The sequence below is a fragment of the Pseudonaja textilis genome, chromosome 3, assembly GCF_049901715.1.
Source record: "Pseudonaja textilis isolate UNSWEBS1 chromosome 3, rPseTex1.2, whole genome shotgun sequence".
Classification (NCBI taxonomy): domain Eukaryota; kingdom Metazoa; phylum Chordata; class Lepidosauria; order Squamata; family Elapidae; genus Pseudonaja; species Pseudonaja textilis.
This window is the reverse complement of record NC_141992.1, coordinates 192,793,159-192,865,247: the sequence shown is the minus strand read 5'-3', so window position 1 is coordinate 192,865,247 and position 72,089 is coordinate 192,793,159. Positions and strand designations below refer to the sequence as shown.

Here is a 72,089-nt window from a genome sequence, read left to right as displayed (position 1 = left end):
TCCCTCTCTCTTTCTCTCTTTTCTTTCTTTCTCTCTTTTCTTTCTCTCTTTTCTTTCTCTTTCTTTCTCCCTTTCTCTCTTACTCTCGCTCCCTCTTTCTCTAGTCTCTCTCTTTCTTTCTCCTTTCTTCTCTTCTTTTCCTTTTTTCTTCTCTTTCTCTCTCTTTCCCTTTCTTTCTTCCTTTCTCTTTTTCTCTCTTTCTTTCTCTTTTTCTTTCTCTCTTACTCTTACTCTCTATTTCTTTAGTCTCTCTATCTCTCTTTCTCTTTCTTTGTTTATCTCTTTCTTTTCTTCTTTCTTTCTTTCTTTCTTTCTTTCTTTCTTTCTTTCTTTCTTTCTTTCTTTCTTTCTTTCTCTCTCTCTCTCTCTCTCTCTCTCTCTCTCTCTTTCTTTCTCTCAATTTCTCTCTCCCTCTCTCTCCCCTCCCTCTCTCCTTCTCTCTCTCCCCTCTCTCCCTCTCTCCCCCTCTCTCTCCCCTCTCTCCCTCCCTCCCTCTCTCTCTCCTCCCTCCCCGTCTCTGTCTGTCACACACACACACACACACACACACACACACACACACACACACACACTCATCCTAATTTCCATCCACTTGTCCGAGAGAGGGGTCACCTCTGCAATAATAGCTCCTGCCCTATGAACTGCTGGCAATTCAAATCAATAGGAAATTTCTGCAACTAATGACAGCATCAGGCCAACAGCAATATACCCAGCTATCCTTTTGTTCCTTTACAGTTTAATGGGCTTCTTTCCCCAGGCTCAGTCGAGTTGAAGAGCCCTGTTTTTTGAACATCATTAGATTTACTGCTTTGCCAATTACACTTCTGGGTGATTGTGACATATTTAACTTTGCCATTGCCTTTGCTTTTCTTGTTTTCATAAGTGGCCTTAAAATGCTTGAAACATTGGAATTAAGCACTGCTCTCAGTTTAAAAAAAAAAAAAAACCATCATCCTAGAAACCTTTCATGTGGAATTCTATCAATACTTTACAGCCGGTCAACAAATGATTCATGTCATATTAAATTGCACTTCTCTTCTCCTGCACAACCCCTTCCATATTTTTCTCCTGATGCTTCAATTCATTAAGCAGGCCACTATTGGGACATGTGACTTGGAAGCATCATTTTCAGAGAGGCCTGCACCAGTTGGCTTCAAAATCTTAATAATGCAAAAAGCCTTAGCAAAAAGCTTCTTTTACAACACCCCTTTTCCTTACGGTCATGAGAATTCCACATAATACCTCCTCCCCCTTTCTGATTATTTGTGCCTCTTCACAAAGATTTCCCTTTATTTTGCGGTGAATTTAAGAGGCTTAAAAAGGAACGCACGTTGATTGAGATTAAAAAAAAATGGAGAATTAATTAAGAGTTTGCCTTAGCAATCACTCTCCTGCTCTCTCTCTTTCAATTGAATGAAGAGGTGAAAAATAATCAGGTAATATTCTCCCTTCCCAGTCCACCTGATGGTAGTGGTGAATTGGTGAAGAATTTTTTATTTTTTTAAAAAAAGAAGAAGATAAGTGAGATATTGATTTTCACAGGAGATAAAAGAGCCCCTTTCCTCGTATTTTCACACCTTCCTCTCTCAGAAGCTGAGGATATTTTCCCCTTCTTTTTCTATTATGCAAGAGAGGAAGAAAGGAAGGTGTAATTATCTCTTTTATTACAATGAGGAATGAAATGGGGAGAAGACGTAGAAAATGGCCTTGAAGATTAATACAATAGTGCCTCTCACCTTTGCAGAATAATAGCCAGAGATTCAGAACAACCTTGTTTCTTGAAACGAGAAAATAAACCAAAACAAACCGTTACAGAGGACCATTGTATGATTGGAAGCAGAGCCAACCATGTAAGCCTCAACGGAATGTTACAAACCAGTATCAGACCATTTTCTTAATGAAGTCTGGGCTCATTAGTCCCATGATCTACGGAAGTACAGTGGAGTGTCAACCTCATCCACTTTTCCTCTCTTGTCTCCATGAGAAGCTGTCTTCACCACACAATAAAATAGATGTTGAGACTCTGGAAAGAGTGCAGAGAACAGCAACCAAGATGATTAGGGGCCTGGAGGCTAAAACTTATGAAGAATGTTTGCAGGAACTGGTCTAGTGAAGAGAAGGACCAGGGGAGACATGATAGCAGTCTTCCAATGTTTGAGGAGATGCCACAGAGAGGAAGGGGGCAGGGGTTCAACCTATTTTCCAAGATTCCCAAAGGCCAGACAGGGAACAATGGATGGAAACTGATCAAGGAGAGATTCAACCTAAAAATAAAAAGAAAGTTTCTGACAGAATAATCAACCAATGGAACAGCTCACTTTCAGAAGTTGTGGGAACTTCATTACTGGAAGCTTTCAAGAAGAGATTGGTCTGCCATCTGTCAGAAATGGTAGAGGGTCTCCTGTTTGGATAGGGAGTTACACTAGATGACCTCCAAGGTCCCTTCCAACTCTGTTAATCTGTTAATGTGGAATCACACTGAGACCATTCAATTGACAATGTCCAGCTATGCTTGAAGATGACCTTTTCCCAACCATAACCAGAATTGCTGGAGAATATTTTCCCCCCAGTCATTTGTTTCTATCATTTTATAATGCCTTGGTGAAACCACATCTGGAATATTGCATCCAATGTTGGTCTCTGCAATATAAAAAAGATGTTGAGACTTTAGAAAGAGTGCAGAGAAGAGCAACAAAGATGATTAGGGGACTGGAGGCTGAAACATATGAAGAAAAGTTGCAGGAATTAACCATGTCTAGTTTAATGAAAATGAGGACTAAGGGTGACATGATAGTCATGTTCCAGTATCTAAGGGGCTGTCCCAAAGAAGAGGGAGTCAAGCTATTCTCCAAAGTACCTGAAGGCAGTGCTGTTGTAACTAAACCATTTGTTGTAAATTAAGGTCTACCTGAACACTGCTCATCTCACTATCAAGGGATACTGGACAGCTTAAAAGAAGATAAAAACAGCAATTTAAAACATTTGAACAATAAAACCACATGTAACATTAGATTTTTTAAAAAATAATTTAAGAAAACTTTTCATAATCTCTACGGACAGGTGGGCCATACAGACACAGAGAGAGAGAGAGAGAGAAGGAGAAGGCAAGGAAGAGAAGAGGAGAGGGAGAGGGTGAGGGAAGGAGAAAGAGGGAGAAGGCAAGGAAGAGAGAAGGAGAAGGAGAGGAAGAGGGAGAGAGAAGGAGAGAGAGGGAGAAGACAAAGAAAAAAAAGGAGAAGGAAGAGGCAAGGGAGAGAGAAGGAGAAGGAGAGGGAGAGGGAAGAGAGAAGGTAAGGAAGAGAAAGAGAAGGAAGAGGCAGGCAGAGGGAGGGAGAGAGAAGGAGAAGAGAAGGAGAGAGAGAAGAAGGAGATGGAGAGAAGGAGAAGGAGAGGAGAGGGAGAGAGGGAGAGGGAGAGAGAAGGAAAGAGAAGAAGGCAAGGAAGAGAGAGGAGAGGAAGAGGCAAGGAGAGAGGAGGAGAGGGAGAGGAGAGGAGAGGAGGAGAAAGAGAGAGGGAGAGGAGAGAGGGGAGAGAGGAGAGAGAGAGGAAGAGAGGAGGAGGAAGAGGCAAGGGAGAGAGGAAGGAGGGTGAGGGAGAGAGGAGAAGGAAATGGAGAAAGAAGGAGAGGGAGAGAGAGAGAAGGAGAGAGAAGGAGAAGGCAAGGAAGAGAGAAGGAGAAGGAAGGTACGAGGGAGAGAGAAGGAGAGAGAGGGAGAGAGAGGGAGGGAGAGAGAAGAAAAAGAAAGGGGAGGGGGAAAGAAGGAGAAGGAGAGGGAGAAGGAAAGGGAGAGAGAAGGAGAGAGAGGGAGAGGGGAGAGAGAGGGAAAGAGGGAGGGAGGGAGAGAGAGAGAGAGAGACAGACAGACAGACTTAGTTCAGACTTTCCAGCTTGATTTTATTTTAATTGTAAAGAAGGACATTTTGCTGGTGCCTAGGGGAAAAATAGCTCAATTACTCAATTTATTAAGCTTTTGAATATGATCCCATTCAGAGGCAATGAATAGATTTCCCCCTTTTTTTCTCTTCATTTTCTTTTCATCAGACTGAATGGATGCTTGAATGATCATTAAAAGCACAAGCTGCAACTGTGCATCACACTCTCTCTGTGTGTATATGTGTGCCTATGTATGTACACAAATGAATATATTTGTTATCCATTATCATTTTAATTATTTCCTGAACAATAACACTAAATGGGTCATGTGGATGACATCATTGAGCATTAATACAACATCTTGTACCAAAAAAATTATAACATTTATCTCCGGGATTCGAATCAGAACTCTTTGAAATTTGGGATGAGGGTCTACATGGGAGAGAATTTATTCTTTTAACTTCCTTGAGAACCCTGAACTTCATTAAGTACTAACTCTGAGTTTCTGTTCCCCCTCCAGCCATGAAATTCACTTGGTTGTCAATTACTACCTATCAGCCAAATCTATTTTACAGATGTGCTCTGAGCAAAACATAAAAACATAATAATAAAATAAAATAATAAAGTAATAATAATAATAAAAAAACATAATAATAAAAAGTAGTAACACTGGTTGAATCCCACCCCTGGATAAAATCATGGTCCAAAAGTTTAAAAAAAGCTTTCTAAATAAGGACTTGGACTTCCTCGACGATGCAAGAAGCTCATAAGTACATGAGAAAAGGAGACAATTTATCACAGAGTAGCTGTAATTCTTTTCCACAGTAACAGAGCCAAATATAAAGGAAGGTGGTATATGTGAAATATATTACTTTTGATTAAAGAGGGCTGTGAAAATATTTACAGGCCCCCTCCCATCCTGGACAAAAACTGTTTCAACTCCTACCCTCAAAATGACACTATAGAGCACTGACACCAGAACAACTAGACACAAGGACAGTTTTTCCCTGAACGCCATCACTCTGCTAAACAAATAATTCCCTCAACACTGTCCAACTATTTAGGAGACTTCCAGTTTGTTCCTCATAGGTGTCGATGCGGAATCTGTGATCGTGCACGATTTTACCCAAGCTCACTTGCTGGAGGGTCCCGATCTGGACCGGAGCCACCCTGGTGGGATGGTGAAGAAGGGGGAAATTGCCTGGAGGGTCAAGGGGAGCCACAACTCCCCTCCCTGACAGGAAAATCCCTCCCAAAGGCAAGCTGCAGAGATGGTCCCAAAATCGCTCCCCAAAGACAAAGAACACTCCGGGAAACTAAGTTTTCTGCTGGAGAGAGAAGTAGCAAGCAGTGTGTGAACCAGGCAAAGGACATTGCTTTTGAGGTACCCAGTATCAAATTAAAGGGCTATTTTGGAGGAAAGTGTGTGGACCAGAGAAAGTGAGAAAGAAATCGGTTTTTAAATTTTGATTTGATTATTCTATTGGACTAATCTGGAGGAAAAATTTAAAGGAAAATACTTTAACACAACATAGGTTTAAAAATTAAACTGTACATATATTGAACTGTGGGTCATTTAAAGGGCATAACTAAATGCTGGAATTGAGTGTGTTGAAAAGAATAGCTAATGATTGAAATTAGCGAACTTAATAAAAATATATTCAACAAAGAAAGTTAAAAAGAAAAAGACTCAAGAGCGCCATCTGATGGTACAGGAAAAATTTCGTAAGCTTTAAAACGAGTGCCTGGTCTTTTTGAGAGTTTGGATCTTGGAACGTGAAAGAAAATAAAAGGAACTTTATTACTGTCATAGAACCACCTGGTAATTTAGGAAACAGTTGGGAGGCCAATTAGAAGATTCGGAATAAAGTCTCAAGAGTGCGAATTGTTGAAAATAAACTCAAAAGATATTGGCTGAAATAATATACTGGACTCTGAGATTGAATATATCTATCAAAGAAGAGGATTTCAGCCATTAAGCAAGAGGAAAGAAAAAGAAAAAAGGAGAAGATATAATGGAGGAGCTACTTGTTGATATAAGACTGGACTCACAAGACATAAGATCGGATATGCAAGATACAAGGGATATGATAAAAATCAAACTTGAAATGTGTAACTATGTACTACAGAAATTAGAAATGGTGACTTAGCCTACACAAGAACACAATAAACCAGAGGGGGAGGAGTTCTATAAAGAAGAAGCCAATTCCCAAGGACAAAACGAACAACAATTATTTAATCAGAGGGTAAAAGGAATTAGAATTTAAAATTTGTGGTCTGATGGGATGATAAAAGGGAGAATGGTTCGGAAAATGCAGAGGTGCTATTCAGCTGGTTCGCACCTACTTGGGCGAACCAGTAGCAAGAGTTTGGCATGGGTTGCCGAACCTGCAGCAACATCTAGCTGGCTATGCCCCCAACCTGGTTGCCCGGTTTCCGCTCACTCGCTTGCCCCGCCCACCCGATGCTCGCTGCCCCAGTTTAAAGGAGGACTGCTCCCCTGCCCTAGCCATGCATTTTCAAGGAGCCACTTGAAAACACATGACTGTGGGTGGAGCAGCGGTCCGTTAACCTGCAAAACTGTTCCAAGGCTGGATTCTTCATGGACACTAGAAGTATCGCTTCCCCTTTGTGAGTAAAGTGCCTGGAGCGAGAGGGAAAGAACATGGGGGGGGGGGAATCCAACCATGGGGAAGTTTGCGGGAGCTGCAAAGGCAAGTCCGTTTACCTGCAGAACTTCTCCAATGCTGGATTCACTTCCCCCTGTGAGTAAGGTGCCTGGAGTGAGAGGGAATGAAGGCTGACAGGTGTGTGTGTGTGTGTGTTTGTGTGTGTGTAAGAAAGAGAGAGAGAGAAGAAGAAGGAAGGAAGGAAGGAAGGGAGGGAGGGAGGGAGGGAGGAAGGAAGGAAGGAAGGAAGGAAGGAAGGAAAGAAAGAAAGAAAGAAAGAAAGAAAGAAAGAAAGAAAGAAAGAAAGAAAGAAAGAAAACAAGAAAGAAAGAAAGAAAGAAAGAGGGAGAGAGAAAGAGAAATAGGGAGAGAGAGTGTGGTATGTGTGTGTGTGAGAGAGAGAGAGAGAGAGAAAGAAAGGGAGGGAGAGAAAGAGACAAAGAAAGAAAAAGAAAGAAAAAGAAATAGGAAGGAAGGGAGAGAGAAAGACAGAAAACTCTGTGCTATTATTTTTAATTGTTCCGTTATTTATCATGTGTTAATATTTTATACTGTCCCTACACCTAGAGTGATTTTTCTGCCTTTCTTTTGCCCAGGGCTACCACATATTTTTCAGGGTTTACATGCATTCAATGTCTATAGTCCAGAGCATAAATACATGTGTGTTTAACAGAGTTGAAAGGGAGTTTGGAGGTCTTCTAGTCCAAGCCCCTGCTCAGGCAGGAAAACTGAGGATGCCAAACTCTGAGAAGAAATCCTGGGAAAGGTGTCAGAATAACACTTAGAAGGGACTTTTGGGGGAACCCTATACCATTTCAGAGAAATGGCTGTATAGACTTTTAAAAATTTCCAGTGATTGATCACCCGGAACTTCTGGGGACAAGCAGGTCCAGTGGTTAATTGTTCTCACTGTCAGAAAGTTTCTCCTTAGTTTTAGGTTGCTTCTCTCTTTGTTCAGAACTGTAGATAAGTTGAGGCTGGGTGACAAGGAATGATTGGGAGGGGAGGGGCCAAGTGAGGCACCTCCTGATGTGAGTGACATTGAGTTGGCCACACCCACCCAGTCACATGACCACCAAGTCACGCCCATCAAATAAGCCATCCCCACAGAACCGGGAGTAAAAAAAATTGTATTCCACCACTGGAAAAATGGTTAAAGAGAGAAGGAAAAAGCAGAAAAAGGAAATGCAAAGGAAAAACCAAAAGAGGGAGAGAGAAAAGTTTAATAACTGGAATGAGAAAAGGAGGGGAATAAGAATAGGATAAAAGGGAATTAAGAGAAAGGACCAGAAAATAAAGAGGAACAGGAAACAAACAAGGATGAAAAGAAGGTACATTGTTCAAAGAGTGAGAGATAATGGGTGAAATAAAAGGGATAAGGAAGAGGATTCTGCAAGGCAATATGTTGGGATGTATAAGAATATATTGAAAATAGTATTTTGTAATTATATAGATGATTTATAGAGAAAATATAATGCGGAATCTGAGAAAAATATATATATTTGTGTTTTATACTAGCTAGGGAGATTGATACTAAGGAAGAATGAAGGAGGTTAGCTCAAATTATTAACTAGAGGGGACAATTACATTTACAGATAAAGATTGATAAAATGGCAAATGTGACAGAAAAAATAATAATTATATGAGAAATGACAATAGAAAGGAGATGAGAATTTTAGATAACATTGTAAAATAAGATATAAGAATATATTAAGAAAAATGGAAGGAGATATATCTGGATTTGGAATTGAATAAATGAATATAGATTTGAGATGAGAATTTTAGATAATATTGTAAAATAAGATATGAGAACATGATTTGGGATTGGATATTAATTGGATATTAATAATTAATAATGGCAAGGATGATGCAATATGAAATTAAACAAATAAAATGAATAAGTAACTATGGTCATGTTTGTATTGAGATGTGAAACCTAGATCCATACTGCCTGCCAAATGAGAATTTTTTTATTTAAAAAAATAAAATGAAAACAGAGAGAAAATTGAATAATGAAATTGTTAGGTATGTTTAATTGATATGGTGGTAGGCATTTGGAGAGAGTAAGGTTGAAAATAAATATTGAAGAAGTATGAATTAATATGAATATATGCAATGAGAGATGCATGATATATTGATGTTAATGTATTGTTGTTAAATGTAGATTGAAATAAAAAATTCTTGGGAAAAAAACCACTGTCCAACTATTTACAATGTCTGCACTACTATTGCTATTCATCTTCTCATCACTCCTTATCACCCATCCACTCCCACTTGTGATGACTGTATGACTGTAACTTTGTCGCTTATGATGTATATTGACTGTTTCCTAGTATGATTTGATTGCCTATTTGTACCCCATGACTATATTAAATGTTGTACCTTATGCTTCTTGATGAATGTATCTTTTCTTTTTTTATGTGCACTGAGAGTATATGCACCAAGACAAATTCCTTATGTGGCTAATCACACTTGGCCAATAAAGAATTCATTCATTCATTCATCAATATTAATATTAATATTAATATTAATATTAATATTAATATTAATAATAATAATAATAATAATAATAAGCTGCCTTGCTATTTGGAAATCCTGAATTTATCAGACTTGAATACCCTGATTTTACAAAAAACCATCCTATTTGGAACAGCTTATATCCTCTAGCACTACCTGAACAGTTCCTAGGTCCTTGATTAGGACTCGAGCTTTTGAGCTATCAACCAGGCCCAAAGGCTAAGAATCTCATTAAAGATTAACCAATAATAATAATAGTCAGTAAGGCAAATATCCTGACAAATTACACGGCCATGACATTTTTATAATGCACTTTGTGCGATATGGCAAATAATAATTTATTTCCATTTCATAAGCTACAAGGCTAGTAGAATTAAGAACTCTGAAATCCAGGATGATGGCTTAAATCAACTAATTATCACAAATTTCTCAGCCAGTAGAATGTCACTTGGACAATAGCCAGGAACACTAATTTCCACTTATGCTATTCTACCCTCCCCTCGCTGGCAATCTAAATGAACACATGTAGTGCATTAAATAGATGAAATACTAATACTAATTGAAAAACTAAGCTTGATTTCATCTTCCAACTAATGGTTCTTATGCTACTTTTGGTCAATCTGCCAAAATAAAACATGCAATATAGCGATAACATTTAGACTTATATACTGCTTCATCACTGGAGGCTTTTAAGAAAAGACAGCACATGTCTATGGAGGTTCTCAATCATCCAGGTCATGGTTGTCCCCAAAATACTTTTTTCAAGAGGCAACTGGACTTTCTGGTTTTTCTTTGAAGATGTTTCACTTCTCATCCAAGAAGCTTCTTCGAAGCTGAGAAGCAAAGCATCTTCAAAGAAAAAAATAGGAAGTCCAGTTGCCTCTTTAAAAAAAAACACCTTTGGGAAAAGAGACAGGACAGTCACTTGTCACTTCTCTGCTTGAGCTGGAGATAGGAGTAGAAGACCTTAAAGGTCCCTTCCAGCTTTATTCTGATTCTGATTATATCACCTCTAATTCTTCTTTTCATTAAACTAGACATGCTCAGTTTCTGCAACCACTGTTTGTATGTTTTAGCCTTCAGTTCTGTAATCATGCTTGAGCTGGGGTTGGATTAGGTCCAGGGGTGGGATTCTACAGGTTCTCACCTATCCTCTAGAACAGGTTGTTAACATTCTAAGCAGTTCGGAGAACCGGTTGTTAGAAGAAATTACTGGCCTAATCCTGTAAGGAAGGCAGGCAGGAAGGAAACATTCTGGTGTTGCTTACAGAAACTGCCTCTCCGTTAATCTTTATTACATTCTTGGCAGGACTAGACTTTCTGTTAAGTTTGAGCAATGAGAGGCTGAACCAGAGCATGAGTGCAACAATACTTTATTATAACAATAAAGGGCTGACCGTGCTAGCCACGCCTGGGACTGGCTCGCAGCAATCAGCAACTGGTTGGACCCCGCAGCCTGCTTTTATAGCTGGCTGCTGGGGAGAACCAACCAATGAGGAAAGGGGAAGAACGCCCACACAAAGTGAGTGGACCTGAGTGAGAACTCCTAGAGTTCTCAGGACATAACACCCCTTCCCCCAGATGCGAGACATGCATAGTCTTTGAGGTAGGCAGGAGGTTTATGTTGGCGCCCGGGCAGCGTAGCTCTGGAACATCGTCTGTCCGTCCGGGGTCTGCCTGGGAAGGCAGAGTCGGCAAAGTGTCACCAGTGTGCCCTCGGTTTGGGCCTGCCCGGGGCTCATAGGGTTGATCACTGGGGGTGTGCTCCTGTAGACTGGATCGGGCTGGTCAACTGTTTGGGCGCTGCTGTCTGTGTTCGGGCTTTCGGAACCGGCTGTAGATGTGAACTGATCGCCGGGCGTGATGTGGATGTGAGGCTGAGGATGAAGCCTCCCCTCGTCTTGTGCCTCTGGGTCCCTGCTGGCGATGGTGCTGAGGCGTCTACGCAGTTGGTCTATGTGCCTTCTCCAGGCGCGCCATCCTCCAGTCTGACCCGATACGACCCGCTGCCGGTGATGGCTACGATCTCGCCGGGATCCACAGGGGGTCTCCAGCGAAGTTCCTCGAAAACTGGCTCCTGTAAGATAAAATGTCTAACCCCCGATGTGGAAGTGAGGGGAGAGTCAGGGCAGTACTGTGGGTGTAGTCTGTCCAATACAGTCCTCAGACGCCTGCCCATCAGGAGCTCAGCTGGGGACTTATTGGTGACTGAACAAGGAGTTGAGTGCTGGCTCATCAGGAACCGTGAGAGTTTGTGGTGCCAGTCATCCTTGTTGAACCTTGCCAGGGCTTCTTTAGTGGTCCTGGCGGCCCTTTCAGCCAATCCGTTACTGGCAGGATGAAATGGGGCTGTGAAAATGTGGCGGATACCCAGGTTGGCAGCGAAACGGCTGAACTCAGTCAATGCGAACTGTGGGCCATTATCGGAGACAATGGAGTCGGGTAGCCCGTGCGTTACGAACAGGCGTGTTAACACGTTGGTGATTGCTAGTGTGGTGGTCGTGGATAGCTGTGCTACGTCAATCCATTTGGAATAGGCGTCCCACGACCACTAGGAACATCTTCCCATGCAGAGGGCCGGCCAGGTCGATGTGAATTCTGGACCAAGGAGCGCTGGCGCTTTCCCATCTAGTAGGGGTGGCAATGGGGGGAGCAGGACGGGATTCCTGGCAAATGCTGCAGGAACTTACCCAATTGACAATGTCCTCGTCTAGACCCGGCCACCACACGTAGCTGCGTGCTGCTGCGCCTTTATTCTCACGATGCCAGGATGTCCCTCGTGCAATGCTTCCAGAACTCGGGTACACAGTGAGGCCAGGATGACCACTCGAGTGCCCCATAGTAGACAGCCCTGCAGACTTGACAGCTCCTGCATGCGAGTCTTAAAGGTGTGAATTTGTTATCAACATTGCCACCCGGCCACCCCCTCCTCACCCAGTCGAGCACCTGGGCGAGTGTTTGGTCTGCCTTGGTTTTAGCAGCAATGTCCAGGGCAGTGATGGGTGGGTCCAACTGGGTGATCTCGAAAATAGCGTGGACAGGAGCAGGGTCTTCAGCCAGGGCAGGCAAGGGGCAGCGACTGAGGGCGTCAGCGTGGGACAGTGTTTACCCGGGCGGTGTATAAGTCTTGTAGGAGTAGGCTGCTAGGAAGAGAGTCCACCTTGTCATCCTAGGGGAGAGGACTTGAGGGGTCTGCTTGTCCCGGCTAGTAGGCCCAGGAGGGGTTTGTGGTCCGTGACCAGCTCGAAAAAATGGCCAAAAAGGAATTCGTGAAATTTTTTTCATGGCTGCAGCAGCTGCTAGGGCTTCCTTATCGATCTGGCTGTAATTGCGCTCCGTAGCAGAGGCGTCCTTGAGAAAAAGGCGATGGGGCCTCAGCGCCATTGGGAAGCCTGTGACTTAGTACCGCCCCAATTCCAAAAGGGAGGCGTCTGCTGCCAGTACTAAAGGGAGGTTAGGGTCGAATTGAATAAGTACCGCCTCTGACGTGAGTAGTGATTTGACGAGCGTGAAAGGCATGGTCTTCTTTGTGCCCCAGTGCCATGGTGACTTTTTATCCAGTAATCTGTGTAGGGGTTCAGCTACTGATGCTTTATGGGGCAAAAAGGATGCGTAAAAGTTCAATATGCCCCAAGAACGCCTGTAGTTCAGTTTTGGAGGTTGGAGTGGGTGCCTGTGGATTGCCTTAACCTTGGACTCCAGGGGATGAATGCCAGGCGTCAATTTTATAACCCAGAAAGTCCACCTGTCTAGTGGCAATGGCACATTTTTCTTTTTTCAACTTGAGGCCATGCTGTCTGAACCTCTCTAACACAGCTCGAACTCTTTGGAAGAGTTGGGGTCTGTCCCTGGCCGAGACTAAGATGTCGTCAGTAGGGTACTACACCAGGGAGGCCCTGTAAAATCCGCTCCATGAGGATTGAAAAATACCAGGGGCAACACTTATGCCAAATTGGAGACGCTTGCATGGAAGGCACCCTGTGAGTGACAATTGTCTGGAGTTCCGCTGTTTGGTTATCTACAGGGAACTGCTGATATGCTGAGACAGCATGTCCAATTTAGCAAAAATGCTGCCCGGTTCGAATGTGTGTAATAAGTGCTGGATGACGGGCACAGGATAAGCGCTAACTTGTAGAAATTTATTGATTGTCGTCTTGTAGTCCGAGCAAATTCTCAGGCTACCGTCTTTTTGAGGGGTGTGACAATGGGCGTCTCCCACTTGGCGAAATCTGTTGGCTCAATGACCCCTTGTTTTAATAGTTTATCCAATTCCGCATCTAGTTTTGGCCGAATAGCAAATGGGACCCTACGCGGTTTTAGCCTGATTGGGACTGCTTGGGGTCAACTGAGAATGAGATGGGGGTACCGTTATAACACCCCAGCTCCTCACTGAATACATCTGAGTAATCAGCGAATAAGGAGTCAGTGTCTGAGGTTGAGACAGCATGGACTTCTGTTAGCCCTAGGCCGAGATGGAAACCAATCGAGCCCCAATAAGGTGGGTAGATTGCCGTTAACTACCACTAGAGGTAGGTGACCTTTAAAAAGCTTTAAAACTGACAAGAAACTTGCCTCTGCCGATTACAGGAATGGTCTTCCCCTGGTAGTCCTTCAGGCCAAACTGGCATCTCTGGAGCCGGCTAGTGGATAGGCTTGGTTGGAGCCTCTTAAGGGTGTTCCACGAGATAATCGAGAGCGCTGACCCTGTGTCAACCTCCATGCGGCACGGTTTACCTTCTAGGGAAGCGGAGAGAGAATTTTACTAACGGTGTGGCAAGTGTGCTTGGCAAGGTGGTGCGTCGACAGTTCAATACTTGCCTCTGTGGTCCCGAGTGCGAGGAGGGTGCCTTTGTGCTGCGCTTTGGGGGCTTGGCAGACTCTCGCGATGTGTCCCCTTTTATGGCAGTTATTGCAGGTGGCTCCTTTAAACTTGCAGGTGGCCCTCTGATGAGATCCCCACAGGCTAAGCACAGGGTGATGTGCTTGGGTGGACCGATGTTTTCTTGTTTGGCTCCTACCTGCGGCCGTCTGTCGTTGAATAGGCGGTGGACTTCGTTTTCATCACTGATGGTTTCCTCTGCTACCACCTCCTTGGAGTGGACTGGAAGTGATGCCAGCTTGGCACTTGGGCCCTGGATTTCGGTGGCTGAGTTTGTTGCCAGCTCAGCTACCAAGGCCTCCTCGACTGCTTGTGCGAGGTTGAGGTCCTTTTTTTGCGAGAAGGCGCCTTTGCAGGTGGAGTCCTTGACCCCGCAGACTAATTGATCGAGGAGCATGTCCTCCAGGTAGGTTCCAAACCCACAATGCAGTGCTGCTGTTCTGAGGCGGCCATATATTGATTGATGGTCTCCTTGCTCGATTGCTTCCTCATACGGAAAGTGAATCTCCTGGCAATCTGTGAGGGCCTGGGGGAATAGTGGTTAGTGAGAATTTCAAGTAACTCAGACCACGGAACGTTTTCAACTCACGAGGAGCCACGGCGCCGCGGCAGTATAGTCGTAGATGGTGGCTCCACAGTAGATTAGGAAATACGATTTTTTCTGATGCTCTCCGCATCCGCCAGACCAACTGCATCGATATAATGATTAAAGCCGTTCTTATCGATTCCCACTTCTCCTCGTCTGGTTTGAGCGCCGGGAAGACTGGATTGGAACTCATGGTGCTGGGACCGGTTGAACAACCTGTGGAAAAAATCTCTCTGGGGCAGCAGACAATGTTTTAGTGCCCGTGGTGGGCAAGTGATTTCAGCTCAGGAGAGGCTGTTTGCAATCCTCTCTTTCTCTCTGGGTTATCCACGTTTGGCTGTTAGCCGTTGATGGCGCGTTTGGATTCGCGCCTGTGTGGGCGTCAGTGACTGGCTACAGTGCTGTGCTGTACCTTTTAGGTTTGAAATTCAAATGACAACCGTTTGAATTTCGCGCCTGATACTGGCGGCTGCGGCTCATGGCGCTTCACTTTCCCTGTAGCTGGGCTAACAAGCGGCTACAGATGCTTCTAACTTTCGATTCTGACCGCTCTCTCTGGCTGCGGATCAGCGTTTGCTTCTTATCGCTTGCTGGCCGCTTTCTCTGTCAGCGGATCAGCGTTTGCTCTTTTTGTTTGCTCTTTTTGTTTGCTGACCGCTCTCTCTGGCTGCGGATCAGCGTTTCTCTGCTCGCCGGCCGATCGCTCTCTCTCTGGGCTGCGGATCGGCGGCTGCGTGACTCAGCGGTTGCATGGTGCTTCTGGTAGCCATCCCATCCTCGTCGCCAGTGTTAAGTTTGAGCAATGAGAGGCTGAACCAGAGCATGAGTGCAACAATACTTTATTATAACAATAAAGGGCTGACTTTTTTCAAGAGGCAACTGGACTTTCTGGTTTTTCTTTGAAGATGTTTCACTTCTCATCCAAGAAGCTTCTTCGAAGCTGAGAAGCAAAGCATCTTCAAAGAAAAAAATAGGAAGTCCAGTTGCCTCTTTAAAAAAAAACACCTTTGGGAAAAGAGACAGGACAGTCACTTGTCACTTCTCTGCTTGAGCTGGAGATAGGAGTAGAAGACCTTAAAGGTCCCTTCCAGCTTTATTCTGATTCTGATTATATCACCTCTAATTCTTCTTTTCATTAAACTAGACATGCTCAGTTTCTGCAACCACTGTTTGTATGTTTTAGCCTTCAGTTCTGTAATCATGCTTGAGCTGGGGTTGGATTAGGTCCAGGGGTGGGATTCTACAGGTTCTCACCTATCCTCTAGAACAGGTTGTTAACATTCTAAGCAGTTCGGAGAACCGGTTGTTAGAAGAAATTACTGGCCTAATCCTGTAAGGAAGGCAGGCAGGAAGGAAACATTCTGGTGTTGCTTACAGAAACTGCCTCTCCGTTAATCTTTATTACATTCTTGGCAGGACTAGACTTTCTGTTAAGTTTGAGCAATGAGAGGCTGAACCAGAGCATGAGTGCAACAATACTTTATTATAACAATAAGGGCTGGCCGTGCTAGCCACGCCTGGGACTGGCTCGCAGCAATCAGCAACTGGTTGGACCCGCAGCCTGCTTTTATAGCTGGCTGCTGGGAAGAACCAACCAATGAGAAAGGGGAAGAACGCCCACACAAAGTGAGTGGACCTGAGTGAGAACTCCTAGAGTTCTCAGGACATAACACTTTCGGTCTCAGGAACTTCTCTGGAGTTATTTTCCCCTCCTTTGCTGATCCTTTGCTTGTGTGGAGTAACCATTCAAAGTTACAATGGAACTGAAAAAAGTGACTTATGACCATTTTTCACATTTACGACTGTTGCACAGTTGTGAGAGGCCAGGCGAGGAGATGCGTGCCTCGATGTGAGTGATATTGAGTTGGACACACCCAGCCAACAACATGACCACCAAGCCATGTCCACCCAGTCACATGACCAGCAAGCCACGCCCACCACCTAAGCCACGCCCACAGAACTGGTTGTTAAAAATTTGAATCCCACCCCTGATTAGGTCCCTTCCAACTCTGTTAGTTATGCAAACAAATGCTTTAGTCTGGCAAGATTTATTCTGTTATTGTGTTAAATAACAATAGCTATATAATAGCTATTTAATAGAATTATATACCACTACATAGTGCTTTACGGCTTTTTCTAAGCAGTTTACCAGAGTCAGCATCTTGATCCAAACAATCTGGGTCCTTATTTTACCGACCTCGGAATGATGGAAGGCTGAGTCAACCTTGAGCTGGTTGGGATCAGACTCCTGGCAGTGGGCAGAGTCGGCCTGCAATACTTCATTTTGACCACTGCGTCACCATGGCTCAGGTACTGAATGAAGCAACAGAGGAACAAGTTGTCACCACTAGCTGTTTTTGAAGAATATTTCTGGTTTCTATGTAAGCCCAAAAACATTAGTGGAAATGCAGCTGATGCCTTAGGATGTTGCTTTGCCTCCTTCCTTATATTAGTTTTAAAACTAATTTAATCCTTGAAAAAATAAAACCATTATGCAGAGCAAGAAACTTGAAAGCCACCAAAATGCAAGTAAGAGTCATTACTAGTGGGGTACCCAGAAGTGAAAAGGTAAAATTAAAGGTAAAAATAGTACATTTTGGTTAATGTACATTGTGTAAAATTCGTCAGTGAAGGAGTCAATATGCTATTTCCATTTTTAAAAGGTTACTTATTTTAAATTTGGCAACTGGTCTATTAGAAAATGATGCTATCATGATCATTACTGAACAACAACTAAAAATGTGTATGATTTTTAAATGTGTAAAATGAAACTAAAATGTCGAGAGTAGTAATATTTAAGAGGGGTTAATGGATATAAAATCTGGCAGATGCCTTCAATTGTTTATGAGAGCAATTGCTAAGATTGATTGATTGGCCGACCAATTGATTGATTGATTGATTGATTGGTTTCCTGGTAGAATTGGATGACAATTTTACCCTTGGAGCAAAATCCAACCTGCAATTTTTCTTCTGAGGCAATTTTGTTATGCATGCAAAAAGTTTACATTTTCAGACTAAAAAAAAAAAAATTACATGTTTTATAGCTAATCCTTAAGAAAATTACATATAGAATACTCTATAGCAGGAGTGTCATACTGACATCGTCATGGCAACATCACATAGGGACTATTTTCCCCTTCGCTAAACCAAGCGTGTGACACATCCGGCCCATGGACCGGGAGTTTGACAGCCCTGCTCTATAGTACTCTGGTAGTGTATATTATAGACCTGTCTGTTGGTAAACAACTTGCCATTTTTTACAAGACAGGGTTAGGACTGGGAAGTTATAGTGAATGAAAAACAGTCTATGGAAATAGAATCAGTTGTATTTTCAGGATTTTCAGAGCAAGCATTCAATTATGCATTTTTTCTAGATTTCATAGATACCATGCAAGCCTTCCTTCCTTCCTTCCCTCCCTCCCTCCCTCCCTCCCTCCCTCCCTTCCTTCCTTCCTTTCTTCCTTCCTTCCTTCCTTCCTGTTGTGAGTACTCCATTACTGGAAGTTTTCAAAAGGAGATTCGACAACCGTTTATTTGAAATGCTATTGGATCTCCAACTTGAAAAGAGGGTTGGACTAAAATACCTCCAAGGTCCTTTCCAATTCAATTATTATTCTATCTTCCCTTCCTCCCTTCCTTTCTTCCTTCCTATGTTGTGGGTGATCCATCTCTGTAGTCTTTCAGAAAGAGTCTCAACAACCATTTATCTAAAATGGTATCAGGTCTCTGCTTCAGCAAAGGGTTTGACCAGAAGACCACCAAGGTCCCTTCCAACTCTATTAATATTTCCCCCCCTCCCTCTCTTCCTCTATGAATTATATGATTTGGGTGGAATGCAAATGACCGAAGCGAATAGATATCTGTTGGTTTTTTGTTATGTGCCAACTGTGTAGAAGTTTAACATTAGTTTCCCCCCTTCCTTTGTTTTATGAATGTAAACCACAAAGAGTCTTAATGTTGGGTGGTATGCATATGAAAACATTTATACTCTGTACATTAGGAATGCTTTCAACACATTTTGTATGCCTCTACTTAAACATATTACCGGTGCACTTTTGTACACATACATGCATATATGTATTTAGACTGTATGAAATTAAGCCCAGTTTTACTGAGGTATGAATACTTCCTCTAGATAATTATTTTATAAAATTAAGCTTGAAAAATTATAGCAACTGCAGACAATGCAATACCTAAGGAGCATAAACTGGGTATTTCCATAAAAGGAGGGTTTTTCCTACATCAATATTGCATTGCAAATCCAATTATTTTCCAATAGCTTAATCCAGACATTAAGGTTCTTTTTAATTAAAACCAGCTCAAGTGCGTTTGTGGACAAATGGTCAGTACAGAGCTTTATAACAATGGCTCAGAACGTTGGGAAAAAAAAAAACCTCGTTAAGAATAGAAATTGAATTTATTCATCTTTCTTCCCCTTGGGAAAGGAATTTTAGCTTGTGCTTAAAACTTACATTACCTGCACATTTGTAGATCTATTAATTTGCTTCATTTTATTTCCAAAAAATATGTCTTTCAGTGCTCATATCAGATTCTTCAAATTCTCACAAATGAAAGCAAATATATATTTGTCCAAGGATAATGTTGCAAGAGCCAGTCTGGGTTGGTCACCAGGTTTAGTGTCAGCCTTGGAAGCGATTTTTTTTTTTACTTGGAAGCTTTGAAGCTGCCACATTCAGTGCCTGGGAATTTGGGAGGGGGGATTTCATAGTGGGGGAAGAAGATTAGACACAACAACATTCTTTCTCAGAGAGTCAAGGACCTGTTGCCCTACACCTGGAGGGGAGTGACTGAGGGGTTGTCTCCAATTGGGATGAAGATTGGACTGTGCCATGAGATGGACTGATGGATGCAGGGGGTGGATCTTTTATTTTTCTTTTGGGAAGGGAAAACCCAGAACTCTCAGATTCGGGTTTTTCCAGATGTCCAATATGACAACTCTAATAAAATGGAACTTTGAGGAAATGTTGATTGCATTGGAGTTGGTTAGTTGGAATGCTGACATTTAGTCTTCTAAGTTTTCAGACTCATCCTGGAGCCCATCCTCAGAGAAGTTCTCTCTAGAAATTGCACTTAGACTTATATACCACTTCACAGGGCTTTACAGCCCTCTCTAAGCAGTGTACAAAGTCAGTGTATTGTTATTGTTAAATAATAATGGCTATATAATAGCTATTTAATAGACTTATATACCATTCTATAGTGGTTTACAGCCAGTGATGGGATTCAAATAATTTAACAACTGGTTCTCTGCCTTAATGATTTCTTCCAACAACTAGTTCACCAAACTACTCAGAAAGTTAACAACCGGTTCTCGCGAAGTGGTGTGAACTGGCTGAATCCCACCACTGTTTACGGCCCTCTCTAAGCAGTTTAAAAGAGTCTGCATCTTGCTCCCAACAATCTGGATCCTCATTTTACTGACCTTGGAAGGATGGAAGGCTGTGACAACCTTGAGTTGGTGACAGAGGTTCATTGATTCATTGATTCATTGGTTCATTGATTGGTTCATTGATTTATTTATTCATTGAATCCATTTTTATAGCCACCCATCTCAATCCAACTGACCTTGTGTAACAAATAATAGCATTGTTAAAACCATAAAAACACAAAAACTGTTAAAATAGACAAATAGACAACCAAAAATTATCACAATTACACAAAGATTAAGAGTACAGCCAAGTACCAGGACCCTTAACGCTTTCAGGAACCCAGGATTACACTGAAATTGTTTTGTGTTTTTCAAAATATGGAGTTTTCCTGAATTGTTGTATTGTACTGCAGTGGTCCATGGGAAAGCATCCTTCCATGATTTCTTCCCTAGGGATTAATTTGAAGCCAAGGAGGTTGCAGATCAGATAACTGTAGCCTGTATAGGTAGTCCTCAACTTGCAACCATAAGTTTAGTGACTGTTCAAAGATATGATAGCACTAAAAAAAAATGTTAGAATAGAATAGAAAGACAAAAGGTCCAATTAACCTGATTTATTGCTAAACAGCCTATGCACAGGAATCTTCTTAACTAGCAATCAGCACCTGCTAGGAGATAAGAGTCAATAGAATTCAAGGGAGGTTGGACATAGTCTACTTGTGGCTATATAAGGATTCTAGGCTGATCCTTCTTTTAACTCAGCCCCCAGTTCTACCTCACCTTCAACTATACAACATCATTCTAGATCAGGGGTGTCAAAATTATGGCCCGGGGAACAGATGCGCCACATGCTGGCCACGCCAACCCCTGGTTTAGCAAAGGGGAAAAAGTTGCAATATGTCACATGATGACAACGTGTCATCACAAACTTGACATCCCTGTTCTAGAGGGCAGGAGCTGGCACAGAAAAGGTTCATTCATGAGGTACTGAGAGATGGTATTATTTAATTGAAGGAACCTGGAAATGCCAGCCCTACTGGATCTAATTGTCTGGGCAGATAACTATGAAAGATAGGAGGACCATCAAGCTTTTTATGGATTGGGCAGTCCTCTTACATGAGAGAAAAAAAAAACTGCAGGGGGAAATATTCAATTCTCGCCAAGGCAAGATCTGGTCACGTGGCTTTTGCATGTGATCATTCTTGTATGAATGTAACTATAATCTAAATTAGAGGTGTCAAACTCAAGGCCCACAGGCCAGATCTGGCTCATGGGTTGCTTAGATCTGTCCCAAGGGGCCACCTTGGAAAGACTGTGCAGTACCCCTGCCAGTGAAAACAGTTTTGGAGGGCTGCAGGTATCCCTCCCAAGCTCCGTTTTCACCGTCAGAGGGTTGCAGCCAAAGTCAGAGCTCGGCAGCTGTCATGCCCCCATTGGACTCTGAATCTGAGGGGGAAGATGAACAGCTGTCAGGGAGCAGGAGAGTGGCTCCGTTGACTGTGGAGGAAACTGTGGAAGGGCAAAGTCAGGCTGGGCAGAGTAGGAGAGAGATAGAACAAGGAAGAGGGGGTTCAGAGGAAGACCAAGACCCACACCCTCTTCATCCTAGGGCACACAGAGAAGAATGGACAAAAGAGCAACATGGATTGTGTGGCTTATGAGGGAGGAAAGAGCCCTGATTTCCTTCACAAGGCACACCTGGGGAGGGAGTTTAAAGGAGAGGCAGTTGCAAGCTGTGTTTGCTGGGAACAAATGTTAAGTTTATGTAAATGTTGCTTGCTGTTATCTGCAGTCCTGGAATCCTCCCAACTGGTTTGATTTACTGTCATGTTACCTCACTTCTGGGACTCCTTATTCTGCCCTGACAGATTTATTGCCTTATTTTGCTTTGTTGGTTTTATAGTTTAAAGTTTTCTGTTTACAACATTTTGGACTAGAATATCTGCAATCAAATATCTGCAATTGCAGGTTTCTGAGAGAGTTTTTCTTCAAACTTGAAGATAAGCGGGACATTGGGGACAAAGTTGGAGCTAATAAAGGGACCCCTACTTATTATCTAGTTGGGTTGTATTTGTGCCACGCCCCAAGTCATCACAGGAGCCCATTTTTTACTGGCAGAGCATTCAGGCCACCACAGGCACCCCGGCACGAGTGAGGCCCACAAGCTGGCCACGCCCACCTGACTCCCTGAGGTCCAACACAACCCTGATGCAGCCCTCAATGAAATCGAGTTTGACATCCCTGATCCAAATGCTGCCTTTCATGTTTAGCCAGAAAATACAAACGAAGAGGATCAATTTCCCACTAGGAACAGTTACTTTTGTAGAGGATCTTTATGGTGCACGAATGAAATAAAGCACAAAGCATCTTTTTTCTGTGCTTTATACTCTTGTTTCAGTTCACCCAACCTTGACATAATACGGCAAAAGACATTAGCAAAAGTATAATGTGCTTTATGGATCTGAGACGGAGGGAGGGAGAGAAAGACAGAACTCGCTCTTTTAATGCATTTTTGGGAAAATGCAATTCGTTTCTGCTCAGGTTCATTAGCACCAGATGCAAATATTGGCTTATTATATTATTCAACAGCCAGAGTGGCATTATACCCCTACAAACATACAGTTGACACAAGTCAGTGTCCTTTGATTGATTTAAACTCTATATCCTCACTAACAATCACTGAACATTGTATGCGTGCAATATTTAATTGCCTTGAAGTAGTTCCTTGTACACCAATTTAAATGCCAAGCAGGCTCTTTGCTAACTCTTATTATTATTATTATTTTTAAAATATCCCATGATATATTCAGGGGTTGGCTTCACAAATTTTATCAAAGGGTTCTCTGCCCGATTGCTGGGTGGGCATAATCATGGTGGGCCTGGCCTAGTCAGCCTCCTGCACCACAGCAGGGGGGGGGGGGGGCAGGGAAGGTTTCCCTCCCCAGGCTCCAGAGGCTTTCCTTAAGCCTCCAGGAGGGCGAAAACAGCCTTCCCAGGCTCCCGAGGCTCTCTGGAAACTGGAAATAGGCCCATTTTTCACCTTCTGCAAGCCTCTGTGTGTGCCCTGCACTTACCTGCATCCAAAATGGACTCCTGGGAGGGGAATGATGGGGTGGGCGGGGCCAGCCAGGAGAGGGATTTGGGGGTTCTCTGAACTGCACAGAATCTTAGCTAGGGGCTCTCCCGAACCCTTGTAAACCCTCAGAAGCTGTAACTGTAAGAGGGATCTTGGAGTCCTAGTGGACAATCACTTGAATATGAGTCAGCAGTGTGTAGCAGCAGGCAGAAAAGCTAATACAACCCTTGGTTGTATAAACAGAGGCATAGAATCAAAATCACGTGATGTATCAGCACCACTTTATAAAGCCTTAGTAAGGCCACACCTGGAATATTGCATTCAGTTTGGGTCACCGTATCACACAAAAATAAAAGGTGTTGAGACTTTGAAAAAAAAGTACAAAGAATAGCAACTAAGATGATTAAGGGCCTGGCAACTAAAACATACGAAAAATGGTTGCAGGATTTGAGTTTGGCTTGTTTAGAGAAAAGAATGAATAGGGGTTCTTTGATAGCAGCGTTCCAGCATTTGAGAGGCTGCCACAAAGAAGAGGGGGTTAACTTATTTTCCAAAGTCCCAGAGGGCAGGACAAGAAACAAGGGATGGAAACTAATCATGGAGAAAAGCGATCTGGAATTCAGGAGAAACTTCCTAACAGTGAGGACAATTAATCAGTGAACAGCTTGTTTTCATACTTTGTGGGGGCTTAATCAGTGGAGGTTTTTAAGAAGAGGCTGGACAGTCACTTCTCTGAAAGGGTATAGGATCTGGGGGCTGAACAAGAAGATCTCCAAGATCCCTATCAGCTGTATTCTGGTTCTGAATTGTGATTCTGAAACTCAAATGTGATTAAGGAAACACATAAGCTAACAATAAGAAAGCAGGAAAACAGGAAGCCTTAAGGTGAAGTATACAACCATTTTTTATCAGGGTTAAAAGTTAAGGTAACCAAACGTCCTCCTTTAAGGAGGACAGTCCTTCTTTTGTAAGTTCTGTCCTCTCTCAAAAAGTGTCCTCCTACATGTCCTCCTTTTTGATATTTGAAGACTAATCTGTAAATCTCCATATTTGATCGATGTCGAGCCGATCCGTTGTGTGTGTTGGGACATATTTGTATTTGGCATAGCGATTCTTCAAGGCTTGGTACATTGCGGCGAGATGCAATTATGAGATGCATGCGCTCCACACAGGAGAATTGCTTTGAGAGAGTGTGCCATGCACAAGAGTGTACCGTGCGCAAGAGTGCGCCATGTGCAAAAGTGAGCTGCGTGAAAATGGCTTTGGTTTTTTTTTCTTCAATTTATTTGTGTCCTCCTTCTCATTGTAAAAAAGTTGGTCACCTTATAAATGTTCTTGTTTCCTTAATTTTTTTTTAAAATTAGCTCAAAATTTTAACTCTGACATTTAAGTTTGTCTATAATCTGTCTTATGTTTTGATGTTGCATTGTACACAACCCAGAGTCCCTTTTTGAGGGAAACAGATGGTTTAGAAATGCGATAAATAAACAATAGATATTTCTACACCCACAAACTTCTCAGCCTAGCAGGTTGAAAGAACACTAGAACCACCTATGAAGAATCACAAAGCAATAGACTGTCAGTAATTGGAACAGATCCTTGAGGAAGCAAAATAGCTACTATATGTATTTATTCACTCACTTATTTGTGTCCTGCCTTTAATTATTTTTACAAAGAACTCAAGGTAATGAGCATGTCCAGTTCATCTTCCTTCCTCCTCTTATTTTCCCCATAACAATAATCTTGTAAATAAATTGTATCATAAGATCTTCTGCCTTCAAAGATTTTCCAGCATTTCCTTAAAGTTGTCATCAAGAAAGGAAGCTCTAGAAAATCTTTAAAGGCAGAAGACCTTGTAAAGGTAGTCCAAGGCTTACTACAATTTGTTTAGTTACAACAGCACAACTTCCTTAAAGTTGTCATCAAGAAATATTGGAATAGGATTTATTTTACAGACGGTTATTAAAGTGAGCATAAAGATAAAACCAGAAACTTTTATTTTGGGTTTAAAGGAAAAAGACTTGGGAAGAAAATTTGGAACTTTGATGTTATATATGTTGACGGTAGCAAGACTATTTACGCACAAAGATGGAAGGACATTTCAATCCCTACAATGGACTAATGGCTATATAAGTTGATGGAATTAGCAAAGATGGCTAAATTGACTGTTTTGATCAAAGGAAAAAAAAAGTAAGTATTTTTGTTTCTACTTGGAGACCACTTCTGGACTTTGTGCTTGAGGTGCAAAAAAAATGAAATGTTGATTTTGGGTTTTACTGATTAGATAGATTTTTTGTAAAATTTTTGTAAAAAGTTGAGGTTTGATGTCATTGTTTTATTCTACTGTACCAAAGGGAGTCAGAAGTCAACACATTTTTTTCCTTTTCTCCTTTTTTTCCTACACTTCTCCTTTCCCCTTTTCCTCCCTTATTTCTCCTACCCTTTCTTTCGTATTTTTGTAATTTATATTATAAATTGATAAAAGTGTAAAATTGAAACAAATATCATCAAGACATGGGCAAGCCTATGTAGCCTAGTGTGGCATTTTCCAGTCCCACTCTCAAAATTAACTTTCTTGCCCCCAAATATGTTTATTCTGATGAATTTCTTTGGAAAGAAAAGCTGATGTCCAGCAGATAATTGATTTCACATAAAGCATTTAAAAAGTTTCTCCAAGTAAAACCACATGCAACTGAGAAGATATGAATAACTTCACTTTGAGGAGAGCCCACTCAATGGTAAAACATCACAATTGCTTGTGCGTGTTGCATTTTTTTTTATTCCATTATATAAAATGCATGCAAGCTGACATTTTCAAAGATCAGCATTATCTATAACCCAATTTCTTTTCATTAGTGGTTTTTGTCTGAATCGCTCTTTTTATTCCTACACTCGCTAATCAAAAAAGGTGCAGAGATAATTTTGCTTACATTTATTTTCCTTATGCAAATTTCCACAAACCAAGCTCGGATATTTTTAAAACAGCATTTGATCTGACTTTCCTTCCCAGCTCAGAGTTGTTTGTACTGTAAATCTCACCACTCTGGGAAAAAAGAGCAGCAGTAGCAAACATCATGGATGAACATGAAGTTCAGGTTGTCCAATTTGATCCATATCATCAAGAGTGCCAACCCGTCTTAAATCTAAGATTTACAAAACAGCCACCACCACCCCCATTGCACTGTATGGCTCTGAATGCTGGGCAGCAGCAACAGGGACCCAAAACTATCTCCATGCCAGGGAAATGTGAAGGCTCTGTTCGATATTGGGCATCTCCTTTCTTGACCACATCACAAATGACACCATTCAACAGCATTTTGGTGTGGCACCAATTACAGAGGAGAGGAGAAAAGGCCAACGCCACTGGTATGGACATGTCCAGAGAGCAGCAGCTTCCATCATGACCAAAACTGCCTACCAACTAGAAGTCAATGGCAGGTGACCTCACGAGCATCCAAAACAGAGAGGGCAAGACAACATCAACAAAGATATGCAAGCCACGGGTATGTGCCCTGGAGATACATCTGACTGCACAAAGTATTGTTCAATAATCCAAAAAGCAGACCTTGCATCTGTGGGAATAGGCTAGGAAGAAGAAGATACTTGTAAGTTTGCATGAAGTTTGCATACCTGCCTTTGCATCTGTGATTTTTAATCACAGAAGAGAAGATGTTAGCTCACCATCTCTCTTGCCAATTCCTTCAAATGTAATCCAAATCATTTTTATCCCAATGTCTGAAGCAGGGGTCCCCAAACTTGGCAACTTTAAGACTTGTGGACTTCAACTCCCAGAAGGAGAATTCTGGGAGTTGAAGTCAGCAAGTCTTAAAGTTGCCAAGTTTGGAGACCTCTGGTCTTTTAGAATGAATAGTCCTTTAGACTGAATATTGAATAGCAGGAAGCTAAAAGTGAATGTGTAACCACTTTTCACCCTTATAACCATTGTAGCATCCCCATGGTCACCTGATCAAAATCCAGACACTTGGCAACTGACTGATATTTATGATAGTTGCAATGTCCTGGGGTCATGGGACAAATTTTGTGAACTTCTCATGAGCAAACTCAATGGAGAAAGCAGGTTCACTTTAACAAACATGTTGCTAACTTAACAACCGCAATGATTCACTTAAGAACTTTGGCAAGAAAGATAGCAAAATGGGGCAAAATTCACTTAACAACGATCCTGATTAGCAATAGACATTTTGAGCTAAAAACCTTCAGAGCTGAAGAAGCTTCTTGGATGAGAAGTGAAACATCTTCAAAGAAAAACAAGAAAGTCCAGTTGCCTCTTGAAAAAGCACCTTTGGGACTTTAGATATGATAGTTCAACCAGAATATTGGATTGGATGAATGGTGAAAAGAAAGAAAGAAAGAAAGAAAGAAAGAAAGAAAGAAAGAAAGAAAGAAAGAAAGAAAGAAAGAAAGAAAGAAAGAAAGAAAGAAAGAAAGAACTATTAAAGACTTCCTTCCTCTTTTTCTTCTGGAAAATTGCTTAAAGAAGAAGAGTTGATGAATCACAAAAATGAATGAATTGTATGAAGAAAGGGAAAATGCACACATCTCCTCCAAATCTTTATTATGCAAATGATCCATTTATTTCATAAGCACAGTTCTAATTGTCAGAAAAGAAACAAACCAGGGTAGGCATGGGGGAATACACTTGAACCAAGATGTAAACAAGGACATAAAAGACAGATCAAACCTCTTTGTAAGTTACACGAGATCTAATGACAAGAGAGACTAGGCTCATTATAGGAAGAAGAAGAAATAACAAAGGGATAATGTGAACAACAGGGAGGACGTGTCCCACCCCTTCCACTTTTGAATTCTAAAAACGCTAAACAAATAAAATGATTTCACACCATAGATGATAAACAATGTGGAGATGAAATAGAGGCTCTTTGAAAGTTTTAGACAATAATTGGATACAACGCAGGCAAGAATGGAATAGAAGTATTAAATAATTACTCTTCATTTGTCATAGGGAGAGGGAAAAAAGGAAAGTGTGTGTGTGTGTGTTTGTGTGTGTTTGCTTTGCAGGTGTCCAAAGTTGGGCCTGCAAAGAGATTTACAAGCTCAAAGGCAAGAATATCAACTTAAGAGGACCATGGTGTTGAATGGAGAAATGCTTTAAAAGGGAAATTCAAGGGGCATTTGCCTAAACACACAACTTCTACATGACCATGGAGCTTTTTGGTCTTCCAAGTCATGGTTGTCCCAAAAGTGCTTTTTCAAAAGGCAATTGGGCTCTGTTTTTTTCTTGAAGATATTTCACTTCTCATCCAAGAAGCTTCTTCAGTCTGAACTGATCTTCCAAAAGTTCACCAACTGCTAAGGGGCTGTCTTGCTAAGAGGCTGCCACAGTTTACCCATTGCTAAGTGGCTGCCACAGAGAAAGAAGGTCCATCTATTCTTTAAAGCACCAGAAGGTAGGACAAGAAGCAATGGATGGAAACTCATCAAGGGGAGAACCAACCTAGAATGTTCCGACAGTAGGAACAATTAACCAGTGAAACAACTTGCTTCCAGAAGTTGTGGATACTCAAACACTGGAAGCTTTTATGAAGATATTAAACAACCATCTGTCTGAAATGGTTTTCTGCCTGAACAGGGGATATAAGAAGACCTCCAAAGTCCCTTCTATTGGAAGAAATATCCATCTGGTTCAGTTCCAAGCTGGGAAAAAGACACTGGAAATGTGGAGGTGGATTGAAAAAAATGGTTTAATGGTGAAGCAGAACTACCAAGCACATGGTCCTGGGCAGCTGACCCAGAAATGGAGTTGAGAGTGGGTGGTTTTTATACCTTCTCTTGGGCTTGGACTTGAGCTTCCTGTTCCTGTGCAAGAACATGCATTTTATTGGCTGTTGTCAAACTCCCATGGTGCCATGTGGGATCATGTTTGTCTGAGTCAAGTTTGGTTGAAGTTTGCTGGGTGATGCAATGAAGGGGCTTGTTGGGCAATTCATATCGTGGCTGAAGACTAACCCTACCTTTGTTCAAAGCCAGACCTTGCTACAGATAGTAATTACCAAATCTGCATTTCTAAAGCTGTCTCAGCTCAGTATCTGCTTTGGGGGTACAGCGCTCTGAGTTTCTGTCTCCCTTAAGTTTTCTATTTCTCTTTTAGGGGAAATATTTTATCCTGCTTTTTAAAAAAATATTCCTCAAAGATATTTCATTCTTCTAGGAGTGGGGTAGCTTCCCATACTTCCAACTCTGTTATACTGTTATTCTGCTACGGTAACTGAGTCCATCCAATTAAAGGAGAATTCTGAGAATTGAAATCCACACATCTTAAAGTTGCCAAGTTTGAAAAGGGTTGATTTAAATCTTCTTATACAGTAATAACTTTGATGGGGAGAGGTCAAAGATCAACATCTGCAAAATGAAAGCTTTTTTCAGTTATCATGGTGAACAAAAAGGGAATAACGGGAAACGTTAGGAGAGAAAAAGCAATTAACTTTAGTCAGAAACATGGTTGCAGTGCCAGAAACAAACAGCAGGGCAGTCTTTGAGTGTTAGAGGTGTATAATATAAATCTTAGATGGAGTTGTTCTTGCTGTGGAAGGCTTCACTTATATCTAGGGCAGCCCTGCCCTTCTCAATGGCATTTGTCACAACACTGTAGTAAGAACAAAATGGGCTTGCAAAGAGTAGAGCAGCAGGATGGGTACTTTAGAAAGTATAATATAGAAGGTTAAAGACATGTTTGTTTAATATTTGCTATTTGCTTAATATTCAGCTGCTGTGTTGGGTGTGTGAGTGTATGTGTGAAAAGCAGCAGAGGACAGAGGACAGAGGAGGAGGAGGAGGAGAGGAGGAGGAGGAGGAGGAGGAGGAGGAGGGAGGAGGAGGAGGAGGAGGAGGAGGAGGAGGAGGAAAGAAAGAAAGACAGACAGAGAGAGAGAGAGAGAGAGAGAGAGAGAAAGAAACAAAGAAAGAAAGAAAGAAAGAAAGAAAGAAAGAAAGAAAGAAAGAAAAGAAAGAAAGAAAGAAAGAAAGAAAGAAAGAGAGAGAGAGAGAGAGAGAAGAGAAAGAAGAAAGAAAGAAAGAAAGAAAGAAAGAAAGAAAGAAAGAAAGAAAGAAAGAAAGAAAGAAAGAAAGAAAGAAAGAAAGAAAGAAGAATTTGTTGGGGCAAATTTGGATTTATGGAGGAGAAAAATTTGGAAATTCTCAAATGGAAAAAACAAAAAACAAAGAGAAGCTTGCTTGAATTAGGAAGCAGCAAAAAGATAAGCTGTACTGCTTAAACATTTCTGCACCACTACAAATCAAACAGCTTTTTAAACTGAAAAGGAAAGAGAAAAAAAAAACATTCAATTGCTTTCTGACTCCAGTCTAAAATATTCCAAAATCTGAGCAATGATGAAGTTCCCATGATCCTTTTTTTTTTTTTTTTGGAAGAGCAGTTGATAAACCTCCAAGCAATCCCACGGTTTCCCTTCAATCATCCCTCCTTCTTTATCCTGGTGTTATTTATTTGAGAGAAAGAACATCTATTTCCTCTGTTGCTTTCTATATATTTTTTTTCCAAAGTGGTCTGGTGTACCACAGGATAATAAAGAAGGATGCTAAAAATTGCCATCCCGTGCTAGTAGGATGCAAAAGTTGCCCAAAGCACAGGTCTTTCAATTCTGTATTTTAGCCAAGTTGACAGACACTAAGGGAGGTTGTGCTTTTTAGGAAGGGATTTCCAGAAACTGACATTCCTCCCCAAAATCAATGAACTCACATGTGGTGCCATGCCACAAATACTCCTTTAACAACAGAAGTCAAGCAATCGATTCCTATCCATCTTCTGTGCTGTCTGGAGGATGCTTATTAAAGTGTTCTGGAGATCTAGAAGCTATTGATCCAAAATGGACATCTAAGCAAAAAAAACCACCTGTGGTGCTACTAGATTTGACTGTCCCCAGGTGGTTTTATTTCCTCTGGCTGAGTGAAAAATGAAGAGGGGGTGGAGAAAGAATGAGAGAGAGAGAGAGAGAGAGAGAGAGAGAGAGAGAGAGAGAGAGAATATCCCTGATGCATAGTCAGCTATGCGTACTTTGAAAGAACTGGGGAGAAAAATGAAGAATTGTAGGTAAATGATGGTTATCTGGAAGTCTACCTTGCAAAGGCTATCAAGAAAAGCTTTGCCAGGTACATGATCTATTGTAATAGTTCCAGTTACCTTACTTTAAAAGTATAATTATTATAACAACTAAATAGAGAAGGAGGAAGAGGAGGAGGAGGAAGACAGAGTTATAGTCTCTTTCAATCAAAAGATGGTTTTATTTTTGCAATGCATTTAAAATAATTAGTTCATCTAAATCTGCTTGGTAAAATACATGTCTCAGCTCCGTAAAGTAACATTAAAAGCTTTCACCAAAAGCCTTGCCTGCAGAAAGTTAGGAGTATCCCACTCCTTGACAGTATTTTAATAGTGAGTCTTAAAACAAACAATTATTTTTTTTTGGTGTTTATTAAACAACTGATTAGATTATCTACCTATAGCGCTATCAGATCTAGGCTGCAAAAAAATGGAAAAGACTAAGAGGTTCAAAACTGTAAATTGTTTACTGCTGTCTCATGCTACTTTAGGTTTTTATAACCCAGATTTTTGGACTTTGCAGTTTTTCAGCTGGGATTTGGGGGAAAAAAAGAAATAAATAAAAGCGTCCATTGGCTTGTCTGCGTACCCTGCTAACAGGAGCACAAGAATGTATTACTAACTATTTTTAAAAGAGAAGTATTCATGACATCACCTCCATCTGCCTTGGTAAGGCCACCCTTGGAATACTGCATCCAGTTTTGGTCGCCACGATGTAAAAAAGATGTTGAGAGTCTAGAAAGAGTGCAGAGAAGAGCGACAAAGAAGATTGGGGAACTGGAGGATAAAACATACAAAGAACAGTTACTGGAATTGGGGATGTCTAGTCTAGTGGAGAGAAGGACCAGGGGAGACAGGATAGCAGTGTTCCAATATTTAAGGGCCTGTCACAAAGAAAAGGGAGTCAAGCTAATCTCCAAAGCAGCTGAAGGCAGGACAAGAAGCAATGGGTGGAAATTAATCAAGGAGAGAAGCAGCTTAGAACTGAGGAGGAATTTCCTTGACAGTTAGAACAATTAATCAGTGGAACAACTTGCCTCCAGAAATTGTGAATCTTCCAACACTGGAAGTTTTTTAAAAAGATGTTGGATAACCATTTGTCTGAAGTGATCTATGGTTTCCTGCCTGAGTGGGGGATCAGATTAGAAGACCTCCAAGGTCCTTTCCAACTCTGTTATTCTATTGTTTCTTCAGGAAAGGCCTTAAAACCTGGATAGCCCAGCTGGCAAGATGTCCTAAAGAAGAAGCTGTTGGCCGGAGGTGGTTTTGTGCACTAACAGAGAAGGCACCCCAAGCTCTCCCCTCCAAAATTCTTGTTTTTATTGTTTTATTTTTTTTTTGTAATTTTAATCCATTTTTATATATATAAAACCATCAAATATTTGTGTGTTTTATGTTGACATAAGCCTCTCAGAGTTACCTGAACCACAAGATGGAAAACAAATAAACTGATAAACAAATAAACAGAAAAACAAATAAACAAACAAATAATCTCATTCCCAGTTTAATATATGGATATATTTTTTTCTTCACCGACTGAACCTTTTGGCATGATCCTTCCTGGGAAAATGTGTTGGTTCCTCCATAGGAAATCATGTTTGACACAATTTCAACCTTTGATTTTGGGAAACCTAAGATTGCTCTCAACAGAACTGTCTTGGTGGGTTGGTTGGTTAAATTTGTATTTTGCCTTCTCTATAATAATTCAACGTCGCACCCCTGCTGACCTTCCCATGTAGTTTTCACCATAATTTTCTTAGCTAAGTTGGGCTGAGAGATAATTCTACACACATCTGAATCTGACCCTGGACTCTGATATTTTGGGGGAAAAATATGTCTCTCTACATTCAGCCTTCATCAATGTGTCAGATTCCAGATGTGTTGGGAATGTCTAGGCTGGCTGAGAAAACTGAGTGATGATTCCCAACATATCTGGGGCCTGCTGTTGGTTCATCTGTGCAGCTTCCCTTGGCAAGAAAATTAATCTCATGCTATGGTAAATCAGCAATGACTGTAATGGACCCATAATATAATGCTCTGTCTCTTTTTCAGCATCCTGTTTTTGGTTCCTTGGATAAGAAAAGATAATTCCTAGCAATTACCAAGAAAGATTTTGCGACCCGGTTAGTCTGCACGTTAAGCGTTCAATAGGTGCCTCAGAGTTATTGAAGAGTACAATTGTACTTTAGGAGTCCATGAAGGAAAAACTTAATGTATACACTGAAAATTCCTCTGACTGGCCCGCAATTGTAGGAGCAAGTTGAAGACAGAGTAAAGGAAGCTGATCCAACCCAGAACTAAGGATAGTGAGAATAATTAACTTCCAGAAGTTGAGGGTGATCCATCACTGATGTTTGGACAACCATTTTTCCACAGAGGTACAGGTGAGCAGGTGATTGGGCTAGAAGATCTTCAAGGTCCCTTTATTCTGCATTTTTTTAATTAAAAGGCAGTAATTTTCATGAGCCAGAACTCACTTCACCCAATGCTTAAAGCAGTGTTACAAGACCCAAGGTGGTGCAGTGCTAAGAAGGTAGCATTATAGGCTAACTCTGTCCACTACCAGGAGTTCATTCCTGACTGGTTCAAGGTTGGCTCAGTCTTCTATCCATCCAAGGTCAGTAAAATGAGGACCCAGATTGTTGGGGGCAATATGCTGACTCTATAAACCAGTTAGAGAGTTCTGTAAAGCACTATGAAGCGCTATATACCATGTTTCCCTGAAAATATGACCTAGCCAGAAAATAAGTCCTACCTTGATTTTATATGTGTGCCCAATATAAGTCCTATCCCCAAAATAAGCCCTAATTAAGACCCCACCCACTGCAGGGGGAATGGGTAAAAATTAAGCTAGGATGGGGATGGTGGGGTAGAACTGCCCTACTACTTATCTTCAAACACTTGCCACAAGGCCTTGCATACCCTGACACCTGCCTTGCTAGCCCATTTCTTCTGCAGCCAGCAAGGCCTTCAAGGCTTTCCTGAAGATCTCTGCAGCTGATAACAGAGCCCTGGATCAACACCCTCTCCAAAAATAAGACCTGGTATTATGTCTTAAGGAAAAATATAAGACAGGGTCTTCTTTTCAGGGAAACACGGGTAGGTCTAAGTGTTACTGCTACTCAACCTTTACAACTTCAAAATGTGTGGACTTCAACTTCCGGTGTTCTTCAGCCTTTTCTTTAGGAATGCAAAAATTGAACCTGAATAATGCGGAAGAAGCTTCTGAAAAATAGATCCGTAGGATTTGTAAGCTGGCAGAAGCTCATTAAAGAGAAATCCAAACTAGAACTAAAGAGAAATTATTAAGAGAACTCAAAAGGATTCAATCAATTGTCAGCATTCCAATAAACTTCCATTCCAATCAATAACTTCAAGACAGACATATCTCAAAGGTACCTTTATTTGGATAGTAAACTGGCACATCTGTGGAAAACTTTCACATGCAATATTCAAAACTACAAATCCACCCCCACACACACACATACTTGGCTGTCATCACATCACATGGCCCAATCACAATCCATCTTAAAGTAAAATCCTTATTTCATTCTGTGCCATACTCAATGACCTTGAACTAACAAAAGAATTTTATTTTGTCTACTTAGAGCTACTCAATTGAATCCCCCCTCCCACTTTCTCAGACTTGTGGCAGTGTGGGACCATTTAATCTCAATATGGCTTCCGAAGCTGACAAAGGGTTTTACAATTCTTTCCATGCAAGTAACACTAACACTTTTCAAGTTTTTATTGCCATTATTCCTCTCAGATTTTTTTTTTCTATCACCTATCATTTCTGTAAGCTCACCATGAAATTCACATTTATTTCAAAATTTTATCTCGGTTCACTTATGTATGTTCCAATTGGAACTCTCAGACTGTTATCTTACACCTCATTTAACTGTAATTAAACTTTTTGTGCCTTTATGTTTCAGTAATGTATTATTGGAGAGCGTAATAGATGTTTTTGCATTACAATTTACAGTGCAAAGCTCTCACACAATCCATGAAAATAACAGTAAAAGTAGTAAAATTATGAAGAAGGAATAACCTCAACAAGACACCGGGCTTCTAAAATTATCTTGTTGACCAGGAATCCAATGTTTCTATTGAAAGTCTTGAGGAAGCATATTTGTCCGGTTCCAAGTAATGTACCCATCACAAACAGAACTCCAAGGCAAGTTAGTTCCTCAAAGAACAGGTTTATTCAGATACATAATCTTGGAACAAACTGGTGGAAAGCCAGTTCTGAAAGTTCCCGCACTTTCCAACACATTAAAAGTAAAAGTTTCCTGTTTTCTCAAAACAATAAATTACATTGTCCAACCTGAATACTGGCTGGTTGCTTGGCGACTTCTCCTCTGGCCAGCCAGCTGTTGGTATGTCTCTGACTCATAAGAAAGCTATGTTGTTTTGGCTACAAAATCCCATCTGTCTCTACTCTCCCCCCTTCAACTCCAGACTGTGTCAACCTGAAGCCATATAAGAAGAAACCCACATAGAAACAGAACCCTAAAGAAAAGGAAACAGCCGCAGCAGGCCAGCTTTAGGCTTGACAATATGTGCCAATGTCACCATTGCCTCTACAGGCCTTCAAGATCAGGGGTCTTCAGACTTGACAATTTTAAGACTTGTGGACTTCAACTCCCAGAATTCCTTCTCCAGTCGTGTTAGTTCAGGAACTCTGGCTGTTGTAGTTGACAAGTCTTAAACTTGCCAAGTTTGAAGACCCTTGTTCAAGATCATGGAAAGTTTCTCAGGAAACACCCAAAGTCTGAGATGACATCCAATGTTCTTGGAGGATCTCCAATGGCTATGGGTGGCTATATCAGTACTTCTTTACACTATCTAAAGCAGAGGTGCCAAATTTGCAGCCTGCCAGCCGGATGCAACATACACTGGTCATGCTCACCCTGGTTTAGCAAAGCAACAAAAAGTTGTGATACATCACATGATGACAACGTGATGCCATGAGTTTTATACCCCTGATCTAGAGTGTGGAGAAATGGACAATGTAGCAAACATATAAATATGAGTGTCAAAGTGGGGTCAGGGTTTATTCAGCTTTATTCAGCTGAATAAACACATAAAGCTTATCAAGGCAAATAACTGGACTCTATCTTTCTTTTATACCAAGCAACACCTGAACCCGGCAAAATACTCCAGCAGACGAAGGATGATTTTCAGGGCTAGTGGTAACCTTTCTTTCTATTCTACCCTAGGAGAGGTGTGATACAGTGGTGTGATTCAGCTGGTGTAACAACCGGTTCGGTGAGCGAGCACTCACGCCAAACATGCGCTCCACGCATGCACACAGCATTTAGAAAAGACCATTTTGAGCTATAATACTTACCTTCTGCCGCAGCCTCAGTGAGTAAAACAGCTGATGTGCGGCAAACTACTCTACTGCAAGAATCAGCTGTGCTCAAAAACAAGGAAACAAAGCACAGGAAAGGGCAGAGATGGGCGGGTGGGGCCAAATGATCACTAGAACTACCAGTTTGTCTGAACTGGTCTGAACCAGTAGAATCCCACCCCAGGTTTAATATTAAATATTGCTAACTGTTTGAGGATATTTTCGCTGACCTCTGTTTGCTTAAAAAAAAGGGTCTATTTCTTTCTCTGCCCCATTTAGACAGTCTTGATATTTAAGTAAAAGAAAACTTATTTTCTTTTGATATTTAAGTCTTTGTGTAAAAAAACCAACACAACCAAAAAAAAAACCCCACCATACAGCAGAAGGTTTCACACTGCTGAGGTTCAAAAGAAAATGTCATTTGGATTTTAATCCTAAAAATAAGGGGAAAAAAAAAAACAGACATGAGTCAATGGGTTGTGCTAAAACGCAACAGAAGGCTGAGATTTGGTGTTTTTTTTTTCTTTCAGAAATACATTTTTAAGAAACCGATGGGAGGGAAAAAACAAGTGAGAATGATTGGCAGCCATTATTTAAGCAGAAATGTGGTAGAAGATTGTTCAATAATTTTTAATTGGTGTTCCTGCACTGAACAAAACTTTGAATGATAGTTTCAGTACCTCTTATCAGGCCCATGTTGTTTTTTTTTTAAGCAGCTCCTTTATCCACCTTGCCTCCATCCCAGTTATCTAATTCTTCCCTCTAACTAGCTTCCATCCTTCCAGAAAATGTTTGCCTGGGTGAAAAAAAGTAAATATGCCAATGTATTAACAGAGGGATAGTATCAAGACCATGCGAAGTGTTAGTATCCCTTTATAAAGCCTTAGTAAGACCATACTTAGATTATTGCATCCAATTTTGGTCAATATATTATAAAAATGATGTTGAGGCTGTGGAAAAAGTGCAGAGAAGAATAACAAAGATGATTAGGGGGCTGGAGGCTAAAACATATGAAGAATGGTTGCAGAAACTGGGTATGTCTAGTCTAATGAAAAGAAGGACTAGGGGAAACATGATAGCAGTGTTCCAATATTTGAAGGGCTGCCACAAAAAGTGCAGAGGTCAACCTGTTCTCCAAAACATCAGAAAGACAAGAAACAGTGGATGGAAACTAATCAAGAAGAGAAGCAACCTAGAACTAAGGAGAGAGAGAGAGAGAGAGAGAGAGAGAGATGTTTTCTGAGGTTCTCGCGGGTATTTGTATGTGGATCTTTGGTTCTCTGAGAAGCAAGAGCCGAAGACAGAAGCCTGAAGATGATGAATGAGACTTCATCGAAACGTTGCCTAGATACTTCGAATCTTACGCGGGAGAAAAACCGAACAACCAAAGAGATAGATGATAGATGATAGATAGATAGATAGATAGATAGATAGATAGATAGATAGATAGATAGATATAAACAGCAAGAGCAATTAACCAATGGAGCAGCTTGCCTTTAAGAGTTGGGAGTGCTTCATCACCGGAGGCTTTTAAGAAGAGGCAGGACAACCACTTATCTGGAATTGCCTAGGAACCTCTGATTGGGTTGTGGAGTTGGACTAGAACACCTCTAAGCCCCTTACAACTCTGTTATTCTGTTAAATAGCAATAGCACGTAGTCTTATATACCATTTCACAGTGTTTTATAGCACTCTCTAATCAGTTTACAGGGTCAGCATATTGCCCCCAGCAATCTGGATTTTCATTTTACTGACCTTGGAAGGATGGAAGGCTGAATCAACTTGGAGCCCATCACAATCAAACTGCACCACCAGAGCTCTTATATAGCAAAATATGCATATTTCAATTGTTGGAATATCTAATAAAATATACAAGAGACTATAGCCTGTACATTTTCAAGACGAAAGGTGTTTTTTTTTCCCAGTTGCATCTAATTGTGGCACAAACGTATCTGAGTACCCTTCTGCCAGTTTTTTTTTAAAAAATAATGTTCATTTAATCCTTGCCTGTGAATAAAATAGATTTACTTTAGTTGTCTTTTGCTGCCTTGTGTTAACGCACTATTTCCCCTTTATTCCAACAACATTTACAGATTGCTGCAAAGTGTATAAAATATCTTTGACTGTTTCACCTTTGTCAATTGATGCACAATAGAGATTGACAGATTGACAGTGAGAACAACCAGTCTTATGCCTGGATAGTTTTGTACTGATTCTAGGATGGGTAAAACCAGCAGTGGGCTAGAAGGTCACCAGTTTCTGGAAAAAAGTGGGGGAAATATTTTAGCTGAAATCTTGAAGGATAAGTGCTGATGAGTACTGAGGTAGACAATTGTCTCTACAGGTAGTCCTCAACTTACAACAGTTTGTTTCCTGACCCAATAGTGCTTTTTCAAGAGGCAACTGGACTTTCTGTTTTTATTTTGAAGACCTTTTGCTAGCAATGGGGGATGTCCACGTGGAAGCAAACATGGAAGCCCATTGGGTGTCTTTTGGCAATCACTGATACTCCACAGAGATTCTATGAAGAGAGTATTGCACACTGTCTCGTGTACATGGTCGCTACAATGTAAAAAAGATGTTGAGAGTCTAGAAAGAGTGCAGAGAAGAGTAACAAAGATGATTAGGGGACTGGAGGCTAAAACATGTGAAGAAGGGTTGCAGGACCTGGGTATGTCTAGTCTAATGAAAAGAAGGACTGGCAGTCTTCCAATATCTCAGGGGTTGCCACAAAGAAGGGGGAGTCAATCTCTTCTCCAAGCACTTGTGGGCAGGACAAGAAGCAATGGGTGGAAACTAATCAAGGAGAGAAGCAACTTAGAACTAAGGAGAAATTTCCTGACAGTTAGAACAATTAATCAGTGGAACAAATTGCCTCCAGAAGTTGTGAATGCTCCAACACTGGAAGTTTTTAAAACAGATGTTGGATAGCCATTTGTCTGAAGTGGTATAGGGTTTCCTGCCTAAGCAGGGGGTTGGGCTAGAAGACCTCCAAAGTCCCTTCCAATTCTGTTATTCTATTCTATTCTACATAGGATTATTTAATTAATTAATGAGGACAACTCCTTTAACCTATTACAAAATCAGTCACAAAAAAATGCATGTTTCTACTCACCTCTCATTAATATATACTCTTTTCTGGATAATTTTGGGTTGCAAAACAAACTTAGAACATAGAATAATATAGTTATAAGGGACTTGGAGGTCTTCTAGTCCAACACGCTTCACGAGCAGGAGTCCCTATACCATTTCAGATAAATGATTGTCTAGTTTCTTTCTGAAAACTTCCAGTGATGGAGCACCCACAACGTCTTAAGGAAAACTGTTCCATTGGTTCATTGCTCTCACCATTAGGAAATGTCTTCTTAGTTCTAGATTGCTTCTCTCATTGGTTAGTTTTCATCCATTGTTTCTCATCTTGTCTCTTGGTGGTTTGGAAAATAGTTTCACCCCCTCATCTTTATAGGAGCTTCTCAAATATTGGGACACTGCTATCGTGTCTCCCCTAGTCCTTCTTTTCATTCGACCAGACATACCCAACTCCTGTAACTGCTCTTCGTGTATTTTAGCCTCCAGTCCCCTAATCATTCTTGTTGCTCTTCTCTCAGCCCACATACACCTTTTCAATTCTCCTTTATATTTGGTTATCCAACATGAGAAAATTGATGCAATCTTTATATCAAACTCGATTAAACCTTAGATCAATTTCTCTTTCTCATCTCATCTATTTGGCTTTGGAATATACAATTGGTTTGCAGTAGACATATCACTGCACCTCAGAAAATGATGCTATGGGGGCCATTTTTATTGAAAAAGAGAAACTTTGCAGGATGTGTCACACTTAATTCCTTCTCTTCTCAGCCAGCTCCAGCTTACCACAAAATCCTCCAGCCATAGCTGACCTATTTTGTCATGCAGAAGGGTTTTTGTTCCTAATTATATGCAATTTAAAGGCAGATATAAATTCAAGGTCACCTTTTAGCCATTTTAAAGAAGAAAAAGGAAATGTTCTACTGGTCCAATTGAGGTCAATGTCACTCCAGAGGAGAGTCTATAAATACCAGGACATCAAAGGTCAGTTTGCAAACTCCTTAACTTTGTAAGTACAGGTATTCCACTTCTTAAATTTGGTTGGTTTCAACTCGGAACAGGAATTTAGCAGCTTGCTTGGTAAGTTGAGGTTCCGATGCAAGAAATTCAAGTAACAGATCTAATATGCTGTATGAATCATCAAAAATGTTGTTGGAAAAGATCAATGGCTTCATCAATCTAAGATTATTAAGAGCCATAGGCGCACAGTGATTAGAATGCAGTATTGCAGACTAATTCTGCCCATAGCCTGGAGTTTGATCCTTACTGATTAAAGGTTGGCTTAGACTTCCATCCTTCTGAGGTCAGTAAAATGAGGATCTTGACTTTTGGGGACTAAATCATATGAAGAATGGCTGCAGGTTTTGTTGTTTGGCTAGTCTAAAGAAAAGATTAATTAGGGGTGACATGATAGCAGTATTCCAGTATTTGAGGGGCTACCACAAAGAAGATAAAGTCAAATTATTCTCCAAAGAATTGGAGGGCCAGACAAGAAACAATGGTTGGAAACTAATCAAAGAGAGAAGCAACTTGGAATTAAGGAGAAATTTCCTAACAGTGAGGACAATTAACCAGTGGAACAGCTTGTCTCCAGAAATCATGGGACATTGATCACCAGAGGTTTTTAAGAGACTAGAGAGTCACTTGTCTGAAATGGTATAGTTTTCCTGCTTGAGCAGGGGGCTGGACTAGAAGACCTCCAAAGTCCCTTTCAGCTCTATTCTATTTTATTCTGCTCAGAGGGTACTGTAAAGCACTGTGGCACTATTGCTATCATTTTTCTATAATGGACGTTAAGGAAACCTGTTGTCTTTCAGAGGTTACTGAATTGTGATTACTAAATCCTCCAGTTTTGACTACTGGTCACAGCTAGGAATTGTTATCATTCAGCATCTTCATCAGAGTCACAGTTTCTTATCCTGTCTAGTTTTATAGCCCTCTCTAAGCAGTTTACAAAGTCAGCATATTGCCCCCAACAATTTGGGTCCTCATTTTACCCACCTCAGAAGGATGGAAGGCTGAGTCAACTTTCAGCCTGGTGACATTCGAACTGGCAAATAGCACACAGTTGGCAGTCAGCAGAAGTAACCTGCAACTCATGTTACCACCTCTTCTTTAGAATGCAGGTATACCATATAATGGACACATTCTAAGGTTTAAAGTTTGAGGGCATATATGAAAGATAGTGTCAAAGGTGGTATTCAGCAGGTTCTGTCCAGTTCTGAGTAGTTCGGAGAACTGGCAAATAAAACCTCTGACTGGCCCCACCCACATCTATACTCTGCCTCCCAAGTCCCAGCTGGTTGGCTGGGTCTTCTTTTGTTGCCCTGGGGAGCTGGAAAGCACATTAGTGGGTGGGGAGGGAATAGGGATTTTGCAGTAACCTTCCCCCAGGAGTGGGGAGGAATGGAGATTTTACAGTTATTCTTCCCCTAGAGTGGGGTGGGAATGGATCTTTTGTAGTATCCTTCCCCTGCCATGCCCACCAAGCCAAACCCACCAAGCCATGCCCACAGAACTGGTAGTAATTTTTTTTTCTTTTTGAATCCCACCACTGGATAGTGTCAACACTGAAGTGAACCTGACTGGGGACATTTTGGAGATATCAGGGTTGCCACAATGCAAAGAAGAGAGAGGGAGGGGGAACATAGTTAGATGAGGGTTTTGTAGCCAAAACAAAATAGTTTCCTGTGGAAACCAAGGACATTCCAAGAGGGGACTGAGGAGAGGAGGAATCCAGTTACCAAGCAACCAGCTAGCACCTTGATTGGATAATGTGACTGATTGTTTGGGGAAAGGGGGGACTTTCACTTTTTAACCAGGTAAAAACCACAGGAACTTTCAGAGTCGGTTTTCATCAGTTTGTGCCAATATGATATCTCCAATAAAATTGCTTTTTTAAAAACCCGCTTGCCTTGGAGTTCTGCTTTCTCTGGAGTTAATACTTGAAACCCTGACAGAGAGCATATAGATCCTGTGGAAGTAGGTAGGACCTTAAGAAGGCCTACAAGAGAAACACGTACATTGAGGGGAAAAGTGAACTTATTCTTGGAAAATTTTCCACAGGTTGCAAAATCTATAAGAACTTGCAATCTGTAAGAACCCCGGTGAGTTTGTCTTCTTTTTCTCATCAACGTGATTAAAGTGAATTAGACAATAAGTTCCCCACTACTGCCGCACACAAATTGTATAAATTAGCACCTTCTCTGTTCGTGAAAAACACTTTTCAGCAAAGAGATGGAAGTTCAGAGAATGCGAGAAAAGATATTGAGTGTAATATTTCCAAACATGTTCTGTGAACTCCCATCTGGCTCACTTTGAGCAAATCATTGATTTGAGCTAATTGACTAATTGATTCGAGCAATTAGTCAGTGATAGAAACACATAACTAGTTAATTAGCTACCAATCCAATATTACCTTGCAGAGAGTCCCCAGTGTGGCATTTAGACTTTCTTCTGAATCTCTAGACAAATTTGCCAGAAGTTTGTGTTTATGTAACCATCTGACCTGTTTCTTCAAATAAAAGAAGGCTACCATATTAAAGCTGCAACAATCTAGATGACCACTAAGTGAAAGAGATGAACTGGAATTGTCTATATTTCTGATGCTGAGCAGTCATCCAGACTTTTGCTGGATATAGATATAGCAACACATTTTTTTTTTAAAGGAGGAAAAAGTAAACTAAACTATTTAATCAAAGACCATAGATAAACCATCTGGTGCCCATGAATTTTCTGGGATCCATCTGGGTCACTCATTTTATTCTTATTTTACTTTCTCCAAGGAAAGGGAGAGGGAGAGGATAGGAAAGGAAATCAAATGAAAGGATGAAGGGAAGGAGAGGGGAGGAGGGAAGGGAATCAAAGGGAAGGAAATCAAAGGAAAGGATGAAAGAAAGGAAAGGAAATCAAATGAAAGGATGAAGCAAAGCAAAGCAAAGCAAAGCAAAGCAAAGCAAAGCAAAGCAAAGGAAAGGAAAGGAAAGGAAAGGAAAGGAAAGGAAAGGAAAGGAAAGGAAAAGAGGGGAAAGGAAAGGATGAAGGAAAGGAAAGGAAAGGAAAGGAAAGGAAAGGAAAGGAAAAGAGGGGAAAGGAAAGGAGAGGAGAGGAGAGGAGAGAAGAGGGGAAGGAAGGGAAGAGGGAAAGGAAATCAAAGGAGAGGATGAAGGAAAGGAAAAGAAAGGAAAGGAAAGGAAAGGATGAAGGAAAAGAAAGGAAAGGAAAGGAGTAGAGAGGCAGAAAGAAAGGAGAGGATTAATTTTCAATCATTACAAGAATGCATCTAGGCTAGAGTACAACTACCATATCTTGATTTCAAATATGACATACTGTAGGTGGCAGCTAAACCCAATTCTTTATTACCTCTAGTTATTTTAAATCAGTGTTTCTAACCCTTGATGATTTGAGGTTGTATGGACTTCAAATACCAAAATTCTTCTGAAGTCACACATCTTCAATCTTCTAAGGTTGAGAAACACTCCTCTAGAGTGTAGTAACCTTATGCTTATGTTTATAGTTCCAAATGGGCCCATGAACCCCTAATTTTTTTTTTACCATAATCAGAAAACATTCATTTTATTGATTGTTTAATACTAATGGCTTTTCCACATACAACCCTTTGGCCTGATTATCTTTTATTTCTCTATCAATCTCTTTTTACTTATGGAACAACTTGCCTTCAGAAGTTGTGGGTTCTCCAACACTGGACATTTTTAAGAAGAGATTGAACAGCCATCTGTCTGAAATGGCAGGGGGTTGGACTAGAAGACCTCCAAGGTCCCTTCCGACTCTTCTGTTCTGTTACTATTCTGTTACTTAAAATGTTTAGAAGAGAGTTTCCTAGCCTACAGGAAGCCACGTTTGAAGCAGTTATGCCAAACAAGGCTAATGGACTGACTTTGCAGTCTAAAACACAGATATGAATTCAACTTCTGTTGGGCTTTGTGCTGTTGAATTAATGCTGACTCCTGAACTAATTTCTGCAGTTTTCTTGACGAAGTTTTTTGGAAGTAGTTTTGCTCTTTCCTGTTTCCTAGAAGTGAGACAGTGACTGGCCCAAAGGTTACTCAGCTGGCTTTCTACCTTACAGTTTAACAGAGTTGGAAGGTCATCTAGTCCAACCCTCCACCCAATCAGGAAACCCTACGCCATTTCTGACAAATGACTGTCCAGTCTCTTCTTGAAAGCCTCCAGTGATGAAGCTCCCACAACTTCTGAAGGCAAGCTGGTCCATCAGTTGATTGCTCTTACGGTCAGAAAAAAATTCATTATTTCCAGGTTAAATCTCTTCATGGTCAGTTTCCATCCATTATTCCTTGTCTGGCCTTTGGGTGCTTTGGAAAATAGCTCGACCCCTTCCTCTACCTAATGTAGAACTAAAACTCATTGTTTCCCCCTGTCTAGCCTGGCAGCTTAACTACTATAGATATCACTAACCCAGTGGTGGGATTCAAAACTTTTTACTACCTGTTCTGTGCGTGTGGCTTGGTGGGCATGGCAGCGGAAGGATACTGTACAATTTCCATTCCTTCCCCACTCCTGGGAGAAGGTTATTACAAAATCCCCATTCCCTCCCAACACCACTAACCTGCTTTCCAGCTCTGTTGACCTGTGCAGGGCAACAAAAGAAGACTCAGCCAATCAGTTGGGGCTTGGGAGGCAGAGAATAGATGGGAGTGGGGCCAGTCAGAGGTGGGATTTGCTGGTTCTCCGAACTACTCAAAATTTCTGCTACCGGTTCTCCAGAACTGGTCAGAACCTGCTGAATACCACCTCTGGCCCTTGCATAAAGCTCTTTTATCCAAAGAAGGTACATCTTTTATCACTATAGTATCATGTAGAGGTTGCTACATCAATCAGAAGAAATTGTAGAAAAAAACTGAGGAAGTTTTTTCCCATACATTGGCTGAGTTCACACATCAAACTAAGCTGTTAACATGGTTTTGTTTTGTTTTTAAATAAAATCTTGCTTGGGCTTATTGTGTGAACTCAGCAGTTGCGTTATGTAAATCATGTGTTAAGGTGTTGCTTTCTGCGTGAGTCAAGCTATTGTGATTTATTTTAAAAAATGGTTTAAAACCCTGAAGTTTACAATAATGTGTGAATCTACCAGTATGGCGTGCAAAGAATTGCTTTGAATAGCAACTTCTAGAGATATGCATCAACGCAGAGCAGATTAAGGGAATTCGAAATAGTTTGAATTCACTCTAGATCAGGGCTGTCAAATTCCCAGCCCATGGGCTGGATACATCATGCGCTGGCCATGCCCAGTTTAGTGAAGGGGGGGGAAAGTCCCAATACGTCACATTACACCACTGTGATGATGTGAGTTTGGCACCCCTGCTCTAGATGGAACAAAGGAATTTAAATTGTCCTGTCCCTGGTATAAAATTCTCCAGAAATCCTTTGAGATATAATACAGGAGTTCTACTGTATGCTGAAAACAATGGCAATATTTTTTTTTTCTTATAAAACAAATTGATGTACAGAGAAAAAGTGGAATTAGATTCAGAGACTGATAGTTCTGTCTTTAAAGACGATTATGTTGTTGGTAACTTTTTAGTTGTGTTGACTTTGCAAGATAGGATCAAGGATTGTTTGTTTGTTTATTGCCTGCCTACTCTTCTATACAATCCAACAAAATTATTAATTATTGAAGCTGCCACGACTTAAACCACTAAGTAAAAAGGGGCCTTGGTTCCTTTTGTTGGGAAAGGTATAGTTTTATTAGAGATCAAATGTATTGCAATATTTCATAGCCAGAACTGAGAATCGTGCCCCCAAATTTCCAAATTCTAATTTCCTCCATGCCTTAGCTGTCTCTAATTTCCCACCTTGGTGTAACCAATTAGGTTGCCATGTCCCTGTTGGAATCTGACTCTGAGGGAGAGATGGAACAGCTGACAGGGAGTGAGAATGTGGCTCTAGTGGTTGTGGAGGAAACTGGGGAAGGGCACAGGCTGGATGGGCATTCAGAGGAAGACCCAGGTCCACCCCCTCTTCATCCTAGGGCACGCAGGGAGGAGCAGATAAGGGAGAAAGATGAATGACATGGTCTACAGTGGAGGAAAAGGCCCTGATCTCCTTCATGGGCTGCAGCTGTGGGGATTGTTTAAAAGGACAAACTGCACATGGCCCAGTGCTGGAAGCAAAGTTTGCATTATTCTTGGCAGAGCTCATCTGTGTTTTGGCTTCTTCCCAACTGTGGTTGCTGCGTTATCTGGTAAGAGTCTGCAATTAATCATCCTTGCCTGCTGTAGTAATTCCTTCAGTTTAGTTCAGGGGTGTCCAACCTTTCACCTTCCCTGAGCCACATTAGAAGATGAAAATTTGGTTTGGGCCGCACATAAAATAAAATAACAGTAACGATACCTGATCATCCAAAAAAACCATAGAAAACATAGTTAACATATTAAATTTATTTAGAAATGAAGTTAGTGAGATGTTTTTATTATTAATTATTTATTAAAAATTATTTATTTTTTATCACAGTTTTTTTTATCACGTTTTTATCATGGTTTATTTTCCAGCCAAATTTTGCGGGATAAAGCTCGCCCGCCTCGCGCCTCTCCTCCTCCTGCAAATGGCCCAGCTGGATGAGGCAGAACTGGAAGGCAGAAGCAGCAGCAGTGGCGGGGGCAGAAGCAGCGGCGGGGGCAGTGGCGGCGGGGCAGAAGCAGCAGCGGTGGTGGGGTCAGAAGCGGAGGCGGCGGGGGAGGAGCAGCAGCGGCAGGGGCAGAAGCGGCAGCGACGGCAGGGGCAGAAGTGGCAGCGGGGCAGAAGCGGTGGCAATGGTGGTGGTGGCAACAGCAGGAGGTGGCGCTCTGACAGCGCCTGCTTTTCTGTTGCTGCTTGGCCTGGCGCGCCGCCCTGCCTCGCGCCTGCTTCTCCTTCTCCTCCTCGCTGGCTCTGGCACAACAAAGGTTGGGGTGGGCACTGGGCCGCATTACAAGGTGACCTGGGCCGCAGGTTGGACAAGCCTGGTTTAAGGCAAGATGTTTTCATAATGGTCAGTCAAAACATAGTTTGATATGTGCTTCCTCGTTCTAGGGAGATGACCTTGAGGCAGCATCTCGAGAAGGTTCAGCATCTACTTTTGCTTTCCCAATCAGTTTGAAATTACAATAGCACTGAAAAAAAATGACTGATGACCGTTTTTCACATTTAAGATTGTTGCAGAATCCTTGTTGTCATGTGATCCAAATTCAGATATTTGGCAACTGGCATGACAGTTGCACTGTCTAGGGGGTCATGTGATCACCATTTGTAACCTTCCCAGCCAGCTTCCGACAAGCCAAGTCAGTGGGCAAAACCTGATTTGCTTAATGACTGACTGATTCACTTAACTGCTTCAGTGATTTACTTAACAATGGTGGCAAGAAAGGTTGCAAGATGGGGCAAAACTCCCTTAACTATTGTCTGACTTAGCAGTGGAACTTTCAGTCTCAATTGTGGTCATAAGTTGAGAACCACCTATAATGAATTGAGCTGACCAAGAAGGACTGGCCCACCAAAATCCATAGGATAGAACATAGAATAATAGAGTTGGAAAGGACCTTGAATGTCTTCTAGTCCAGCCACCTGCTGAAGCAGAAGACCCTATACCATTTCAGACAAGAGTCCAGTCTGTTTTTGAAAGCCTCCAGTGATGAAGCTCCCACAACTTCCTAACGGTTAGGAATGTTTTCCTTAGTTCTAGGTTGCTTCTCACCTTGGTTAGTTTCCATCTGTTGTTTCTTGTCTTGCCTCTTGGTGCTTTGGAAATTACATTGATCCCCTTGTCTTTGTAGGAGCCCCTCAAATATTGAAACCACTGATTTCATGTCTCCCGTAGTCCTTCTTTTCATTACATTAGGCATACCCAATTCCTGTAACTGTTTATCACACATTATAGCCTCCAGCCCCTAATCATTCTTGCTGCGATTGGACCTGTGTTTAATTCCGTCCATTCCTAGCCCAGTGCCTAGGAACCCCCGGTGCCACATTTGAACCGATGGGGTGGCATTGACCAAAAGGAAGACTAGCAAGAGCACTAAGCAATGTATGGGTTGACATCAAGTATGGCCCTTGAATGGAGTCTTAGGCTGGCCATCTGTATGTAGTTCATCAGAGAGTTAATATTGGCTGGAACTAGAAGAGAAACTGGCTAATAATACTGTTTTTTTTTTTCAGTGCACACTAAAATTTTCCTACATTCTCTCAGGGCAGCTATAATTATAGCACCAGAAATAATTGGTACATTACTCACTGAGGCCCTATGGGATCTGCTTCTCTTCGTGCTGTTCTCTTACTGTGCATGCTTTTAATAGCAAACACACACACACGTGTGTGTGTGCGCTCTCTCTCTCACACACACACTCACACATCTGTGCACTGTATATTTTAAAGTAAGGACAAAAATAGAAATCTGTTGGAAGCAAAGTTGTAAAGCACCATGCAGAGCAAGGTTAGAAGAAGTGATGAAGAAACCTGGGAGTCGAGAAAGGGGGTAGAAAGATTTTGCTCTAAATTAAAATGGGACAGGTAGTCCTTGACTTACAACGGTTCATTTAGTGATCGTTTGAAGTTACAATGACACCAGGGGTGTGATTCAATGGGTATAATGGCTGGTTCAGTGAGCGTGCACTTTGTGTGCATGTTCCGTGTTTAAAAAAAGCTCTAATACTTTTCTTCTACAGCAGACCCTGTGAAGTAAACAGCTGAGGCACAGCAAACCACTCTGCCGCGCGAATCAGCTGGGCTCTAAAACAAGGAACCAAAGCACTGGAAAGAGCCGGGGCAGGTGGGAGGGGCCAAATGCTCACTGGAACTACTGGTTCGCCAGTAGAATCCCACCCCTGAACAACACTGAAAAAAAAAAAGACTTATGGCCATCACAATGGCACTGAAAAAAAAATGACTTATGGGTGACTTATGGCTGTTTTTCACACTTGTTGCTTACTGGAACTACCAGTTTGCCTGAACTGGTCCAAACCGGTAGAATCCCACCCCTGAACAACACTGGAAAAAAAATGACTTATGGCCATTACAATGGCACTGAAAAAAAAAAGACTTATGGGTGACTTATGGCTGTTTTTCACACTTATGACCATTGCATCAACCCTCATGGTCACGTGATTTATATTTACATGCTTGGCAACTGACTCCTATTTATGATGGTTCCTGTGTCCTTGGGTCATGGGATCCCCTTTTGTGACTTTCTGACAAAGTCAACAGGGAAGGCAAATTCACTTAACAATCTTATTGCTAATTTAACAACTGCAGTGGTTCACTTAACAAATAGGATAAGAAAAGTCATAATGCTTCAAAAGTAACCCTTAAAAGTCACTTAAAACACATTTCTCATGTAGCAACATGAATTCTGGGCTCAGCTGTGGTCCTAAGTCAAGGACCATCTGTCGAAGCCAAATCAATCTGTTAGACATTCATCTTTTTGGTGCTTTCTTTTGCCATTGGTTTGATATCCCTATCAATCAATATCGATGACAATGATAATAAGCAATTTAATTAAAAATAGGAGGAAGGAACTTTATGCATTCCTGGGTGAAAAGGGCACTATACAGGTATTTCTTGACTTATGACCACAACAGAGCACAAAAATTTATGTTGTTCAATGATTCATATTAATGAATCACTCCAGCATGGGAAAACCTGCCTCAACCTGGGAGTGTGCATTTTGCAAAATGCTAAAACTGGCATTGTGCCCTCAAGAGGCATTTTTTACATTTTATCCTTGCATTGTGCAAGGCAACAGATGGAGTTGCACCCATCTTGCAGCACCCATTCTTCATTTGTGTTCCCTTGTTTCTCACACAGGAATCCTTCTGCCCGTTTCCCAGGATAATGGCTTCATCCAAGGACCGTGACATTCATAATCTTGAGACCTTAGAGGAAATAAGTACATATGTCAAATTTCCTTATGGGAGGGATCCCATAGAACTTTTTAAATAGATAAAACCAAGGCCAGAGTTTATATTATGCAAACACACGGAGTCTTATCAGGGAAATGAGGTTATAGATATTCATAAAAATCTGCCTGTATGCACCTTAGAGAAAAATCACTTCAACACAATAAACTTGGGAGAATAAAAAGTGAAAGACATTGAGAGCAAGTTGTTATATATTTCACCCTCCTGTTAAAAATGATAATAATAATAATACATTAACAGGGCGACAGCTGCTTAGTGAAAAAATAAATAAGATGCCACAATTCTGCTTTGCCTTATGGGCAGGGGAGGATATCTTCATCTTGTTGAGCCTCAGGGAATTCCTCAAGAATTGTCAATGCGCAGTTTGTGAGGTTCATAACCTTCCGAAAGGACATCAGCATCGTGAAAATAAGAATCGAATGCTATAAGATGGAGTGGTGAACTGTCGGAGTTACCAAATCAATGCAGTTTGAAGGAAAGACACAAAGGAAAAGGTGAAAAGTACATTGGAGAAACAGCCTGGTAACACCCCAGATGCAGTATGGACCAGCAGTGGGATCCTACCTGTTCCACTACCAGTTTGGTGATCGCACTTGGACGTAATGCGTGTGCACCTAATGTGCGTATGCAGCTTTCTACACATGAGCTGAGGCCTGCAGTGCCAATCAACTGAGAGGATAAAGAAGAAAAAAGCACAGGAGTGGGTGGGAGGACCAACCCTGCGCTTTTCTTTCTCCTCTCAGCTGATCGTCAGAAGGTTTTTTTTCCTTCTCAGCTGATTGTTGGAGGCATTTTTTTACTACCAGTTCGGCTGAACCGGTCCAAACCAGTAGCATACCACCACTGGTATGGACCTTCTCTGCATTTCATTCTCTCGGTCAACCTGATTTTTTTTTAAAAAAATATTCTTATTAGAAGTAGTCAGCCATGATGAGCTAGAAAATATGAAAAAATCAGCCCTTATGTTGAGTTAAAAAACAAAACAAAACATGAATCCATGTGAAAATAAAACAGATTTTTAGGATGGTTGAGTTAGCAGAGAAAGAGAAAATCCTGAAATGTTTGGAAGCCTGGCAGTTAGGCAAAGGAGCCATCAACAGGCATATGGAGAGGAGCAATGTCTACATACCATTTATGTGACAATGAAAAAGCTAAAAGGGAATTTAGGAGTTTTCACCTTTAAAATGGATGGGTGGATAGATGGATGGATGGTATGTGTGTACTGATTGATTGATTGATTGATTATAATGTCCATCTCCTCAAAAAGGTGATCCTGGGTAGCTTACAGGTTACAAGTAAAAAATAGTTAAAAGATTAAAATAATACAGAAAGTGTTATCTTTGACATCTGGATAGAACTTATAAAATCGGTAGTCCTCTGTTATTACTGTGATCTGGAAAAAAAAAGAGTTTCCCCACGAGTTTAAAAAGAAAACACATGGCGTGCACTGTACACATTTATCTGCAAAATGTTATTAAAAAGCAAATTTTATTCAATTAATTACTCTTGACGGTTTTCATCTGAAACATTGCAATATGAACAAGGTCATTTTTAGATGTCTTCAAATTATATCTAACCATGGTTCTTCTGATGGAACTAAAACAGAAGGAACTTTTCATTTGAGCAAACTCAGTATTCATTGGAATCTTCTTTGTTCCCCCACTCCCACCCCTCTTTCTTCTAAGTCAATAACATTTTTCATTGATTGATCAATTGAAGCCAAGAGCTTGGTAAAAGGATACATTGGATTTACATTTTAACAGACTGGGTTGTGTGCTTTAACATGCGAAAATAACAATAGCACTCAGACTTATATACTGCTCATAGTGCTTTACAGCCCTCTCTGTCAGATGGAGCTCCATTCAAAATCTAAGAAAGACACTCTTAGACTCCACTGTTATAGAGACAAGGAACTTTTTACTGGAAATCAAGGGGTAGCATCAAAGGAATTCTAGATCTGAGGATTTACACGCGAAAAACACATATACAAAATAATGGCAATCTTCTCACCCACCAGAGTTCAAACACCCCATCCAATCAAAGATGCATATAATGTTGCTGTGACTCCGGGATTTGAATCTGGTCCATCAGCAGATATGAGCTCAAGTGAAGAGGATCTGGCACTGAGATTTGAGCCTGCATTGTTGAGTGATTTTGAAGGTAGCCAGGATGAGGAAGTGGACTTAGCTATGAGAGATGAACCTAATTTATTGAAGGTGTCAGAGTCCTCCCCTGAATCTCCCTCTTTGATTACACAGCAGCCGGGAACAGATAATCAGGAAAACGTGCGAGAGGTTTCAAGTGAGGAGGAGGACTTTGAGGGATCTTGGCTTGATGTGAGAAATAGACGGAGATTGAGACGTCAATCTCAATTGGGAAAGAAGCGTCAAGCCAGTGATTAATTAATGAGACTAACACACCCCCTTTAGGGGATAAAAGGAAACGGATTGGCTTGAGAAATTTGCCAGAAGCAAAGTGTATTGTTGGAGTGAAAATACTGTGAAAATTCTCTGAGGCATTGTGATTTATAGACACTTCAGGATTGCCAAACAGATTTCAGAACTACTGCTGAGGACTGGAAAAACCTCAGCAGTCATCTTTGTTGGGGTTTGTTTTTGGTTGCTTATATTTTTGGAACTTTAGAATTTTGATTGCTCACCTGTGGATACAGGGGAGACATAACATAATGTCATGTGGGACATCTTCAGGTGGTGATGCAGACATCTGGCCATTGACGTTGGCCTAATTTGATAAAGAGCTATAGTTGCACAGTAAGCAAGCAAGCAGGCATAAACAATAAAGTTTTTCTCCAAGTTATACATTTCATTCTCTAAAACCTCCAGCACATTTCCCACTCCTACAAAGCCCAATTATTTCACCTTCCCCCCATTACTATGGCAGCCAAAAGATGCGAGAGGAAGGAAAGGAGTCTTGAAGGCTGACACTCTCTAAGCAGTTTTCAGAGTCAGCATATCACCCCCCCAACAATCTGAGTCCTCATTTTACCGACCTTGGAAGGATGGAAGGCTGAGTCAACCTTGAGCTGCTCGGAATCGAACTCCTAGAGTGAGCAGTGAGTTAGACCTGTAGCACTGCACTCTAACCACTGCACCACCACAGCTCTTAGTTTAGGTAACATTTTTTTAATATCTAACCCATGATTTAGGACTATTTTAAAAGATCTAAGACAGAGCATGATATATTAAAAGATTGATGAAAATAAATTGGAATATCACTCATGGCTAATGTATACTGTACTATGCATTTCAACGGCATAATTATAAAAACATGTTTGTAATAAATTTAATCTGAAGAATGCATGAGATAAATATTTCATCTCAGTTCAAACTCCTTGTTCTACCTGCCTGGGTAAATTAAAATAAATAAATAAATGAAATGAAATGGTCTGATTTGAAACTTGCTTATAATGATGGTCAGTCATGGATTTATTTCGTTTGAAAATAAATTTCTTCGGAAATTCCTGTTCCCACTTCCTATTTGGCTATTATCTTTGTTAAAAGGAATATAATGTGCTGTCTTATTTTGTTCCTCCCATCATCATATATCTCTTTAAATCATACACTCATCTTCTACAATATATATTGTGTGTGTTCGTATTGGGAGATAAATCTTTGTGATAAATAGCTATAGAACTGGCGTACAGATAAATGCAGACATAAATAGACTCTATCTCTCTCTCCCTCCCTCCCCCCCACCCCTCTCTCTCTCTCTCTCTCTCTCTCTCTCACACACACACACACACACACACACACAAAGAAAGGGAGAAACAGACAGACAGAGGCACAATTCAAAGATAGAATGAAAGGGGTGGACTTGTACTAAAAATTATAGTAACATGGTAGAGTGCAGACATTAATAGAAATAATGTCCCATCTAATGACCAAGCAAAATCAAAATTAGAATAAAACTGGAAAGGAGCTTGGAGGTCTTCTAGTCCACTCCCCTGCTCAAGCAGGAGACCCTAAAACATTTCTGTCCAGTCTCTTCTTAAAAGTCACCATGGATGGAGCACCCAGAACATCTGAAGGCAAGCTGTTCCATTAGTTGATTGTTCTCACTTTAGGGAAGTTTCTCCTTAATTGTTAAGAAGAGATTGGACAACCATTTGCCTGAAATGGTATAGGGTTTCCTGCCTAAGCAGGGGGTTGGACTAGAAGACCTTCAAGGTCCCTTCCAACTCTATCATTCTGTGTTCTATGTTCTATATTTAAACACATTCTATCAAATTGTATTTATTTATAATTGGGATTATAAACTGCCTTACATCCAACTGATGATCGAGGTGGTGGTTTTTCTCTCTCTGCTATCTTCTCATTAATCTTATATTTTATAAGATGAGAATAATTGACAGTATTGTAATCTACTCATTATCTGCCACCTGCACCATAAAAGAGTTTGCCATTGCAGATCAGAGCAGGTTGTTATTAAAGAAATCCATCAAGGTTTCTTTTACACTCCTAATTGCAGGCAGATAGTTAAGAATAATTATGGTTAGCTGCAAATATCTATGGGCATTTTGGTAGTGTATGGATATGGGTGGGTAGATGATATAGATAGATAGATAGATAGATAGATAGATAGATAGATAGATAGATAGATAGATGAGAGAGAGAGGGAGAAAGAGGGAGAATGAGAGAGAGAGAGAGAGAGAGAGAGAGAGAGAGAGGAGTTCAAATGGGAGCTTTGAGATTTGGAGGTGACACAATTCAATTTAATTTTGCATTTTTGAGATGTTGAAGTAAAGCAATTCAATTTGAACCACTTTGGAATTCAGCTAGAAAAAAAAATACTCTTCCATGCATAAGATATAATTTTGAAATTTTTGTTATTATTTTTATTTATTGCAAAAAAGGGTGAGAATAAGGGTTTTCAATTCAATGTATAGAATGTGAAGGATATGTGTTTGTGTTTATTTTCATTGTCATAATGTACAATGAAGATGGTATTTCATTTCATTGTATGAGGTGCAATGACAATACAGTAAACTAAACTAAATAATGAGTGGAAGGGGAAGGAAAAGGGATGAGGGGGGAAGGAAAAGGGGAGGGAAGGAAAAGATTTTGGACTTATACTACAAAATATACTGTGAAAGCTTCAGCGTTCTTGCAATTGCTTTGGGATTGTTTTATTTAGTTAATTAAACAACCTATATGGAGACATATATCATATAACAAACCTAGGGACTCACAACAAAAAACTGGAATAAAAATAAAATTACCCTTCCCACCAAACATCAATACCAGTCAGATTCTTGACTCGATTTCATCCTAACCCAACATTTTCACGCCCTTCCAAAAGTATAGAAGAGTAAGCACTATCCCATCTCTGATGGGAGGCTATTACAAAGTAGTTGGAATAGTTATTTGGGCAACTACAAAAAAAAGAGGTCTCATCGTGTGACAGAATTGAAAGGAGGGGACCTGGACCTAGCACTTGATTTACAAAATGGAATGAAGCTAGTAGGAATTATATATTTTTAGAAGATATTAACCCTCGTAAATATCTGCTGGGTAACTTGTGTTGAAATCATTTATGAAATCCCACCTGCATTTTAAGATAGCAGGGTTGAAGAAAGCAAAACAACATAGCATGCTCTCAAATTGTCCTGCAAAGAATCTTCTTGTAGCCCAACTTACTGTTTATTTTAAATAATGTAATTCTTTTGAGAATAGGGAGGTCATCAAACAGAGCAGAAATTCCCCTGAACATGTGGCAGGATGAAAGAGGCTTAGACTGTAGCTTCCTTGATGGGTACACTCTGGTACTCTCTAGCCAGAGTTGACATCAGATTTTTGCCAGATAGAGTAGAAAAGTGACTCTACCATTATTGTCTGCAAGATGTCTGCAATTGTCTGGACATTGTGGCCAGCTCATCTCTCCCCCTTCCCCCATTTTTAAAGGGAGATGTTATTCCACATCTCATCCTCATCAAGTAAGGTTGATATGAGTCAGCCAACATGATGTCAGGGTTCCAGTTAACACACCCAACAGAATCAAAATTCCAAGGCAGGCATCTTCCTCAAGTATAGGTTTATTAGGCATGTCATATTGGCACATCTGAGGAAAACCCAACTGCCATGTCCCTGTCAGAGTCTGAATCGGAGGAGGAAGACGAACAGCTGACAGGGAATGGGTATGGCTCTGTTGGCTGTGGAAGAAACTAGGGAAGGATAAAGTCCAGCTGGACAGAGCAGGGAAGATGTAGAACAAGGGAGAAGGAATTCAAAGGAAGACCCAGGCCCACCCGCTCTTCATCCTAGAGAATGCAGGGAGGAACGGAGAAGAGAACAATGTGGGTTGTGTGGCTTACAGGGGAGGAAAGGGCCCTGATTCCCTTCATTAGCCACAGCTGGGAAGAGAATTTAAATAAATGCATGCTGAGTGTGGCAGCTGCTGGGGACAAAGGTGAGTTTATTTTGTGTTTATTTTAGTTATCTGGCATCTTCTCAACTGAGTTATTGCCATGCCTTCATGTCTGGAATTCTTGCTCCTGTCCTGCCAGACTAATTATCTCATTTTGCCTTGACTGGATTTATAGTTACAGTTTTTGTTAACCAAGTTTTGGACTTGATTCTCTGCAGCCAAAGGCTGTTCCTGGGAGAGTTTTTCTTCAGCTAGAAGGTAACCAGGACACTGGGAGCAAAGTTGGAGTTAATAAAGGGACACCTCCTGATTATCTGACTGTCTTTGTGCCACGCCCAGGTCATCACACTGACTCTTAAAGTCCCACGGTTTTCCCCACTAAATCAAACCTCTAAGTCTTTCCTCTCAGGTCATACATCCATCACATGGTCCAACCAGATCGCAGTCACCATCTTGGCTGGCTTTGGTCCACACTTCTCCAACACCTGGTAGAACGTCCTTGGCTCCCATGGGAAAGAATGTTGTTTTGGCTACACATCCCCCAACTATCTCTACCTCCCCTCCTCATATTCCCACAGCTCTAACTGGCCTGGCTGTGGCAGCCCTGAAGATGCTCCCAAAATGGCTCCAGCATAAAAAAAATGGCTTCAGGGTTGACACATGAATGTACTCCCCTGAAAGTTCTAATTATCACCCTTAAAGTCCTTCATGGCATCAGTAAGATTAGACAGAGCAGATGTGCTTCATGTCCTATCCATTACACAATGTCATTTGATGAGTTACAGGAACCTTGCCTTCTCTGTTGTGGTGTCTGCCTTCCAAAATAACATCTTCCCAATGGTTCAGATCACTCAACTATATAAATCTTTAGACTTTGTGAGCCCATTATGTGAGTGTATATTATTCTGTTTCCACTACCATCATCAGTCTGGCATGGGTGGGTTTTTAATTCTTGTTTGAATTAATTTTTATTATTTAAAAGTTTTTATGAACTAGTAAGAGACATTGGTGAGTACATAGCCTTAGAAATTGAAACAATAAAGAAATATCATTTATACTACCAAATAATTCTTGCTAATGGGAGGCACAAAGTAAACTGTGTTTGTATAACAAGTCAACTTAAAAGAAAAAGAAGCTGTGAGATATTAGTGTGTTAGCACTATTGTGCACACCCTGCTGCTGTCAACAAGGAGTAATTTAACCCAAAACACAGTACTTCAAATCTGGTTACTGAAGATGACTAAAACAGCAACAGAAAACTACTTAAAAGAAATTAGTAGAAGGAAAGGGAAAGGAAGTAAAATGAATGGGGGACTGGAGAAAAATTACACATATACACAGAGAATAAGAAAATGCTAGATCACACAGAGTATTAATAATACATGAATTTGGAAAAATTAGAGAGGAGCATACACAAAAATGAACCACTGAGCATGGCAAAGCAGACAAGAATAACAGACTGTTTTCTCTTGAGTTCTCCCCATCAGTAGCTGCTTCCTGAGCAAGTATGTCTGAGTAGAGAATGGAAAACAGGAAAGCATGGTTGTAATGGATGAATGTAAGTTAGGAAAGAAAGTTTATAGCAACAGCCAAAGGACAGAAAGCTTTCTGAATGAGGAAAGAAAAACAGGTCTAAAGAAGTCAACATCTCTCTTCTGCCTCTCTGAAAATAATAGATGCTGTCTAATTGTTTAAGGCAGGAGAGACACATCGTTCTGACCTAGGCTTCCCAAGATCGTGAAGCTGACTCCTCATCTTGATAAAACCCCTTTGATCTAGGTTAAAGAGAATAATCTCCAGCAAAGCCCCAGCAGTCTTTCATGAGATTTCACAACTAGACCTTTCTCACATTTGGAGAGTTGCCAGACCAATATCTTCCAAATGCCACACTGTAGCAGCAATTACTTGGCGAGAAGTCAGAAACAGATCTTCACTCTAATGAATTGAATTAATTGTCTCCTGAAAACACCACTCCCCTGTCACTCCTCTTTATTCCCTATGGGAGGGGCCATTCACCGCCCACCTGTGCCTTTACTCTTGAGTCGACCTTTGTTCCTTAACTTTTCCCTTCTCCTGGCAGCTCTGTGCATGCGCACACTGGGAACAGGCTCCAGCTGTTCTTCTGCCTCACTGATCTCTGACTCCGAAGGCAGCTGATAACTGTCAGACAGCACTGGCCCCCTCTCCAGGACTGGCCCATGTTCCACCCCAACTTCCTCACTGTCTGAATCTGCTGTCAGCTCCACTGGCTGCTGGCAGGCCACAACACACATCTGCCCCATCTCCTCAGCCAGATTGCTACAGCCAATCTCCATGGTTAATTCACCATGGGACAATTTGCCATGGCCAACTCACCGTGGGACAAAAGTTAATAATACGGAAGAAATGGTGAAATGGAATAATTAAACAAAAGGATTCAAGAGGAGGGACAGAATGAAATGTGGATGACATTTTACCGGCTTCTTACACACAAAAAAAGATTAGTTGCTATCAGAGAACCACATTGTTTTCCTCAGAGATTTCCCAGAGGTGAGACCTGTGTGAGTAGTGATGGTTTCCTTGTCACCAAGGCATAGCAGTAATGGCATATTTTGCATTCACAGTGACTTTTAAAGAGAATATCATCTAAAATCTGGAGAGCTGGCCAAATGGGCAGAGATTTGAGTGGACAAGCTAATTCTGCCTTATTCAAAAAATCTTTGAAAAGGGACAAATGACAAAATAGGGCATCACTGATCATAACTTGCTTTCTTTCCTATCCCATCTTTTTTTAAAAAAAAATATTTTAGGTGGTCTCATCATAACTTTGAGGACATCTTGGCAGTTAAATCGGCTAAATTGCTTTCTCTTGTCCAACAGTGAAATGGCTGATGACTTTCAGACTTTGAATAAAATTACATACGAATTGTAGGAAAGAATTTCTTTCATTCAAAAACTCTGAGAAATATTGAGAGTGGTTGAAAAGAGTTCAGAAAATATGAGGAAGATTTCTCAAGATGATTATATTTATCCATTCATTGGAAGGTCAGAAACTTGTCTTTGGTCTTCTTTTTCAATTTTAGATTTCTGGCTTTACCCTTCTCTCAAATCTCAGTGCAATTCTGAGATTCTAACCTGTGAACATACCGGCATGTATTAAACAAATATAAAAAAAACCCCTATGTTAAGGGGAAAAAATACCTGAAGTAGTGTACAAAATATATTAAGGAAGGTTGCTGCAGAAATTAGAATAAATCGCTTTTTTATATTGCAGAATGATGCAGAAATTTGAATTCATTGATTTTCAACTGAAACAAAATATTAAAAACCACCTGATCCTGAAATATAACCGACTACTTCAGTTGAAGTATTGCAAACTATGGCTCTTTAGAACAGTTCCCAAGGCAGACTTACCTTCGAATGAAATTACCTTAGGGAATTCTACCCATTGCATTGCAATGATTTCTTGACAGTAGTGAAGAAAAGGAGATATCGAGGTAGTTTCAAAAACAGACTAGTAGACGGGAAGTATCGTTTCAAACATACTGCAACAGCATGAGATCTAGACTAGTATGTAAAATTTCTACATCCATCTGTCACTAATTAAAACAAATGTCAAAGAACATATGGCTGGGAAAGCACTGGGATCGGAAAAAGAAAAGGAACGGAAAAAATACCAAATAAGTATATACTTACATTTGTACTTCTTTTCTTTAAGAGGGAGGGAGGGAGGAGAGAAGAAGGAAGGAAGGAAGGAAGGAAGGAAGGAAGGAAGGAAGGAAGGAAGGAAGGAAGGAAGGAAGGAAGGAAGGAAGGAAGGAAGGAAAGAAGGATGGACAGCTATTAAGTTAGTAATATGATGGTTAAGTAAACCTGGTTTATGCATTGACTTTGCTTGTCGGAAAGTCACAAAAGGAGATCATATGATCCTGGAACACTGCAACCGTCATAAATGTGAGACAGTTGCCAATAGTCTGAATTTTGATCAGTGCCGGGATTCAAAAAAATTTACTATTGGTTCTGTGGGCATGACTTGGTGGGTGTGGCTTGGTGAGCATGGCAGTGGAAGGATACTATAAAATCTCCATTCCCTCCCCACTCCTGGGGAAGGGTTTCTGCAAAATCCCATTACCCTACTAACCTGCTTCCCAGCTCTGTTCTCCTGTGCAGGGCAACCAAAGAAGACCCAGCCAATCAGCTGGGACTTGGGAGACAGGGAATAGATGGGGGAGGGGCCAGTCAGAGGTAGTATTTGCCCGTTCTGCGAATTACTCAACATTTCCGCTACCGGTTCTCCAGAACTGGTCAGAACCTACTGAATACCACCTCTGATTTTGATCATATATCCATGGGAATGCTGTAATGGTCATAAGTGTGAAAATAGTCACTTTTTTCAGTGATTTTTTTTCACTGATATTATAACTTTGCAAAGTCACTAAATGAATTATTGTAAGTCAAGGACTACATATATTTCAATATTGTATTTTAGACCTTAAATTTTATGTTGTATGGTATGCCTTATTGTAATTGTGATGCTCCGGACAAAATCCACAATCGCGTGGATAAAACAGTTTCATTTTATAACCCAGAAAACATTAGGACTATATCCAGGAATTTGTTTCCAGATGCAAAACTCACAAGGGATTTTATCTCTTCTTACCACCCTTGATTTTGTTTAGGATACGTGAATGAAAAAGACCCAGTTGTATCCCATAGAGAAAGAAAGCCCAGCAGAAACACAACAGTGAAACCAAATAGGCTTAGTTTTTTTTCTGAAATTTCTAAGGTCAGCCATGAAGCAGCTGCTCTATTTTATTAAAAGAAAAAAATGTTATTCTCGCTCTTAACAAAGAAGCAAAAAAAATAAAGCCCGCTTTTCAACCAGAAGTCAACCAGAAGACTCTCTCAGGAAATCAAAACCTTTTGTGTTATATGTTCCAACAGTATTTTTCTATGCTGGCTGTGCTTTTCTGTACCCCTTTTGATTTCCACTTCCCTGTTGACCTTGGCTCAGGAAGAATGTACGACAACAGAATTGTAGCTCGCAAATATTTCTCTCCCTTTTTTTGTTGGAATATCTAGCTCTGGCTTTTTTGGTTTTTTTTTTTTTTTTTTTGAGAGATATAGATAAGGATAGGGAGAAAATGATGGATAACCTCCATCCTTGCTTTTAGGTGTGTAATTTGGTAAAGGGGCCGCCCTCACCAAAGAAAAATAAGGGAATATTAAATTAATATTCTGAAAATATTTTCTCAAAAGATTTCCCCGTACTAAATCCTCAAAGAAGTCTACAGGTTGGGATAAAGAATTGAAATCAAGTCCTCTCACAATTTTTGAATAAATTACTGTCGGATGTAAAGGGAAGAAATATAAAGTTGGTTTATGTGGCCAAGGTTAAAGTAAGACATCTTTTGATAAAATTCCGGCAATTTTTTATGATCTTTTTCCTGATACCAGGATTGAAAAGTTGTGGTTTTATGGATTTGTTTACATAATAAGGGATAGGGTGTAGGTTTTGAAGACTCTTTGTTTCTAAAATTATAAAGCATGAAGAGTTATTAAATGGATCTAAACTTCAGATTAATATTGGGAGTCACTTCTTTATTTTTATTTATCATACTCTTTTTTTCCCTTATTCCATGCCCTTTTTTTTTGCTTTCTCTTTCTCTCTTACTTCTTTTATAAGTTTAACATGCATTAGTTTTTACTACTGTATTCAATATCTTTAATTAAAAGACTTCTTTCCCTGAACCAGCTAAAAATGGCATCCTAGGTGAGATGCGTTTCACCCCTTCCTTCTCCATAAACCATGATCCCTGTTGGAACCACGCTTGTCCCTCCTGTGACTTTGGTGTCAACTCGCAAAGCATCCCTGCAGAATTAAAACAGGCTCATGATTTAATTAGGACATCGGTCGGAATCCTGACATTTGGGTTGTAACCCACAAAGCTAATGTCAATTCATAAAATATTTCTATGGTCTTTTTAGAATTGCTAATAGAAAGGGAGAGGGGAGCAGTGCGGCAGCTTGAAAACTGAAAGTGCATTCCATAAATGCTTTCAAAGATAGTAACTAGGTGACTGAAGTTTCTGCCATGCAAAATTCTAACTGGAGAGCATGATTGATGACTCTGGGCTATGGATGTGTCCCATTGGAGAATATGAATTGTGATACACCCAGGGGGTGGGGAAAAACCAGGGTCAAGGGTGACAATGAATGATGTGCCTCAGAATTGGCTACACCCAGGCAGTGTCAGCATGTTAACTCCCAATAAATCCTTTTGAAGTGTTGGAAGTTTGGCTCAAGACTCATGATTTAAATGGGGGTAACTGCCAGAATCCCGACACCTGGCATATCCAATCCCCCTTTCTATGATTCATATATGACAATACAGGTAGTCCTCAACTTTCGACCACAATTGAGCTCAAATTTCTGTAGCTAAGCAGAAGACAGTTGTTAAGTGTGTTTTGCCTCATTTTATGGCCTTTCCTGTCACAGTTGTGAAATGAATCACTGCAGTTGTTATGTTAATGATGTCATTGTTAAGTGGAACTGACTTTGTTTGTCAGAAGGTTGCAAAAAGTAATCACTTGACTGCAACGGTCATAAATAAATGCATTCCAGTTGCCAAACATCCAAATTTTGATCAGGTGACCATAGGGATGCTGCAATGGTTGTAAGTGTGAAATAGCACTAGCAACAGCACTTAGACTTATATACCACTTCACAATCCTCTCTAAGCAGTTTACGGAGTTAGCAGATTGCCCCCCCCCAACACTCTGGGTCCTCATTTTACCCACCTGGGAAGGATGGAAGGCTGAGTCAACCTTGGGCCCGGTGAGATTCAAAATGCTAAACTGCAGGCAGCCGGCAGTCAGCAAAAGTAGCCGGCAGTACTGCACTCTAACCACTGCGCCACCGAGGCACAGTCATAAGTCAGTTTTTTCAATGCCATTGTAACTTAAAATGGTCAGTAAATGAACGGTTGTAAGTCAAGTACTATCTGTATTACAAAAGTGCCTATTTTCAACAGGGGTTGCTTCCCACAACTGTTCTTTTCCCTCTCTGAAAATCTGGAGCAAATAAATGTTTATATCGATACAGAAATGTTTTTTAAAAAACTTGCCTGTTGTTATGTTCCATTCCAGCTTCATTAGATGTAAGAAAAATATATCCTCCCCCTTATCTATGATTAAGCAGGTCTCAGCAGGCATTTCTGAGGGTGGTGGTCTCACTTACTGATCTCTTCAATAATAATAATAATAAATGTTCACATCTATAAAGTTTCTACCTCCTTCCTTCTTTCATGCCCTAGTTTTTTTTTGAAGTGCTGTCTGATTTATTTTACTGACTCCCAAGGAAACAGGGTAAATCAACCTGCCTTGCATTGACTCCAATTTAGAAAACATTATTCATTTCTTAGAAACTGACTCTTAATCCGAAAGCATTTCATTTCTCAAAAGTAGGAGATTGTATAGTCTTGCAAGATCCAATCTGGGGTGATCACTGGGACCACAGTTTTAACCTCCCGAGCTTTCGGACACATGCTGAAACCCATCCTCAGGGAACTTGCTGTGGCCTGTTGGCCACCAGCCCCTCCAGCAGCCGAGGAGGAGGAGGAGGAGGAGGAGGAGGAGGAGGCATGAGAGTCAGGGCAACCTGGGAGCTCCAAGGGAGAAGAGGAAATGGAGCTGGCAGAGAGAGAGAGAGTGGCAGAGCCTGGACTGTCCATCATCCCTCAGATGGAGAGTCAACAGTCCCCAGGTCTGGAGGTGGCTGATGAAGAAGAGGAAGAACAGCTGGGTCCAATGCCTGATGCACAGATGTGCAGAAAACAGAGAAGGGGAGAGCAGTGGAAAGCCGATCCTGGGGAAGGAAGACCCACTGCTGCTAGCGAAGCCCCACCCTAGCTCTGGGGATAAAAGGAAAGGAGCAGAGATGAACAGATGTAGCCTGTTAGCCTGCGAGAGAAATTTTTGCCAGGGCTGCTGTCATTCCAAATAATGGAATCTTATGGGTTCACATCAGAGGGTTTATCACGTTTGGGGAGCTGGGTCAGAACAGAACTGCTACCAGAGTATGTGCTTTGGGCTACTCTTTTCTTCTTATTTATGTGGTACCTTCCTGTTGATTGATTGGTGTGTTGATGACCAGCAATTGGCTGTTGTTTCCTTGTGCTATCAAGTCCTCAGTTCCTAAGTGCTTGCTAAATTGGTGGTAAATCCAACGTATCCTTTTTTTTTTCTAGGTTGCATCTTTGAATGCTACAACCCTATGTGGCTTGGCTCTAAGATAACTATGAGATCACCTAAACTTACTTAAATCAACCCATCCACTGGGCTTCTCTGAAGCTTCTGGTTTTACCCCAATTTAGTGAGATAAACCAAATGGAGAGCAGGAGGCATTATTTGCCACTTGATATTCCAACCTTATAGAATAACCTCTTCTTGGGAGTAAGGTTTCCACTAACTCTTCTAAGATTTCTGAAGCTGGTTAAGATGGAACTCTTCTATGGGACCATTGGTGACATCAATTGTTGCTTTTTTTTATTAATTCCAATTTAATTCCATTCTCATGTTTTGACCTTCCATCTTGTATTGTAGTTGGTTATTTATTTCCCTTGAAATAACCTAAAGAATAATAATAAATAAATCATCTGAAGAGCGTAGAAATATCCTGCAAATGTCAACAAGGATTCGTAGTGCATGGATATGTTCTTAGCTTTATCGTCAAGATTGCATGGATGGTTTTCTAAGGTTAACATCCATTTTGAAAGCATGTTCAGACCAGCTAAAGAGATTGTCAAATGACCCACATCCAGGCCTTTCTTATATATTTTTTTCTCACTTTTATCGATTCAGAAAACTTTTGGTTTCCTGATCCTTATTATCTGGTGCCAATGCAAGATTTATGAGATGTTAACCTGGATTTGAGGTTAAGTGTTAACTCAATCTTCATTCTTTATTAAATATAATAAAGCTTTTTTTTTCTGTACAGCAGAAGAGAAGATTTATTTAATAGCTATCCTTTTGCAAGTGATCATTTCAGTCTTTGAAGGGCTATGCGAGGTCTTAGAGAGAACAATATCTGATTTTTCATAGTTGTGTATACTTGATGTTTCCAATTTTAATGAAGTCATGGGCTGAATTAACAGCGGTATAGAAACAAGATCATGTGAAGTATTCAGTACATTTTGTACACCTTGGTAAGACCACATATTGAATATTGCATCCAATTTTGGTCACTACGATATGAAAAAGATGTTGAGACCCTAGAAAGAGTGCGGAGAAGAACAACAAAGATGATTAGGGGACTGGAGGCTAAAATATATAAAGAACAGTTGCAGGAACTGGGCTTGGCTAATTTAATGAAAAGAAGGGGTGGGGAGTGATTTGATAGCAGTGTTTCCCTATCTAAGTGGCTGCCACAAAGAAGAGGGGGAGTTAACCTATTCTCCAAAGCATCTGATGAGCAAGAAGCAATGGATAAAACTAATCAAGAAGAGAACCAGTGGTGGGATTCATTTTTCTTTTTTTACTACCAGTTCTGTGGGAGTGGCTTGATGGGCGTGTTGTGGCTTGGTGGGCGTGGCTTAGTGGGCATGGCAGGGGAAGGATACTGCAAAATCCCCATTCTTTCCTCACCCCACTAACCTGCTTTCCAGCTCTGTTCTCCTGTGCAGGGCAACCAAAGAAGACCCAGCCAATCAGCTGGCACTCGGGAGGCAGAGAATAGATGGGGGAGGGGCCAGTCAGAGGTGGTATTTGCCGGTTCTCTGAACTACTCAAAATTTCCGCTACCGGTTCTCCAGAACTGGTCAGAACCTGCTGAATGCCACCTCTGGAGAGAACCAATTTAGAACTAAGGTGAAATTTCCTGACAGTTAGAATAATAATAAATGTAATGGCTTGCTTTCAAAAGTTGTGGGTATGCCATCACTGGAAGTTTCTAAGAAGAGATTGGACAACCACTTGTCTGAAATGGTGTAAGGTCTAAAAGACCTCCAAGTTCCCTTCCAACTATGTTATTCTGTTCTTTTATAGAAGAGAGCAGGTGAGACCTTGATGGGACAGGTAGAATTTGAAAATGCCAATATCTTGAACTTTCTTTTTGGATTGGATTCCCCTTCAGAAGTGAGAGATGTTTTAATGGGCAGGTTTTCTGAGTTAACAAGAGGCAGCTTCTTCTTGGGGCCTCCGATGCATGTTGTCATAACAACCTGATACAGTTCCCGTAATTCTTTAAAGAGGGAAAGGATCAGCGACATTTGTTCTCACTATACACCAAAACTCTCTCTAAGGAGGGTTCATTTGTTTTTTAATTAGCTGCAATAGGCTTAATTCAGGATTCAGTTCAGTGGCACATCTGCAGAGAAACTCTGCAGCCCTCCGCAAAGCAGTTCAGAATAAATACCAATTTAGCCAAACATTAAAGGAGGGTTGTTTTTTTTTTTTTTTTAAAGGCACTTCACGAAAGAGATTAGGAAAAGCAAGCTTCAAACTGGAGAATCACCTTGTTATTATGAGAGGCATAATATGAGATCAAGAATCCCTTGAGGCATAAATGAAAGACATTTTAAAAGTGGTGGCATATGACAGAGAGAGGGAAATGCAAGCCTTGAATATAGAAGGCAAAACTTCAGACTCAAATTTCACGGCTTCTATGATTGGTTGAAATTGGATCAGATGCTATCTCTTCAGTTACATCAACCAGAGGGTGTAGCAAGAGAGCAGATAAATGTAATCGTAGAGTTCTCTTACCATTTTTTTTGCTTATTTTAACTTTTATTTCTAGTCTTATTTCTTTTACAGTTATGCTTTTGGTAGGTTGGACTATTGTTTCTTTTTGTGTGAAGACCAATGCAAAGAATGAGTTAAGCAGTTCTGCTTTCTCTCTGCTGCCTGTTACGTCTTCTCTCTTTAGTGGACTGACTGTTTCCTTGACTTTTTTCCCCCTTTTTATTTATATGTTGGAAGAAACTTTTTTTTATTATTATCTTTGATTTTTGTTGCAAATCTTTGTTCATTCTGAGCCTTTACTTTCCTGACTTTGTCTTTGCAAATTCGGGCTATCTTCTTATATTTTGCCTTAGTTATGTGTCCCTCTTTCCTTTTTTTTTTTTTATTTGTCCTTTTTGTCTTTCAATGTTAGAGAGATCTTTGTACAGCCATGCTGGTTTCTTCCTGGATTTCTTGTTTTTCTTTTCCAGAGGTATTGTGCTGGACTGGGTTTTTATGATAATATTATTCAGAGTTTCCCAAATTTCTTGAGTTGCTTTCCCCTTAAGGATTTTCATCCATAGAATCTTTCCCAAGTTCTCTCTGAGATTGTAAAAATCAGCTCTTTTAAAGTCTAGAACTCTAGTATCATTGTGTTTTATTGCTTGTGTTTGTATTATATTGAATTAAGTTGATAAGAACCTGGGTCTGTTGAGTAAAAGGATTGTTTTAACATTATGGGGAAGGAGATAAAGCATGTTTTTTTTTAACATCCATACTAAAACTAGATGGACTTGGGAATTATAATGACCATAGGTATCTGAAGGAGGAAGCCAGGGAGAAGGTGACAAAATATGCTTTGTGACATCACAACCACAAACCTATGGTGTACGATTTATGTCTCTGTGTTACACTACCAGTACAAGGGGAAGGGTACATGACATAACATATGCTCTGTTAGTTTCCCAGCACTGTAGTTAGTCATGAACACCCATGATAATTTTATTTTTTTTATTTATATCCTGCTTTTATTTATTTTACAAGTAACTCTAGTTGCTGAATATTTCTGACACATCTTCCTCCTCCTATTGTTCCCACAACAACATCCCTGTTGGGCGGAGACAGATGACTGGCCCAAAGTCACCTAGCCAACTTTCATATCTAAGATGTGACTAGAACTCAGTTTCTTGGTGATTAGTCCAAAGTCATCTAACTGGCTTTCATGCCTAAGGTGGGACTAGAATTTTAGTCTCCCATTTTCTAGCTAGGTGCCTTAACTGCTAGAACAAACTGTCTCTCCAGAATCGTTTCTGAAAAATACATTCATGCAATAAATTCAGGCATTTTCCCTCTTTCTGTTTTTAAAGAGAATTTACCTTGGAAATGTCCATCAGAAAAGAAATTAATGTTGGTGAAATTCTTAAAAGAAGGATATGTTCTTACACTGGACATGTCTCTTTTAGAGTCAAGTGCTTAGGGCAAAAATATAGAGAATTTTTTAGAACAGTTAAAAACTTTGATGATATGGTTTACAACCTCTGTGTTATTTCCCCTTCATTGGTTTATTTTGCTTCCTGGTTTTAAGAGAATAACTAAGGCTTCTAATTTACCTTCAGTATGAGCTCCACTGGTTATTGATCTGATGTGAGATCACCATGCTCATATTTTATGTTACAATAGGATGCTTTGTTACTATCTCCCATGGCCATTGATAGTCTCCTCTGTCTTCTAAATATTTATAAAGTGATGTTCTATTTCACCCATGTCATAACTTCAAAAGTGTATTAAAAGATTCACTGAGAAATTAACTAGTTCTGAAGTCCTTGCACGTCTCATGATGCTGTGTGTTCCGTTTATGGGATCTAGAGATTCATTTTTCTCATCCTTTCTGAGCGTAGATCACAACGTTGTTGGAAACACTCTGTTCAATCAATATTTATTTTGAAACCTCAGTTTTTAAGAGCCAAAGTTCACATACCAACACATCTGATAAGCTTTCTCAGATGAACATCTGAAGTAGCACTGAAGTAATTCTCTTGTGATTGTGATCTTATGGGTTATTTATATCTGATGCGATATTCACTGCCAGGTCTAGAAAATGAGTTTTGAAATGGACCAGATTTCAAAATGCAAAGTTGAAAATCAGAATTCTGAACAAACTCCCATGTATAGCCTATATAAAAAGTGAGGTCTAGAACAGGATGTTTTTCTTGAACTACAATTTGACCAATTTAGCAGAAAAGTGGAGCTTACACCTGTGAAATTTGGGCCAGGTGATGTTTTCCTTCTTCTTCTAGTCCAGCAACTTCAATTTGTTCACATGACCATGGGGATGTTACAACAGTTGTTAAATATGGCAACTAGTCATAAGTCACTTTTTTTCAGAGTCCTTGTACCTTTGAATAGTCACTAAATGAATGGTTGTAAGTCAAGAACTTCCTATATATTGTTCCTTAAGAATATAAAGCTTCAAAATAATTACAGCTAGAGATTCTGTTTGGTTTTACTGAATGCTTCAGAAAGCAGTTGTTTGTTCCAAATTCTTCAGCTGGTAAATGATTTTGTAACTGTCTAAAATGAATATTATAGAAATGGAATGGATGCCCTTAGAAGATACCACATGGAGTTAGTATCTCAAATTCTGTATTACATTTTTTGCTCCAAATGTAATACTTTTCCATAGTACATCTGGAGCGATATAGTTCTGTGTGCCTGACAGAACAGAATGGACCAACCTGGAGTCTTGATCTCATGTCATTTAGGCTGGTGGTCTTGTGAATTGTCCTGCCGCAGGCCACACACCCACAAAGATCCAAAGAGGTGGTTGCAAACTTTACTGATAAGTTCATGAAGCAAATAAATAGAGGACAAAAGACATGTGAGTGCAATGCACAGAGAGAGTAGAGAGAACAGGTCACCCCAAAGTCCAGCAAGTTTGCTTTGAGAGAGTTCCACATCCAGAACAGCAGACACAAGAATGGCCAAGTGAAGTCCAAGGGTCCAACTGCTGCAGAAAGGTCATCAGCCAATCCAGGTTGAGCCATATGGTTTCAAGGAGGTCAAGGCACATGGGATCTTGATAAATTAACAATTGTTGCCAATTGAGAGGTTTGAGCTCACTGCTCTTCTTAAATAGAAGCAACTCAATTTGGAAGGAGATTCCTTTCTTGTGAGGAGCCTTGTAGAATGTCTTTGCTCAGACTCTTCATCTTCTGAGTGACAGCTATGTTTCCTGGTTATTAGGTATCATACCTTCCTTTAACTGGAGCTCCTCAGGAAGTAATTCACTCAACAGCTCTGGAACTGGTTGCCGATTGTTGGTCTTCCCCTCAAACTCCAAGCTGTCCATGAGATAAACTGTTCTAAACACTACACATGGTAGCTGTCAAGCTTGAAGTTTTTAATTTGGCAGAACATGGGAAATGATAAACATATAAGGAACAATTAAGTTGACTGCTCTTAATATTTGCCCTGGCTCTATTTTCCTGACTCCTGAGACACAACTCAGACGTCTTTGGCCAAAAAATTGAACATCAGTGTCCTGTTGAGAGGATGACTGTAAACGTCCCTCCAAAGATGGAATGCGACAACTCACCACAGCCAACTGTCTGTAGCCAACTTGCCATGGCCAGCTTGCTGCAGGACACCTTGCTATGGCCAACTCACCATGGGACAACTGTCTATGGAACAATTTAACAATTCTATTTAATTATTTAAAATAAATAAGAAAATGTTTTAGTTTTTGCCATTCATATTTCATCCTGTTCCTCCTTTTGCATCCTTTCTTTAATTCCACCATTTCTTTGATATTAGTGAAACTCTTGTCCTACAGCATGGCAAGTCGGCTGTGGTAAATTGTCATCGACCCATCCAGAGATGTATGTTCTCACATTTTTGACATGATCATTACTGTCTGTGTTGGCCGATATTTCTGAGAAAGAGAAAGGTTATTTCTGATGTGAGTCTTTGTTATGTAGATCTTTAGGATTGCAGGTATCTTTAGTAGCAACACCTCATGCTATACTTCCTCGGGGTTGATTTGCTTCCTAATATATTATGACAGGTTCTGCAGATAATGTTTAATTATTAAGTGCATGAAAGAATTATGGCAATTACACAGGGCTAGAAAAACACACACCCTTATGCCAAAGGCAGTGGTTGATTAACTCTCAATAAAGTTGCTTCAATAATTAATTGTCTTTGATTCAGTCCATAATTAGCAATAAATGGTCAGCAACCACAGGTATATTAATATGATTAGAAGTTATTTTTAAGAAATAGTAGATAAAGAAACTATTCTTTGCCTAAAGAAGGGCAATTTTCTAACCTCTATGGCTTGGTGCATGTAGGAGGGCTGAAGTAAGGAATAGATAGAACAATCCGAGAGGCTGAAGGTAAGTCCAAATTAATGACTAGCTCCAGCTTACATAATTTTGTGTAGCAGGGAGCAAGGAACCTGTCCTTGAGTAAATTGCTTGTAGGGCCAATTCTCTGGCTCATTCCACATGGAAAAATAATATGGGGAAAGACCCAAAGGTGCTTTTCCAAA

At 40.6% G+C, this 72,089-nt stretch overlaps 1 long non-coding RNA gene across 1 annotated transcript; it reads right to left on the bottom strand.

Annotated features, from left to right (window-relative positions):
- Window positions 1-25,750: 25,750 nt before the first annotated feature.
- On the bottom strand, window positions 25,751-36,523 carry LOC148126467 (uncharacterized). The gene is made up of 3 exons (XR_015742639.1): window positions 36,439-36,523; window positions 31,709-31,820; window positions 25,751-29,371 (listed from the first exon to the last, which is right to left on the bottom strand). It is a non-coding gene; the product is annotated as an uncharacterized LOC148126467 (long non-coding RNA).
- Between the last annotated feature and the right edge of the window lie 35,566 nt (window positions 36,524-72,089).